We start from the raw sequence: 72,089 nt of genomic DNA on the forward strand, positions 1-72,089 counted from the left end.
TTTAAAAAGTCAGACCAAATGCAAGCCCCTTTTTTAGTATTAGATTTAACAGACATAAAATTACTTTGCCAGATTGCTATTAAAAGTTTACAAATACTTATTCTTAATTTCCGTACTATTGAGTGATGGAAAGGTAATAAATAGTTCGTGGACTAGCAGAGGTTAGCAGACCACCCGTTGAGTATACACCACGTCTAGGCATGGCTCATAAAGTTGTCTCATGCAGTCTTTCACATTCTTTCTTCTCCCCTGTCTACAGACTAGATGTCTATGCTCAGGGCGACTTTTTTTTTTTTTTTTACAGATTTTATTTATTTATTTGACAGAGATAGAGACAGCCAGCGCGAGAGAGAACACAAGCAGGGGGAGTGGGAGAGGAAGAAGCAGGCTCCCAGCGGAGGAGCCTGATGTGGGGCTCGATCCCATAACGCCGGGATCACGCCCTGAGCCGAAAGCAGACGCTTAACCGCTGTGCCACCCAGGCGCCCTTCAGGGCGACTTTTAAAAAACCAATGGCTGAAGACCGCAGAGGTTTCATCAGTCTGGGTCCCTGGATGACTTCTCCGAGCAGAACCCTTCCTGCCCCATCTTACCATTAATTGAAACTAATGGGAAAAAAATTTTTCTTTTTTGTCAAGCTACTGAGCATTTAAGTTTATTAAGTCACACTACTGGCACTAGCTCAGCTAATAATAAAATATAGGGAACATATTTATAGACAAAAGTCCTTATTGGAAAAGACTTAAAAATTGACTACACTAAAAATACGAATCTCTGTACATCAAAAATCAGCATAAAGATAGTAAACAAAAACAAATCAGACTGGGGAAAGATATTTATAATACATATAACATATACCAGTTTAGCATTCAGAATATATAAGGTGATCCTACCAATCAATATGAAAAAGGCGAACCATCCAATTGAAACATGGACAAAATATATGAGCAGGCATTTCATAGTAGAGGGACTAGGAAACAAATCAGAATTTAAGATGCTGCGCAACCACATTAACAATCAGAGAAATGCATGTTAAGACCACAATTAGATATCAAGTTTCTGAGATGGTATGGCTGAATTTGTAACTGCCATATGCAGATAGTGAAGTGAAAATCAGTTCAGCCGTGCTACGAAAACAATTTGACATTATCTTTTAAAGTTTTATAATTACACCCATTATCATCTAACAATTCTACTGTACGATGATGTATATATACTGCCGTAAGATGTAAGTAGAACTGCCAACTTTGGCAAACAAAAATAAAGGACATCCTTTAAAATACAGTTAAACTGTGTATACGATAAACAATGAGTAATTTCTAAATTTTATCTGATATTCAAATTTAATTTGGCCTCATCTACTTTATCTGGCAACCCTACAAATAAGAGGAGCCATGTACAAAAGTGTTCATAGTAGCATTGTTGATAATAGTAAGATCTACAACCCACCTAAATTTGCACAGAGGAAATAATGGATAAACTATGTATTCACACAACAGAACATTAGGCAGCAATGAAAATGAGTGAACTACAGCTATGAATAAATCTTAGAAACATTATTTAATGTAAAAAGTAATTCAAAGACCATATATATTAGAAATTGAAAAAAAAAAGTAAAGTAAAAAAAGTAAAAGAAAGGGGAGTGGTGCTTGGCTGGCTCTGTTGGTGCTACTCTTGATCTCTGGGCCATGAGTTCAAGCCCCAAATTGGGCATAGAACTTACTTTTAAAAAATTGCAATACCATTTTCATGACTCAAAACCAACCACAACTAAACAATATGTTGTTTAGAGATCCATACACATGTCATAAAGTACATACAAGAGAATGAAAAGCAAAACAAAGTAGTCGTTACTAAGGTAGTGGTAGAGGCAGGAGAATAGGTTAGAGGAGGAGTTCATAGGTTAATGTGACAGAGTTGGTAATGTTTTCGTTCTACACAGGTAGAAGGTACACAAATACTCTTTCATTGCTATGCTTCTTATCTAAGATATGCTACAAAAGATTTTCTGTATTCATAAAATATTACATAAAATTTAAACAATAGATCAACAATCAGGAGAGTTAAGTGAGTTGAACGGATCTACAGACAGATCGTCTAATGCTTTCTATTATACTGGGATACCACTCCTGAAGGATAAATATAGCATGCCCTACAATCTGAAAATGGCGAAAAGGACAAAATACAGCTCCATATCTACCTCCAGGGAGAATCTAAGAGGTGGGGCTCACAGAGAGCCCATCAAGCCAAATAATCGATAAATGTAAATAAATACTTTCCGCTAAGTACTGCGCTAGATTATTATGATTATAGGGGGTGGGCGGCGACGTTCACAAGTTTCTCAACTTGCGGTTGCAGAAGACTGCTACGGTTACAACGAGAGACACATTAAGCACTATATTATGTGGTTGTAGACTGTGACAGAATGAGTCCAGTCCATTTCCTAGTAAACCGTCTTTAGATCCTGTTTCCACGAGGAGGTAGGTTGAAGATCGGGAACTGCTCTTGCCTTGCTATAGAAGTTGACTTCTGTCACACTAGGGTCACTTTAAAGGAAAGTGATAGTAAGGGTAAAGCCAATTTACACAAGCTAGCCTAATGCAAACCTAAAATCCTTCTTGGGCTCACAGAACGCTTGAGATATAAACCTTTTCAATGAAATTTGAAGGACTGACCTTAACCCTAGGTTAAGGGGAGTTGAGCAGGTAAAACGCACAGGAACCCAAGCATGCGCAGTAAGCAAAACCACGTTGCGCACGAGTCCGGCTGGAGGCGGAGCTAACGGGGCCGGATAATACGTCACGGAGCGCAAGTGCGTCACGTATAGGGGGCGGCACGTCCGGTCCTGGTTTCCTCGGCTACAGCGGCGGGGTGAGCGGCGCGTGGCGTGTGGGCATCGCAGGCATGGGGACTCCTCCAGGCCTGCAGACTGACTGCGAGGCGCTGCTCAGCCGCTTCCAGGAGACGGATAGTGTGCGCTTCGAGGACTTCACGGAGCTCTGGAGGAGTATGAAGTTCGGGACCATCTTCTGGTGGGTGTTTGTACTCTGCTGCCCGCCTCTCTCCCTGGTCGGGGGTGGTGTAGGAAGCTGCTTGCTTCTCCAACGCATCGCAGCACCTGAGAAAGGCTGAGAAAGGCGGCAGCCTCAGAATGCTGCCCCCAGCTATCCTGGGCCTTCTTTCTGGGCACTTTAATTGGTTTCGGCTGCATCCTTTTGCGGCCGCCTGCAGACTATGTTATTTCTGCCTGGCCGTCGTTCTAAACCCTCTTCTCCATCTCCTCTGCCTCACCCTGGCCTAGGTCACCCATCGTTTGCCTTCCTCCAGTGCTGTTCTCTTAGAAACCCATGTATAAACACAAAACAAACACCTAAGCAAGGACAAACCGCTGCACGACTGAATTCATTTTTCATACAACAACCAACTTTCTAAAGTGTGAATTTTATCTTGTCACTCCCCTGCTTACCACTCCAGTGGTTTCCATTGCCCTTAGGATAAAGCTCAAATGCCCCAGTATGCCCGGCAAGACCCTCCCTCACTGACCTCAGCCCATCTCCGCGGCGTTATCTGCCGTTCCCCTCCAGGCACTCACTTGCTCCATTCCGCCTGTGGCCCTCTTCAGGCGTTTCCAAAGCCTGTAGCTTTCCCCCGGCTCTTTCTGTTAGGCCACCTTTTTCTTCACTCAGTTTTAAGCTCAAATGGCAATTCTTTAGGGAAACCTTCCTTTGCCCTTCTAGAGTAAGCAAAGCGTTCATACTCTGTTTTTCCTACAGCACTCTCCTTACTTTATCTGTGGACTTATCACAAGTTATTGTAAAGTGGAGTGGAGTGGTTAAGAGCAGATTACTGAGTCCCACTGCCTGATACTGAATCAGAGTCCACAGAGTAACTTTGGGGAGGTTGCTTGCCTGAGCTTCCATTTCTATAGAATGGAGACAGTGATAATTATATTGTAGTTCTGAAGGTTAAATGAGCTAATATATGTTAAATGCACTCTAAGTACTCCCTAAATATTCATTATTATTGCTTTAAAATTTTCCTTCCACTCAGTAGAGCTCTGAGGACAGTGGATGAATTTGGTATCCACTAGCATAACATATATAATATTGAAAAAGCTAAATAATTGGCTGAATGAGTTCTTATGATTAAAACTGTTTTCCTGAATAAAAAGTAAAATCTATCTTTTTTGTCTTAATATAATAATTACTAATGTAGTTTGTACATTGCATGGTTTGAGGATAGAGAGCTATTTGTTGTACAGTTAATGAAAGGAAAAGGGCTGATTTTTAAAAAAGATTTTGTTTATTAGAGAGCATGAGGGGAGAGGGAGAATCAGGTTCCCCTCGGGGCTCTATCCCAGGACCCCAGGATCATGATCTGAGCTGAAGGCAGACACTTAACCCACTGAGCCACCCAGGTGCCCTGGAAAGGAACTAATTTTTTTTTTTTTAAGATTTTATTTATTTGACAGAGCGAGAACACAAGCGGGGGTGGAGCAGGCAGAGGGAGAGGGCTAGGGAGAAGCAGGCTCCCCCGCAGACCAGAGAGCCCGATTTGGGGCTCCATCCCCAGACCCTGGGATCGTGACCTGAGCTGAAGGCAGTCGCTTAACCAACTGAGCCACCCAGGCGCCCCAGGAACTAATTTTTTAATGGCTGCTAAATGTGATGTGTTTATAGCTTAATTTATTTAATCCATATAACAACTCCGAAAAGCAGGTGTATAATTATCCTTGTTTTATAGAAGGGGAACTTGAGACTTAAGGATCCTGGTTAAGTAATCTCCATTACCACACAGCTAGTAGGTGGTAGAGCAAATATTGAAACCTGTATGTCTGCCTGCTTCCAAAACCCATGGTCTTCCAGTGCATCTCCCCTGAAGAGTGGCAGTTAAGGAAAATTTTCCTGGGGTTACCTTAATATTTAGCTAATGAGGAAAAACTAAGTGAGAAAAAAAGTAGGGACTACTTGAGTAGTGATGTTATTTCTTTAGAAATGGCTTTGGTTGCTAATTCTACAGTAGATATTTTGCATTCTTTTAGTATATTTTTTATTTGAAGAGCCCAGGCTTTAGGAGTATAGGGTGGTCTGCTTTCCTAATCTGCTCCTTTACTTGGCGAGCTTTACTCTGCAGAATTGGGAGGAGAGCATGGGTTAGGTTGTATTGTGGTTCTCTAACTTTTTCACCAAGGTGTCTCAAAGACAAATGAGGTGTAGGGTGAATCCCTGAAAGTATTGGGGAAAATCTCCATTATATATTAAAATGCATGTAATTTTTTGTATTTTATTCTGTAATATAACCATGCTTATTTTAATGTTTTAAATGTTTAAAATTCTTAACCTGGGAATAATTTGTAACCCCTCCCTTTTTGCTCCCCAATTCAGCAAGTAAACTTGATGTTTTAGAAGGAGCATGATGTTTACCTAGTGTATGCCTATGCCTCAGGGTAAGAAGCACAGGAGAAAATTAGACCATGCTTGATCATGAAAGGATCAGATGTGGAATGCCCATTCAGTTTCTAGCAGCTGCGAGGATATACCTCTTCTAATTTTTGTTCGTTACTTATTTACTTAAAGTCATAATATGTTTTTTCTTTGTTTCCTAGTGGTAGAATGAGAAATTTAGAAAAGAACATGTTTACAAAAGAAGCATTAGCTTTGGCTTGGCAATATTTTTTACCTCCATACACCTTCCAGATCAGAGTTGGTGCTTTGTATCTGCTATATGGATTATATAACACCCAACTATGTCAACCAAAACAAAAGGTAATACTTGTTTTCCCTCAGCAAAATAGGAAAATAGGTACCATGTTTTCACAGCAAACTGATTTTAATGGGAATACCAGTGTTGCAAAATTATAATAACATTTGTAAAAAACGATTTACCTTTATTAACAGTTTTTTTACTCTTCCTGTTTGTAGATTAGAGTTGCACTGAAGGATTGGGATGAAGTTTTAAAATTTCAGCAAGATTTGATAAATGCACAACATTTTGATGCAGCCTATATTTTTAGGAAACTACGACTAGACAAAGCATTTCACTTTACAGCAATGCCCAAATTGGTATGTTGTCTAAAATAGATCTTTGTCAAAATGAGAAATTATGCTTCATGGTTCATAAAGCACCTCAGTTTCCATAAAGTGGAAAAGATACTATGTAATTTCTAATACTTGTAGGAAAGTTTCTTAAAGTAGGAGAAAATGCTTTCTGATTACTTTTTTTTGCAAACAAAAATTTAGTCTCTGCTTTTAAATGCAGTGTGTTTCTAAATGCCATTTATTAAATTGTTAGAAGAGGAAATTCGATCTGGCATCTGCCATTTGCTTATTTCTTTATTCAGACATCAGGTTACTGAAAGAGCACCAAGGAATTCTAATGTTAGTTGGTGAAAAGTTGAAACTTCCACTAATAAAATATATTTCTTCAGTCTTAGCGACAGTTGAGACACTAGATTAAAAGAGCATTAAGTCCTAATTCTGGTTCTGAATCATCAGCTGGCAAATCATGTAACTTGTCTGAATACCATCCGAATTTATAAGCATATAGCATGGCATCTTAAAGGTTATTTTTAAAGTCTAATAGTCTTTGGAAAATGGATTATCTAAAAAATATCTTTTAAAAGACATTCATTATCATATAGCTATCATATAGGATGAAGAAGAAAATTCAACGAGCTGAAGTTACAGAAGAATTTAAGGACCCAAATGATCGTGTAATGAAACTTATCACTTCTGATGTATTGGAGGTAAATTTGTTTTTTATGGCCTTGAAATTAAAAAAAAAATTGTTTTATTGTTAACTATATATTGAAGTTATACCTTCATCTATGGGATACTGAAATTTTTCTAATGATTTTAACCAATCATAGAACGCTTATTGTTCCTCTAAAGTATCAGAAATAATACATCCTAAATATATGAAAATCTACGGAATAAATCTTGAAACTCAGTGAGAAGCAAAAAGATGTTTCTACATCTGACTGTACTTGGCCTCATTTAGATTCAAATACTGAAACCACCATTTGTATTTGACTTTAGATAGGTCATAAAACAAAAATTTAAAGTGACTTTATTTTTATTTTTTAATATTATGTATTAATTTCCTAAGTTCCTTTTTAAAATGTTTATTTAAAAACCCATTGAAAACAATGGGGCTGTTCTGATAAAACAAAAACTTGAAGTCAAGAATTATGGATAAGAGGCACAGTCTTAAAGCAGTTTTACCATCTAATTTTATTTTGGTATTTTATTTCGGTTGTTCAGTATTGAGGGAAAAAAAAATCTTCTTTCACGTGGATCAGTAGTGAGACTCATAGAATTTTACATGCGTGGAAAGGCACCACCCAGAGTTTAAAACAAAACCCATTACAGGACTACAACCTTGTAATCTATGATATATTTACATTTCAAAAGAATGGAGATATACACACACACACACACACACACACACACACACACACACACATAAAGGGAAAGAGAGTTCTCGTGAGTGAGTCTAACCAGGTAGCAGCCTTGGTCAGGTTTTTTAATTCCTTTGAGCCTTAGTTTCCCCCTCTTTAATATTAGGATTACCATCCTTATTTCATCCAATTGCGAGAATTGAAACCGAATTATGCCTGAATAATGCTGAGGATGTCATGTGGCACATATTGTGTGATCAACTGTCGTACATATGGATGTGTGGTTAGGTTGAGGTACCATAGCTACCTTCACATTTCCAAAAGTGTTCATGCTCCACTCCCCCACCACCACCAAAAGATAAGAATTACTGCGTTAGAAGGAAGTTGTTTACTAAATGTCTAAAGACATAGTATAGTGCAGGAGCTAACAAGATGTTTTGTATAGATTATTTTATTCCTCATAATATCCCTGCCAGATAGGTGTTTTAAACAATTTTTAATTATTTGTTAAACTTCAAGTTTATATTTAGGCTTAGGGTAAGGAGTCAATTAGGAGAGGTTGTATGGAAGGAGGAGGTAGGCAGTCTGATTGAAGCCCAGTGGAGAGATTAGCCTTGACCAGGAGAAGGCATAATTCTTTTGAAACTTGGGGAAAGGAGGTGAAAATGGATTCATATGATTTGTTGTGAAGAGGAAAAGTAGAAGGCAAACAGAACTGATAGGCTGACCTTTAAGAGAGGGCATTGGGGGTTCAAGGAATTGAGAATAGAGAAAGTTTGGAATAGCCACTGTGAAGAACAATAGGTTTGGGATACCAGAAAGGGTTTGCCAGGGAGCACTGAGGTTAATCATAAAGGGGCAGAGGATGTTTTAGTACAGCAAGACATTGCATTGTTCTTTTCCATATTCTCCTAGTGAAAGAGATGATTGAATCAAATTGGTTATAATTTTTGGTTGTGGACTAATAATGGTGGTAGAATGTTAATTTTTTTCTCAACATACCTTCTTAAACATGCTTTATTTTAAGTTCTTTTACTCTGTGAATTAAAGGTTCTGAAAGTGTTGATGTGAGGTTCCTCTGTTTTAAAAAAAATTGTATATGTCAGCAAACAGGTATGGAAGATTTTAGAGAACAGAGCTGAGGTGATGCACAAAGCCATGTCCTTTTAGGGTGATTGGGGAGGAGGGTCAGAAGGGCTAAGCTATGGAATGCCAATTCCTAGAAGCTTCTGTGTGAAGTTATCCTGACTATCTAGGGTCTTTGGCTGCCAAAGATCTGCTTTGAGAGCCTTATCACTCTATCCTGTCCTAGTGTAGTCTTTGACCCATTCTCACTGATAATCCTTACGTTTAATACTTCCTGACTTTCCTCTGCGCAAATGCTGTTAAGTCTGCCTGTCAGCACCTGCATTTTTGCCATCATTCTGCCACTCATTAATTCCAGTTTTGTGGTTAAGGAGGCACAATCAAATGAAGAGAATAGGACCAGAACTTCTGATTTTTGTTGAATCACTGTATTGTGGAACTGAAACTAATATAACTTTGTATGTTAACTATAATGGAATTTAAAAAAGTATATGGGGAAAAAGAAACTTTTGATTTTCAATTTTAACTCTGCTACTTAAATAGGACCTTGAGCCATTCATTTCATTTCTGAGTCTTTATGTATGTGGTTGTAATAATGGCTATGATCTGTTGAGTTTTCAGCATGCACCAGGACCTATGTTAGACGTTTTATGTTGTTATCTCACTAATAATCTTAGTAACCCTGTAAAGGAGGTGGTATTTCCTAATTTTAAAAACAAGGAAACTGAGGTTCAGAGAAGTTAAGTAATTTCCGTAAAGTACAGGTAAGGTGCAGACTGGATTTGATTGTCCAAGCCTGTAAGGCTCTAGAGTCCACGTACTTTGTTTTATTTCTTAATCCTTTACCTTTGTATAGTGCTTTACATTTATGGAACACTCCCACTTGTATAAGCTCACTTAATACTTTTGCACTGGGTTAGATGGCATCGCTTAATTTTGTACAAATGTGGAATGTGATTCCCATATTGAGGGATTTGCTCAAAGTCACAATCTAGCAAGTGACAGAACTCAGGCTCAAAACAGGTCCAGCTAGTGGTCTTTCCCCTGTATTGTATTGCATGTAGTAAAATATAGGAGTATAGTACACGGTAAGCTGTACAAAGTGAGGGGCTCGCCATGTCTGGACACTGTTCTCCTGTGAAGATCCTGCATGTGAGCGCTCGCCGCTGCCCAGCAGTTTCTCATTGTCGATTCCATCAAAACCTACCGGAAATGAATGGAGTAGCCTAACTTGGGGATGACTCAGATGTTGCAGAGGTCATCTGTGATGGAAATGTTAGTAGTTCTTTGCTGGTCTTTGAGCTAAGTCTCAATACCAGTCTTACCTGATTTCTCAAGTCTGCCTATAATGTGTTCTCCTTACCCCATAGACCTGCCCATTTGGCTGGAGGTTTCTGGGGAATGAACATCTAAGTAATAAGTGATTCCTCAAATGTTGTTGTAAATTGCCTTCCATTTCTTTTAATCCTGGATCTTACTAGTGAACGAATGATGAAGCTTATAGGCACGGAGGCGTTAAGATTTGTGAAAGTCAGCACATCTCTGTGAGGATTGGATGAGAGTTGTTACATAGGAATTTATGGCTGAACATAAAGAATTATGTAAATATCTTTGAAATGATAATATGAAATTTTAAAAAATGTGATCTTAGCTATCATTAGTGATATTTAATGATGTTACACTACAAATAATTTTTGCTGTGTCCTGTCTTTTCCCTTCATCTCTCCATACAGTGTACATCAGTCAGTGTTTGTTGAGTTAAATTCAGTGAATCATTATCTCTGGAAAGCAGCCTCTTCATTAATAAAGTTGTACCATTTTGGTTGCATGATTATATTATTTTCAATATATTGTAGCATATTATTCCTTATCAACTTAGTCGTTTTATTTTGTGTTGGTTTTGCCTTTAAGTTTTGCCTCAAAAACTGAAATAAAAGACTCATCTTTTCACTTTTAGGAAATGCTGAATGTTCATGATCATTATCAGAACATGAAACATATAATTTCAGGTGATAAATCCAATCCAGACAAAGCCCTCAGCTTGATAAAGGATGATTTTTTTGACAATATTAAGAACATAGTTTTGGAGCATCAGCAGTGGCACAAAGACAGAAAGGTATGTGACTGCCTGTTTGCCACCTCACCATTGTATTTGCATTGAACACTAGTGGCTGGACATGGGTGAGAAAGCTGAGAGGCAGCTTAGTTGAGTGGCTACATTTTTCAGGAGTTAAGATTTCGAGGACTTTATTTTTCTAGCTCTGGCTTTGCCAGTTATCAGCTATGTGATGTTATTTAACCTTACAGACAGATTTTGTTATGTTATTATATAAGTAAACGATAATAACAATTCTGTGATATGTGTTAAATAATATACATTACGTGTAGTATCAGTGTAACTGTAGAGGAATAAATAATCTTGGTATACCACAGATTTACTATAATCTTTATAATTTAGCATTTTCCAGAGGTCTCACACTGGCAGTCTTTGGGTCAAATCCTATACACAGGTGTGGTTTGTTTGACACAGTGTTGATCCTAACGTTGTTAAAAAAAAGTTGAGTTAATCACTAGAATTTAAATTTTTGTGACTTCACTTGAAATTCCAGACATCCAGCTTCCTTAAAAGTCAGTGGTTTGGAGGCACGTGGGTGGCTCAGTCGGTTAAACATACAACTCTTGATTTTGGCTCACGTCAAGATCTCAGGGTTGTGAGATCAAGCCCTGTGTTGGGTTCTGGGATCAGCACAGAGTCTGCTTGAGATTCTCTCCCTCTCCTTCTGCCCCTCCTCCCATGCACATGCTCTTTGTCACTCTAAAATAAATAAATAAATCTAAAAAAAAATTTAAAAAAATCAGTGATTTGGTAACACTGGTCCCATTTTTCTACATGGCACAGGCTGTTAGGCCTGAGTTGTGGCTTCTTCCATTCTGATCGGCATGCTCTCCCTGCCCTGGTTTACCCATTTACAAATGTCATCAACACAAGTCTTCAGTTTAGTTTTCTGATCCATGTACTGTTGCTAGGGCTGCCCATTTTCCGCAGTAACTTTTTCACCTAGAGAGACTTTTTTACTCTGGAAACCTTGTGGCCAGCCTTGCTAAATTTAACTTTGAAACCACTACTCCATCTTATTTTCGTAAGTACTTTTAGGAAAAAATAAAAGTAAAACAAGCAATTTCTGATGACTTACTGTGTATCTGATAATGTATTAGTATTTTCACAAATGCTCCATGGGTATTATTTTATATATCGTCTTTCAGAAAGATTGGCTGCCAGTTTTTGGCTTTTCATTGTATAAAGATAGCTGGTTCAAAAAAAACAAAAAACAAAAGGGAGCTGCCTCAAAACTTAATTTTAGAAAAGATAAAGTGATGAAATGACAGTCTCGGAAAGGAGGAAACAATTTGCTTCCTCTACCCACATTTATTTTAATGACACACAACACATTTTAGACTGTTTGAATACTTTGTTACAAATGGGTTACACAAATGACCTAGGCAATTCATGTAAAAATTATTAGGTACTCTCTTAAAGTACTTTTATAGTACCTTTTTTTTGTACTCTTTTAATAAACTCTTAAATTAGCATTACTAAGACCTCTGAAAACCTGAAGGAAAGGAGAATAAACCAGTTTTCTAACTGCTGTATAAAGTGTATATTTTCCTTCATTAGTTAGGATTTAGGCATTTCGTTTAAGAACTATTCTGAAACCTAACCTTGATCTTAATGTCAGGTGGTGAACCATGCTGTAATAACGTGAGATGATCTTTTAGTTTTTTAGTAATTAAATGATTCTCATTGCTCTGAAATGATTTGGAATTGAGTTTTAGTTCATTTGAATTATAAATGTGTATATATAACTTTTTTGCTCTTTCAGAATCCACCCTTAAAATCAAAAGCTAAAGATGGAGAAGAAAAGAGAGAAGGAAATTCACAAGAATCAGAGGTCAGAAAAATTCACTATATGATTGATTACAGGGCAATAGTTTAGTTAGCTTTTTTTCATTTGATATGTGGCTGTGATTCTGTATAAAAGTATCATGACCCTTGGTCAGTATTATCACAATTACCTGAGACAATTCTGAGACATCAGTTCTCTGAAGAATTAGTCTGTTCTTTACTGGAAACCCTATGACAGACACACCAGGTGTAGATTGGGAGTGAGGATAGTTAAGTGTTTCTGCAGGGAAAGGGGAGGATAATGGTGTAAGGTGTTCTCAGTCCTTACACAGGGTAGTGTTTTTTGCAGTATGTCTTTTCTTTCTTCCTGTCTGACTTTCAACCAGTATGGAGCTCTAGCTACTATTTACTGCTTCCTGCCTCCGGAATTTTCATCCATCTTAGTGGATGGGACAAGGAGCCATCTTTGGGTATAGGCAGATGGGGGCGGGGGGGGGGGGAACGGCCTGATCACCAAGGCTTTCATTCTTGTTATCCTCCTTAAATCCTGAATAATAACAATCAGTAGCCATAGGGATGGTATTGTGGACCTGGTATGAGAGTGTAGTGTGCGTTTATAGGTCTTTGGTCAATAAGTGTCCAATAAATGTTAATTTCTTTGACCCTACCTTCCATCTCAAATCTTATTTCTGATAACAAATACTTGGGAGTCCATAATTTCTTTTAATGTTTGTTTCTTCTCCCTCTTCCTGTTTTTTTTTTCTACAGAGATGTGAAAGGGCAGAATCTTTAGCGAGAATAAAATCAAAGGCCTTTTCAGTTGTCGTTCAGGTAAGTTATTTCTTCAGTAAGGCAATTTTGGAATTGACTTGATGCTTTTTTAACAATATTTTTATTTTTCATCAAAGTAATACGTGTACATAATTTAAAAAGTCTAGTAGTACTACAGAGTTTACATAACCCAGCAGTCTCCTGCTGTGCCACTTCCACCCCTGTATTCCTAAGCCATCTTCAGTTTTTTCTCTTTTAGTTCTCTCTTTTGGTATTTACCTGGAATTTTGATGCCTTTGCTTTTTATTGTCTTCCAGCTTTTAGTATGCCTGATCATGGAAGGTTTTAGGATTTGCTCTGTATCCCTTGAGTTTTGAAATGTCATGATAATAATGTAAGTTGGTGTGGGTCTTTTTTCCATCATTGTCCTTGGCTGTCATGGCAGGCCCTTTTGATCTGATAGCTTTCAGTTCTGAGAGTTTTTGTATATTGTTTCTTTGATAGTATTTGCTGCATTTTTGCTCCTCTTGAATTTTTATTTTATTTTTCTTTTCTGTTTTCAATCTCTGTTTTCAGGGAGATTGCTTAAACTTTGTCTTCTGAGCCATTATATTGAATTTTTTATTCTGACTTTTTTTATTGCTAAGGGTTTTTTTTTTTCTTCTCTGAATCTTTTCTTTAAAAAAATATTTTTTTCTGATGCGATATCTTTATCTTTTCTGTCCTTGAGGATGTTTATTACAGTGTTTTGAAGTTTGTGCCTTTTCCCCCAGAGTTCCTGTTTTTGTTTATTTTGATCTCTTTCATTTTGGTGGCTTTTTTCAAATATTTAAAGAGCCTCAGATCATATTTAAGAGTTGTCATGTGGAGATACGACTTTTTAACCTCAGTATTTCTTTTTGTTGGATCTCATCATTTTTACCAGAGAGCAATCTTCCATTCCCTTGTCTGGGGGAAAGAAGGGTAAATAAGCCCAGCCACCAATGTTTTGGGAGCCTACAGAGATAATCAAGAGGCTTACCATTTTTTATGCAGGTTTCACTTAACTTCCCTATTTTCAGTAAGAAGCGTTCCTCAGCTGTACCATTCCTTAGGCCTACAGCTTCTCTGGCTTAGCCTTTCCAGAGAGCAAGCCTCCTGTTTTCTATAGGAGGTCAGTTGTGTAGTTTTGAGGTTGGGAAATGAGACACTATTGTTTTTGTAGATTTTCAGCATATCTACCATTTTTTTAGATCCATTTCTGATGATTCTAATTCCTGATCCACTTGGATCACCTTGCTGTATAATAATTTTCTCAACACAGGCAATTAGATTTCAGATTTCTTCATTCTGTTAAGTCAGCTTTCACTGTTCCTGCTACTAATTTTTTTTTTAACAGCTGCGTTGTTTTCTCTGTTTTGTGAGTTTATTCAAAAATTTTCTTACTATCATTTTAATGATAAATTTATGTAATTAAGCCCATATTTTTTCCTGGATTGTTTTCATGAATCTAGGAGTATCTTTATTTTGTGGGAAGTTACTATCATTTTCTAGTCGTAGAAATGAAAAGGAACAAATAAAAAATTAAAAGTGGTTATAGATTAGTTAAGTGTTATATATTTGTTATTCCACAGTAAATTGAGTACAAAATATTGTTGAATGAAAGCACCAAGGACAATAAGTTAATTAATCCAAATAGTTTTAAACCAGAAATGTTCCACATTATATAGTGCTAATTGATGTTTAATGTGAATCTTAAGACATTATGAGATTTAATCGTAATTCCCATAAAGTGTTACAAGAGTGCATCATAGCATAGCTGCAGGTTTTTTCTTTATTGAGGTACAGTTAACATATAATGCCTGGTAATTTTTTAATAATTGTTCATACCTAGATTTCAGCATTAGCTAAAAACTCCTGTAAGGACTCTGCTTAAGCAAGTAAGGGAATTCATTGATAATAACTAAAATGTCCTTGCACTGTCCCTCCATTTCTCACCTTTTATGTTGCTTTCACTGTCGTTCCTGACAGCCAGCTTTGCGTGTTCCCAGTTTTAGGTTCAATGGAAAGGGAGAATTTGCCTTCCTAATAGTTACACAGAATTCTAAAATTGAGTTATGATAGAGATCACATGCCCACCCCTGAACAAATCAGTGGCCGTGGTGATGTGAAACTTCTGACTATAACAGCAGCACGTCTCTGGAGCCAGGCATCAAGTGGTTCCAGTCAAAACACATGGTGGTAGCTAGGGAACATAACTGTTCTTACAAGAAAGGGGCAATAGGTTAGTAGACAGTAAGGAACAGTACTAATCCTTTACACCTGTTTCCCAATCATGCAACGACAACTGCATTTAACCCAACAACTACATTTCTTACCCAATTTGAGTAGATGGTGATGACAGTTGCAGGGAGCCTTTCCTGTTGTAAAGATAAAAGAGTATATATATGCAACAAGTATTAAGCAAGCCAGGATAATGATAAAGTACTTTATGACTTTTATTTTTGCTCATCTTTGTGTATTTTGTCTTTTCCTAAATTGCCGGTCAGTAGGATTCATTTTGTGATTCATTGTGATTAATTGGATTTCTAACTTCTAAGGCATCCAAGTCAAGAAGGCATCGTCAAGTCAAACTTGACTCTTCTGACTCTGATTCTGCATCTGGTCAAGGGCAAATCAAAGCAACTAGGAAAAAAAGAAACAAAGAAACCTTGAAATCAGGAAGGAAGACGTCCTCCAGAAACAGAGGTAACTTCTTAAAAAAGTCTTTTTGAGACTCAACAAAGGATAATGGATCTTGTTTACAACCTCCCCTCCCTGTTTTTTCTTTATTAAAAGGGATTAGATACTTGTTTGAGAACTTTGTGAGATTTAATAAATAAATTATCTTAGATTCTTAGAATCTTACTGCTTAAACTTACGGACCCTAGGAATTATCAAATTCATCGTTTCATAGATGTTGAAATTTAGGTCCATACGGATTAAATAACTTGTCCAAAAGTGAAATAGCTATTTATAGAATCAGTCTAGAATTATCCAGAGCATCCTTTGTAAGTACTTTTTGTGTGTGAATTAAACTTATATGTAGAATTAGGTGTAAGTAATACATTCTGTAAACCATATTTCCCTTTAGCTGCATTAATTAAGCTGTACCTTTTCTTTTAAAATAGTGAGTCTATAAAATTAACCTTGGTATTTGATTCTTAAAGAAATGACTATATATTTTAATAGTTTAATTTTTAAAAAATTACATGAGTAATATAGATTCACCATACGTAAAGTTGGAATCTGATTAGCAGGCTCAGGAGAAAAAAAGAGGCATTAGAAACATTCATAAATATTCAGTGCCTAATATAAAACACACTCCCAGCTACTAGCGCAGTATATAAAGATATGTTACGGCCTTTTAACATAAATGATTTCCTTCCTATATTGAGGCAGTGGAAGGAAAATTGAGGTTAAATACCTTTAACATAGTCCAGATATGATTAAGTTCGGTAACAGTTGCTTGAAGTATACTGAAAGTTCAGAGGAGGAGATAGCATATTTGTTAGGGATAATCAGGAAATACTTCAAAAGCAGAATTTCTTAGTTCTTTTTACAAGGCTGGCAGACACTGGGAAGAAACCTGTTAGACCCATCTCACTTATAATTATTACTGAAGAAAAATCCTGTTATATACGTTGAAAACAATCCCAGCTGTAAAACAACTTGACTGCGTGCATTTTGTTCCAGAATGCAGGGATGGTGGAATTAGGAATCTATCAATATAATTTGCCATACAAAAAAGTTAAAGGGGAAAATGTGAATTCAGTTTAATAGTTACCCAAGAAGACATTTGATGAAATATGGCATCCATTCTTGATTAAAAAAGGAATCCTCTAGATTAGGGGGTCACCAAACCTGTTGTAAAGGGCCTGATGGCAAATATTTTAGGCTTCATAGGCCATATGATTTCTGTCACAGCTATTCAACTCTTCCATTGTAAGGCGAAAGTAACCACAAACAACATATAAACAAATGAGTATGTTCCAATAAAATTGTATTTACAAAAACAGGTGATAGGCCAGATTTAGCCTGGGCCCATAGTTTGTCAATCTCTGCTCCAGATAAAAACGTAGTTGGTTATATCTTTAACTCAATTTTAAAAAGTATGTGTGTGAGTGTGTGTTATTTGACAAAAGGCCACCTCATGTTCGTTGGTAATACGTAGAAGTATCAGTTGTATTTAATATTGGCTGTTAATGTAATTAGGCAGGAGAGTGAAGTAAGACACGATTTCAGAAAGATCATAAAATTATCATGATTTACAATGACTGATTTTATGCATAAAAATATCTTAAAGAAAATTCACTGGAAAAAACATAGGAACACAAAATTTAGTAAGGTAGGGGATACTATTATATACCTTACAGAAATTAAGAGGATAATAAGGAAAAATTATGAATACTTATATGCCAGTAAGTTAGTTAAGTTAAATAAAATGGATATATATTTTTTAAAAGACACACATTTCCAAAACCAACACAAGAAGAAGTAGTTCTACATTTACTAAAAAAAGTTAAATTCCCAGATGGCTTTGCAGGAAATTCCAGAAACCATTTAAGAAAGGAGTACTATGCTGTTCTTTCAGAAGACACAAGAAGGGACACTTCCCAGCTTATTGACATTTTAAGAAACACAAACATGAACATAAATACAAAAATTTTTATAAAATATTAACAAGTTGAATCCAACAGTATATTAAAAGACAATACAGTAAGACAAACTTGGGTTTATCCCAGGAATATAAGGCTGGTTTATTTCTTTAAATATTTTATTTAAGAAATAAACCAGCATAATTTACCATATTAGCAGAATAAAGGAGAAGGACACTATATAATCATCTCAGTATATCGAGCCAAAATACTTGACAAAATCCAGCATCTGTTCATGATAAAATCTCTAAGAAAATTAGGATTAAAAAGAAACTTCCTCAACCTGATAAAGGACTTCTGTGAAAAACTACAGCTAACATCATACTTAATGGTGAAACCATACTTTCCCTCTAAAATTGGGAACAAGGCAGGGATGACTGTTCATTGCTCCTCTTATACATTATACCGGAGGTCCTAGCCTGTGAAGTAAGGCAAGAAAAGGAAATAATAGATATTTAGATTACAAAGGAAGAAATTTGTGTTTGCAAATGAAATTATTTTTTACACAGAAAATCTCAAAAATTCTACACAGTAGTTACCAGAACTAACAAGTGAGTTTAATGAGGTCACTAGGTACAGGACTAGTATTTCTGTCTACTAACAATGGAATAATTAGTAATTAAAAAAAAATATTAAAGTGTAATAACACAAAAACCACAGAATAGTTTGGTATTATAGGTAACAACATATGTGCAGGATCTGTATGCTGAAAACTACAAAACGATGAAAGGAATCAAAGAAGATTTAAGTAAATGGAGAGATTATATAGTCTTCATGGATTAGAAGACCAGTAAAAAGTCACCTAATCCCATATTGCTCTGTAGATCAAATGTAATCCCAAGAAGAAATCCCAACAGTTACATAAATAACAAGCTGATTTTTTTTTTTAAGATTTTATTTATTTATTTGACAGGGCGAGAGAGCACAAGAAGGGGGAACAGCAGAGGGAGAGGGAGAAGCAGGCTCCCTGCCAAGCAGGGAGCCCGACGCAGGACTCCATCCCAGGACCCTGGGATCATGACCTGAGTAGAAGGCAGACGCTTAACCATCTGAGCCACCCAGGCGCCCCAACAAGCTGATTTTTAAGTATATGGAAATGGAAAGAAACTAGAGTAGCCAAAACAGTTTTGACAAATAACTAAACCTTCAGAAATCAAGGCAGTGTGCTATCTGCAAAAAGGTGGACACATAAGTCGATGGAAAAGAATAGAGAATCTAGAAATAGATTTGTACTCATATGATCAATTTTATTTTTGACAAAGGTGCAAAGACAATTCAGTGGAAAAGATAGTCTTCAATAAATAGCTCCGATACAATTTTATATCCATATGCCAAAAACAGATCCTCAACTTACACCTCTTATCATACATAGAAATTAACTTAAAATGGATCACAGACCTAAATATAAAAACTAAAATCATAAAACTTAAAGATGAAAACATAAAAAACGTGGTCTTGGTCTTGGATTGGGCAAAGATTTTTTATATATGACATAAAAAATACAAGCCATAAAAGAAAAAAATTGATAAATTTTGGACTTGCCTCAAGTTAAAATGAAAAGACAGACCACAGAGTGGGAGAAAATATTTGCAAAATACAAACCTAATAGAGGTCTTGTATCCAAATATATAAAGAACTGTCAACCCTTAGTAATAAATAAACAACCCAATTAATAATGGGCAAAAGATTTGAACAGATATTTTAAAAAGAATATATGCCTGGCAAATAAACATCTTGAGAGATGTCTGACATCTTTAGTTATTAGGAAATGCAAATTAAAAGCATAGTGACATTCCGTTACCCCCTGTCGCAATGGCTACAAAAAACAAAAAACAAAACAAGAAAATGGACAATAACGAAAGCCGATGAGGACACAGACCAGTTGAGCCCTCGTACATTGCTGGTGGAATCCAGAATGATACAGTCACTTGGGAAAACTGTTTGGCAGTTTCTGATAAAGTTAAACACACACTTACCTTATGATTCATACTCCTTGGTATTTACCCAAGAGAAATGAAAACTTACGTGTATGCAAGTTTATAGTGGTTCTGTACATAATTTTGTGAAAAATTGTAGCCAGCCTAAATATCTTCAATTGGTCCTTGGATAGACAAACCATGGAATAAGTGTTCAGGGGATACTACTCAGGAATAAAGCAGCTGCTGATACATGTAGTAGCATGGGGGACTCATGTGCCTTGTGCCAAATAAGAGAAAGAAGACAGACACAAAAGGCATATGAGACAATCTGGAAGAGGCAAAATTTATAGGGGCAGAAAACATATCATAGGTGGCTAGATACTGAGGGTGGAGGGCGGTGTTGACTGCAGAAGGGCAGGGAAATTTCTGATATGATGGAATTGTTCTGTAGTTTGGTTGCAGTGGTAATTGCACAACTGCATTTGTCCAGTCTCCTAAATCTGTACATTGAAAATGGTGACTTTTATTTTGTGTAAATCAACAAGCCAAACAAAACCAAACCAGAGGACATGAGGAAAAGACTGATTAATTTGATTATATTTAAAAATTAACTTCTGTAAGATTGTTTTTTCTAAGGTATCAAAGATAACTTGGGTTTTGAAAGCTGCACAAGCAGTTTTTATTAGTAATCAGCCTTCATACAAGTGCAGAGAGGTCAGCTGGCCAAGCTGCTTTCTTAAACACCTAAACAGGTTTTTGTTTTGTTGTGTTGTGTTTTTATGTGGCTGAGGAACAGAGGAGGAGCAAGTGCAAGATAGGAAAGAAATTAAATGAAGTTTCTTTTCATCTTAAATTATTTGGCAGATGTAACTTACAAAATATCAGTTCCTTCACCAACTATATTTTATTACTTAATGTAGTTTCCTAAAACATTTTCATAAACTCTGAAATTAATTTTTAAGAACTGGTTCCTTATCACATCCGAGATTTATTATTGAATTTACCTAGGTGTGTTAGGGAGGATTTAACCCATGAGAAAGAAAGCGTAATAAGATATCTGAATTCACGTCTTCAGTTGTAACTCAGCTATTCTGGCTCACCAGCTTTGTGGCTCAGAAGGTATTGTAAATACTTTGAAGCGGAAGTGGTTTGTTATTTGATATCTTAAAGATCCAAGTACTTCATAGTTTCTCTTTAATCAAAATTTCATTTCCTTAAAGTGGAAAGGTATCTTTGATTTCATGCTTGTTTCAAAAAGAGGCACCTTATACTCCCCAACAGTGCAAAAGAGCTTGCAAAACTACTTGCAGCACATATAGTAAGGCTAATTTTAGGGGAGCTCTTATAAATTAGTAAGAAAAAGGCCACCACCCAGTAGAAAAACTGGCTTGGGAGGTGAGTAGGCAATTCACAAAGTGCAGTCAGTCAACATGTATATGAAGATATATTTACTGTCAATAATTCAAGGAATGTAAATTAAAACATGATTTTATATAACTTATTAGATTATCAAAGATTAAGGATAAGTGAATACCCATTGATAGCAAAAGTGTGAAGAGGTAAAATCTGAATTTTAAGTGGGAGTATAAATTGGCATATCCTTTTCAGGCAGCAATTTGGAATCATCTGTCAAAATTTTAAAAGTACATGCCTTTTAATGTAGCAATTCAATTTCTAGGAATTTATCCTTTACAAGTGACAAGAACACACAGGACATTCACTGTAGGATTATTTGAAATGGCAAAGACTAAACAACTCAAATGTGTAACATTGAAAAATTTGGTACATAAAATTGTTAGCCCATACAAAAGAATATTTTGCAATTATTAAAAATCTGGAGAAAGTTCTGTGTATACTGACATGAAAATAGGTCCAAAATATACCAATGCATTGCTTAGTGAAAATGTCTTTTTAAAGAAGAGTATGATTGCATTTCTGTTCATAAAAATGAACAGTAGGGGCACCTGGGTGGCTCTGTTGGTTGAGCGTCCAATTCTTGGTTTTGGCTCTGGTCATAATCTCAGGGTCATGAGATCCAGTCCCATGTTGGGCTCCATGCTGAGCAGGGAGTCTGCTTGTCCCTCTCTATCCCCCCTGCTTGCGCACACACACACATACACACACACTCTAAAATAAATACATAAATAAATAAAATCTTTAAAAGATACATATGTAGACATAAACACAATGTTATATCATTAAGGAAATCTAGAAGCCTATTAACAGTGGTTAATTCTCAAGGATGGGATCATGAGAAATTTCTAAGTCCATGAATTTCTCTAATGTTTGAATTTTTTGTGCTAACTATATGTTACTTTACTAATCCAGAAAAAATCCAAAGTTTTTTTTTACTAAAAAAAAAATAAATGTAACAGTACTTTCATAGACTTAAGACACATATAGGGATTGGCATGAAAAAAGGCAGGGTAGTTGGAAGTATAGAGTGACTCCCATTTTGCCCGGAGCTACTATTAATGTAGAAAAATATGTTGAGGATAGTATTTTGACCAGCTCTGAGTGGGGGAACCGTTAAATTTGGTAGGCAGAAGGGAGTCATCTGACACTTCTGAGCAAAAAAGTGGTACGACCAGTTTTCTTTGAAGAAAATCAATCTGGGAGTAGTATGGTTGGTAGGTGAGGACACACTGAAAATTGGAACACTAAGTAAAAGGCTGTTTAGGAGTAATGAGCATCTGGCCAGGTGGTTGTAGGAATTAGGCAAGCAGACGAACAGATATGAGAGCCAATGTCTATAACCAAGCATAGATGTAATGTAGCTGTATGTAACCAAATACAGAGGCTGATGGAGAGGGATGAGACGAGGATGCTTAATGCCTAAGCAACTGAAGGAATGTTGGTGCCTTTGACAGAAATAAGGACCACAGGATGAAGATTTCATTTGGGATAGAATTTGTCGCAGTCTGCCTTTCCAGGTTCAATTCCTGTAATAGATGTCTGGCAATAAAAAGTGCTCGGATTTACCTAAGTTTGTATTATTTAAGCTTCGGCTGTATGTGTTCTCCATTCCTAGACTATAGCATGCACGTTTCTGGAAGGACATCAGTAATAGTAATGATGATAGGATGGTGGAGAGGATAGTAGCCATTATTTCTGCCACACTTAGTATCTGCCACACTTCTTTCACGTGTCCAAGGTCATGTCCTTTATTAGCATGTCCTGGCTAATAAATGGAGCTGAGATTGGAATAGCAGTGTGCCTGAATCCAAGCCTGGATCTTTAACTGCTATGTTTGCTGTTCAGGTAACTGGAAATGTGGGTCTGGAGCTCAAATTAGACATGCAATTAAGTATGTTGTATTTTAACTGCATGTCTGGTAACCATTTGTTTTAAGATTGAGCAATAGTCTCTTAGTTATAATTGTATCCCACACTGTTAGCTTTGAGCATAGTAAAAACCATCTACCTGATACCCTCTAGGGAGTTAGTTTTGTAATAACTAAGGTTAATGATTTAAATGTGAAAATTTGCTTTTTAAAAGTTTAATTATTCTGGTTAATATCTTTGTAAAACATTCTTCTCTATTGCTTGTTTTCTACAATGCACATCTATCATTTTTATAATTAGAAAAATACTAAAATATATTTTATGCTTTCTTACTTTCTAGAACAGTATATCCTAAACATAATTTAATTTTCTCTTTATGACTCAGGGTTATCATCATAATGATCATATCAAAAAATATCAAGTGTGTGGGGAAGTTTATCTTTATACTTACATGGCCTCATGCTGCAGTACTTTGTCAGTTTTTATGTCTTATTTTTTAAAAAGTTTTTTTATTACGTTTGTTGTGGTAGATGTCTTCTTTTTGTTGTCATTGTGGCTTATAGCAATTTTTTTGCCCTTTTGCTGCTGCTTAACTGTAATGGTTTGAGAAACTAGTTGGCTGTTCATTTCAGTTTTATGTAAAATAAATGTAATCAGGTTCTGGATAAAGGCCTGAGGAACATACTGGTGACTGAAGTTCATGAGCTTTATTTAATATGTGGACTTTGAGATAAATATCTGAAATTCTATGTGTTTACTTCCTGGTTCCTGGCTGCATGGTAAGTGGGTGAAGCACTGTATTTGCTTTTAAGAGCTTTTAGAGAACATTGCTTTGTATTTTTTAAACTTAATGTAGAGATGCATCTCTAAAATGTAATTAATCATCATGTGACTAGATGAAGACTTCTCAACTGTCCTGTTTTTTTTTTTTTTAAAGATTTTATTTATTTATTTGAGAGAGAGAAAACATGAGTGGGGGGCAGGGAGAGGGAGAAGCAGACTCCATGCTAAGCAGGGAGCCCAATGCGGGGCTTGATCCCAGGGTCCTGGAATCATGATTTGAGCATAAGGCAGACACCTAACTGAGCCACCCAGATACCCCTCAGCTGTCCATTTCTAACTCAGAAATCCTTACCTTGACATTGTTGGATAGAATCTTTGAAGTTGTAAATGTGGATTTAGAGAAAAATCATTAATAGTGGATATGGATGGACATGGCTAAAAGATTGTGAAGAACAGTATCAGTAACTTTGGGTAGATTGTACTGATAATAATTTTGTGAACTGGAAAATTTTATAGGTTCAAGTTTTAAAAAAATGTGATTAGATATAAAAAGAGATTTCCTAAAACATCTGCCTCTTAAAAATCATGTAATAAATTATTGTAATTAGTATTTATGATTTGCAAGTAAAGGTAAAATTCTACTTTAATGACTTAATGGGAAACTGGTATTATTTTATTAAATTTAAATTGTATTTAAATGGAAGCTTATTGCTACAGTTTACTCAACTCAACCTTAGAGCAATCTGTTCATTCCATAAACTCTATACCCCATTAAGATCTCAGCATATATGTGTTCAGAGCAGAAATTTTAAGTTTATTTTCATTTAATTTCTTGCCTTTTGAGAAGTGCTGACAGGTATGTACTAACATATGTGCTAAATGAAATACTGTGGTATAAAATCATTCAATCCCTATTTAATCATTTAATAAATATTTATTGAGCCCCTGCTTTATGCCAGGCACTTTTCTTTCTTTTTTTTTTTTTAAGATTTTTTTTTTATTTTTTTATTTAACACAGATAGAGACAGCCAGCGAGAGAGGGAACACAAGCAGGGGGAGTGGGAGAGGAAGAAGCAGGCTCACAGCGGAGGAGCCTGATGCGGGGCTCGATCCCATAACGCTGGGATCACGCCCTGAGCCGAAGGCAGATGCTTAACCGCTGTGCCACCCAGGCACCCCGCCAGGCACTTTTCTAAGTGCTGGGAATACACTAACTTAAACCAAAGTCTAGGCTTGTGAAACTTACATTCTAATGGGAGGAGGCAGACCATAGAGAAAAAAATTAACATATAATATAATAGATCAGGTGGTAAAAGTATTGTGGAAAAGAATAAGGCAGCATAAGGAGTGAGAATGTATGTGGGTGTTACTGTTGGGACCTGAAAGTTATGTGCTAAATGAGACCTGATAAGACAATGGTATTTGATAAATTTGATTAGGCTATTTCTTTAGGCACCAGAAGGTTGATGTGGAAAAATATTTTGGAAAATGGTAAGTCAGTGGCAAATTATGACTAGAGAAATCTATCTCGTAAAGCAGATGTAGTGAGAAAAGATAGTATACATTCAAAAACAAGGCTATTACCTTTAAAATTACATTTGTGATTAGTTAATATAGTTGAAGTAAGGCACACGATTATTCCCTGATATCTACAGATAAAACCCATGATGTGTGTGATAAAGCTTGAGTAAAATATTCATGTTTGGCTAATTTCATTTTTTCCCTTTTCCTTCATTTTCTTTAATGGAAGAATTAGATTATTTTCAAAGCAGAGATACAAATATAATAATACTTAAAATAGAATGTATTATAAAATGCATATTTCTCTTTACCATTATAATTTTAGCATTTAGTTTAAATATCTAATTTTTATGTTGTTGTAGTAATGACATTTTGTGTAAAAATTTTTCTCAAAGATTAACATTCTTTGTTTTTGTATGAAATAATTTTCCCAACTATTTCCAGATGACCTGCAGAATGTACATAAAGAGGATAAATCATTAAGGCTGAGTATGCCTGTAATTACAGAAGAGGAAGAGGACGATGAAAGTTTTAGTGAAGCAGGTACAGATGAAATTTTGTCAAATATTGATGGAAAGTTCTGCTTGGAGAGCAGTTAAGATTTGGAACCCTTGAGGAGCATGGTGGTTAGCTGTATGTTCTTGTGATGCTTTTTCCTTTGACATATTGGAGAATTTTAGTATTAATCATGACACTTCAAAGTAAATGTTACTACAATAAATAAATGGAAAGGAGAGATAGTGGTCAACTGAGGTGAAAAGTGAAGGATTGGTAAAATACCATTATTAGTACGTGAATATACCTCATCATGAGGATGTCTGGAATGTATTCCTAACAAAGAGCAAGGTTCACAAAATACAAATTTCTGGATATAACTTTAAAAAGATTTTATTGTTAAAAAATAGTTATTTCAAATTCGAATGTAAAATTTTCACTTGTAGAATGATTGTAACTAAATAGTTGTAAATTGCGTGACATAAATTAAAATGGCTATACCTTTTAGTGTTATAGTTTTCATAATTTGTAGTGTTTATTAAACAACATTTTAAATAATCTTGTCTCTAGTAATAATTACAGTATTACAGAGAATAAGTTATATTTAGCAGGCTAGGCTTGATAATTGGTAATCCATTAATGATAATGAAGATAATGTGTGTTAAGAATAATGCTTAATGACTTTTTTTTCATTTGGCTTTTTATTCATTCAGCAAGCATATCCTGAGTGCCTGTCGTGTTTCAAACACTTAGCTGTATACAGGGCTATAAAGATATATATTACTGGAATTTAAGAATCATTTTATTTTGATCACAGTTATTATAGATCTGATCTGAGTACAGTGACTGGCCCATAGTGGACTTAAGTAAATACTTGTTGAATGAATCAGATCAGCCTGTGCCTTCAAGGACCTTAGAATCTAGTTAGGGAGAAAACCCAGTTCGTTATGGTAGAGAGAAACGGTGTAATAGAAGTATATGGAAGACAAAGAATAGACATTTTACAAGGAATATTTGTTCCTTCAGAAATGTGAGTGCTTCTGTGATTTGCTTTTGTTAGCATAAAAGTAGTCCTTTACCATCTTGTGATGAGTTTTAGACTGTAGTTTCTTTCCAGTCTTGATTGGTGGCTTTTTTTGTGAGTAAACAGTTAAATACACATACACACCTTTCTGGCTCTTTGGCAAGTCCCATTTTAAAATCTGTCAGTTTGTGATTTTTAAAAATTTGGTTAAATTATAATGACATATGCATATGACTTAATTCAAATAATTTTATAATATTCATTATAAGAAACCACAGTCTTCTCACTCCCATTTTTTTATCTTACTTTATCTTATTTTATTTTATTTTATTTTTATTATTATGTTCAGTTAGCCAACATTTGGTACATCGTTAGTTTTTGATGTAGTGTTCAACGATTCATCATTTTTGACTCGTTATTGTTTTGGTATTTACCTCTGTGTCTTTAAAAAATGTGTATTTTATCGCTTCTTTTTGTTTTAGTTTGTGGAGTATCTCTTGACTTAACCACTGAGGAATGCAAGGATATAGTTTTCTTTAATATATTCTTCACCTCCCACTTCAAACACATGTATACTTCCCAGGCCCCAGCCTTCCAATATAATTGTTTTAGCTATGTCAGTATGCTGCATTTATAAAACATTATTGACAGCAGAACCATGTAATGTACTGTGATTCTTTCTTACTCTGTACATTTGTTTTCCCTAGAGAGTGATAACTTTTTGTCTTATTAATTTATTTTTTTCTATAAACTTAACACAAATTTGTCTTCAGACTCTTCCTCAGTTGTATAAATCTCCTGTTGGAATATTCAAACACATGAGGGATTTTGTCATTTTTATATTTTTAATGAAATTTCTTGCTGACCTCTGACCTGGTTTACTGGACAGTTTGCTCTCTTGCCCTGCTGCACTCCATCCTGGTCGCTGCTGTCTTCTAGGAATCTAGAAGATTCCTAGAATCTCCTTTTCTTCTTACTTTCTTTTTTGTCTTTTCTCGTTGCTTTTCCTATCACTCTTCTTTTGTTTTTCACTGGTGGGGAATATTTTGTTTCTTCACATCTTTCATAATTTTCATGTTTTTGTATTTTCTATTATTTTCTTTGTTTTAATGGTTTGTAATTTTTAGGTTCACAGCTGTTTTTAGATAAAGACTTATTTGAGTGTTGGTTGTGGCATTGGCTGTCATAGCCAAAAAGATGTACTGGAGGGGATTATGCTAAGTGAAATAAGTCAAGCAGAGAAAGACAATTATCATATGATTTCACTCATATGTGGAACGTAAGGAATAGTGCAGAGGACCACAGGGAAGGGAGAGAAAACTGAATGGGAAGAAATCAGAGAGGGAGACAAACCATGGGAGACTCTGGACTCCAGGAACCAAACTTAGGCTTACAGAAGGGAAGGGGTGGGGGTGAGGTAACTGGGTGATGGGTATTAAGGAGGGCACGTGCGGTGATGAGCACTGGGTGTTATGCACAACTAATGAATCGTTAAACACTACATCAAAAACTAATGATGAACTATATGCTGGCTAATTGAACATAATAAAAAAAAGAGATGTATGGTACTAGTGATTTGGGTTACATTTTCAGGTTTAATTGAAATGAAATTCAAATGTTAGTCATTCTCTCATTCTCATTGCACTGGCCTGTATACCTTTCAGATCTGGCACACTGGGTCTATGGTAGTTGTAGGGAGAGCATACCCATATGAGACAACTTCAGAGTAGCTTATCATTAAACAGGATTTGGGAAGACTAGAATCTACTTTAGTAAGTTTTCAACTGCAGTATCATTTTGAAGGAAAGAATCATGTGTATGTTAGGTTTAGGATTTCTTTCTTTCTTTTTTTTTTTGAAGACTTTATTTATTTGAGAGAGAGAGACAGAGAGAGCATGAGCAGGCAGAGGGAGAGCGAGAAGCAGGCTCCCCACTGAGCAGGGAGCCTGATGCGGGGCTTGATCCCAGGACCCTGGGATCATGACCAGAGCTGAAGGCAGACGCTTAACCGACTGAGTCATCCAGGTGCCCCTGGTTTAGGATTTCTTGTTGGAGCTTTGTTGTAAGGGCATTCCAGTTAAACAGCTATATCGTTTAAATGTATGTTATCAGTTAAAGTATTATTTTGTAGACCTGACAGAATTCTTCATTTATGTCTTTAGAGTTCACTGCACCCAAGAGGAAAAGAAAATACAGAAGAACCCAGTGAAAAATTCTTAATTTCGACATCTCTGACAGAAGAAAAGATTTATATTTTATATATTGAACAGGAAGACTGCCAGTATTAAAAATAATTCTTCTGGGAAACTATAGGTTATTTCTCTGAAGTGGCAATATCTTAACATTGCTCTAGATTTATAAAGGAACATAAGAATTTACTTCAGGATTTAATTTTAACATTTCCTTTTATGAAGTCTGCATAAATGGAAATAAAATTTGCATTTAGAATGTAATAGAAATAATCCTGTTATTTGCAGGTTATTGTTTCCTATAACTTTTTGTGATGTTTTACTTCTTATAGTTCTGATAATATTAACTATTTAAAATATTTGTTCTTGAAGTAGTAATGTTTATTACATGCAAGTGGCTAATTATATTTATAGTATGGTAATGGATTTGTTTATGATGTGTAGTAACTATATATTGTATGGTTAAGTGCAATACAATTTTTGCCTTATTTGCTTTATTTTTGAACATATGAAACTTATGTGGTCAGTAACTTACATAATTGATATTTAGGAAGCCCAGTTTCTACTTCTGCAATCAATTAAATAGTCTTTGGTGCTTGTTTCAAAGCTCCCTTTGGCCTAACATTTATGTATGTGTATGTGTATGTTTGTGTATGTACAGATACATGTATGCATGTGTCCACATAGATACACATATATGATTAGTTCAGTACATTGTTTAAGTACAACATTTAAATACTAATAATTTCTTTTTGAAAATTTTTTTTTAAAGATTGATTTATTTTTAGAGAGAGCACATGTGCACGCGCATGCACACGTGTGGCTCCTGGGGCAGAGGGAGAGGGAGGGAGAATCCTCAAAGAGTCAGTCGCTTAACTGACTGAGCCACCCAGGCACCCCTAAATACTAATTATTTCTAAAAAAACCTTCAAGAGTGGTCATGTAAATTCCAGAATGTGTCTATGGTGCAGAAGAGATGATACAGAAGATTTCTAAGCTTTGTGGACGTACCTCCATTAATTTCTCGCTTAAGAAATTTAAATGGAGATCCCTTAAGCCATGTTGTTTGAATTGCTGCCACTAGCAGACCATCTCCACACCATGTGGTTAGCTCGGCCTGTCTTACAGTTGATTATACTCCATGTCGTTTTCAAGTATTGTATATTCAGGAATTTTGCAGATGTCCTTTGAGTGAAAATGTGTGATATCTATAATCTTTTAAAATAAAAATACTGATGCTAGGCCAAGTAAACTTTCATTAGAATGTATGCTGTCACATTAGCTACTAAACAAAATTATTTCCCCTGATTTCAGATGTTCCTGGTAGTATATGGGCAGTTCTCATAACATGGACGTTGGACAGAGCTTCTGGGATTTAAACATTCTAGTGTTGGAGCACTTGGAGGTACCACTGGCCTCTTGTGTACTAGGTTATTTGCTAGAACTTGTCTGATCATTAACATTTACAACATTGTACAGCTAACACAGTGAGTTGCCCTCTGTTTTTTTCATAATAATACTTAAACGACAAAGTATCATTTCACTTGTACAATGAAGAAACTCTATCTTAAGATGGTAAATGCCTTGCCCATATTCACAGAGTTAGGAAGTGATGCATCTGGGATGCAAATTTAGGGCTCTTGCCTGTAAATTCAGTGTCATTTTATATAAGCCAACAGAAATGGAAATCGAGAGGAGTACTTCTGACTGCAAGCAATAAAACCCTGTTTTGCAGTGGCTTAAGCAGTAAGGAAAGGTTAAAACCAGTTGAGTCTCAGTGCAGGGTGGTGCTCTGGGTTGTAAAGTAGGTCAGTTGCATGATGGCTTTATATACAGGTTTGGGTCTTCAGGGAAAGTGTACGGAATTGTTCACCAGCCAAGTTCCCGGATGTCATCCAAGGGCCAGCCTTGCAAGCAGGCCTTTATAAGGACTGCAATCTCAGGCCTGCTCTGGTGCCTCTTCTCTGTGCAGGTTCATTTCATTTTTCACTATTTCAAATAATGCTGTGTTGATTTTTGTGTGTATATCTTGGCTCACTTAGGTTGGTATTTCTGTTGGATAAATCTACACATGAATTTGCATGCTGAACAGTGTATGTGTTTGTATATATATATACATATATACATAATTTCATATGCGTATATAAAATTTTAATTGCCAAATTATATATATAATTAAAATTATATATGTAAAATTTTAATTATTGCCAAATTGAACTCCAAAATAATTGCCAATTTACATTCCTACTAACAGTATTTACAAGGGACTCTCCATATCCCCATTACACTGTTATCAATCTGTAATTTTTGCCAGTTGAACATAGCCTGAATCTTAACAGCAGAAAATGTAGAAAGACAGTTAAGAGTAACAAAAAAAATTTTTTTAAAGATTTTTTTGACACAGAGAGAACGTGCACAAGCAGGGGGAGCAGCAGGCAGAGGGAGAGGGAGAAGCAGGCTCCCCGCTAAGCAGGGAGCCCAATGCAGGGCTCAATGCCAGGACCCTGGGATCATGACCTGGGTAGAAGGCAGACACTTAACCAACTGAGCCACCCAGGCGCCCCAAGAGTAACAAAATTGTACTAAACAGTTGTGAGTTGGTGTATGGCTACATCTGACAGTGAATGCTTTAGCTGATAGCAAGTTTTTCATGAATATATTATGAGGATAGGGTGTGAATCACTTGATTTGCTTTAAATATGAAATTGAAGCTTATTAAATTCAAATAGAAAATATTTGTGTTTAACAGTGGGCTTTCAGAATTAAAATGTGTCATAAATACTAGCTACCTATTAAGCTATTTGTATTGTCACCTTGATTATAATAAAATAACTGCACCAAGCCATAAATACATGATTTTAATATTAAATAATGACTAAATTAATGTTTTGTGAAGATGAGTTATGTGGCAGTATTTGTAGCCACAAGATGTATTTTAAAACCATTCCACTTTCAGAAATCTTAATATAGGAAAGTACTATTCAAAGTAGAGACTTGGAATCATACAATGTCATATGCCAGGTTTACTCGGAGAATCTAAAACAAACGAGGAATGAAAGAAGCGGAGCCATAAAGGAAATGGAGGTTGTACAGATACTGATTGGGGAAATATTGTTCACCTTGGAAATGAAGTATTGTAATTATGTCTTCAGAAGAAAACTACCCTGGAACTGTGCAGTGCTCTATGAGAAATTATAGCGCTTGTTTTCTTTTCTGTTACGCGTTTGAGTTTATGTTGTAGGCACAGCTATGATCCCATTTGGTTTTATAACCCTTCTTAATGCCTCAGAGGTCTCCTGTGAGTGGATGTTTTTATCGTGGGGAAACATCCCCGGTCTCTTTAATACCCAATTACAGTGCTTGTTCCCGGAAACAGACATAGTTGTACCATCTGCAAGCTGTTTTCTACTGCCAAAGGAGAAATAATTAACCAACTTTCAGGCACAGACTTTGTCTTCTTACAGAGATTTCTAGAACAGTGGTATAACGGAAATGTATTAAAAATGTATCTCTCTAAATAATTTGACTAATGATTTGTAATTTTCCTGACCTAGAAACTAGAAAGTCAAATATGTGTATCCTAGTTCTGCCACTGATTATGTATCCTTAAAAAATTCCTTTTTGTTTAAATCCTTTTCTCAGCTGTAAATTCAGGATAATACAGAACTACCTTACAGACTTGTCACAAATATTTAGAATTGCGTAGTGCTTTGGAAGTACCAAGTTACGAAATTGTAAACTTCAAAATAATAACCGCTGGAAAGTGTAAGCTTTTAAAAAATGCTGGGTGCCAAGGAAACCAGAATGATTATTAGTGCTTTCTGTGATTTTTTTTTAAAGCTTTTATTTGTTTATTTGAGAGAGAGTATGAGCGGGAGCTGGGGGAGGGGTAGAGGGAGAGGGAGAAGCAGACTCCCCACTGAGCAGGGAGCCCAACGTGGGGCTTGATCCTAGATCCCTGGGATCATGACCTGAGCTGAAGGCAAATGCTTAACCAACTGAGCCACCCAAGCGCTCCTGCTAAGTGTAATTTTTGATGCGATTTTCTTAAGTCAATAATCTGAAGCTTACGTGTTTACACCAATTTTCAGGTAGACGTGAGACACACAGCTCTCATACCTCAATGTGCAACTTAAGGTGCTCCTGGTTTCCTTTTTTCACGTTGAATTACGTACAATATATATCATCTTCCTAATAACCAATTGTAGTTGTGACAAAAAGATTCACAAATATATAGAGAGATAAAATACCTTTAATTGAGCTATCTTTAAAAATGAATTTAATGAACTGAAATTTGCTTTCATGTAAAGAGCCTGGGAAAATAAGCAGAGTTGTTAATGCCTTCTGAACTTCCCCTTGATTCCTGAGTTAAATTACAGTTTGAAGAAATGCCTGCTTTTTAAATGGCATTGAGAAGACTGTGGGTGCTTAACTATTCACATTTTCATTTATCTTCTGAACAGCTATGTAGTAATTTTCATTGCACATTTAAAAAATTCCCTGTATTAAAGTAAATGCCAAAACCTCAGACCGTATATTCCCTTCGTGTGTAGTAATATAGTATTTTTTATGCCTGAAATATCTGTTTTAATGTGTCGTATATTGCAAGTCTGTTTTGTTGTGGTTTTGTTTTTTTTTTAGGATAAATTTGGACAGGCTCCTTTTGGTTGCAGGGAACAAAGGCACATTCGTGTTATCTTAAATGCTGGAGGCTTGTTTTCAGAATACGGAGGACAGTGAGGCAGCCATCCCCTCAGGCTCAGCTTCTTAGAGAGCTGAAAAAATGGCTCTTCCTCACGTAGTGAACACAGCAGCACACAGCAGCTGGATGGCTGGGTTGTGCCCTCATCTTTGAAATGGCTGTCCATTGCTATGTAGTCGCACTACGCATCCTCCCGTCGTTCATGTGCTTTTCAGCTTCTCTCTGTGTGTTTCTGTCTGCTACTCCTGCTCCTGAAAGAGGGTCTGAATAAACCAAAAGAGATCTTCCTGATTGGGTAGAGATTATTCTAGTGGGTTATTTTGGCCTCGCTTATGTCTACCCAAAGGATGGTTGCCCTTAAGGATGGCCTAGGTCCTGCAACCAGCTGTGGCCGGTGGAGCTGGGTCATAAACCACAGGGCACAGCAAATTATGTGGAAGGACCCAACTCTGGCAGCTTTCTTCAGCAGAGGCAAGCGGGTCAGACATTTTGAATCTCAAGAATTTTTCAGTCCATTCATGATTTGATTAAAATGGTAACAATGCTATAACATTATCATCCATATTGTCACCAAGTGAAGTAATCACGTAGTGGCAAAAATTTCACTTGACAACAGGAGCATGGCACAGTGGTAAAGAGAAATTGGTCAGGGGCCAGGCTGTGGGTCTGCTCAGAGATTGCAGTGCGACTCGTGCCTTCATAAAACCCACCTGTACATTCACTCCGTGTAACTCCATTTAGACCCCCTTCTCTCTTGTGTGATGTTGTTATGTATTTTACTTCTGTATGTTACAAACCTCGTTATACATTTTAATTTTTGCTTACACAAAGAAAAATTAAAAATGTATTACATTTACCCACATATGAACCTTCTCCAGTGCTCTTTTTTCCTTCATGCAAATCTATGCTTGCATTTGGAATAATTTTCCTTTAGTCTGAAGAACTTTTACTATGAATTGCTTGTTGTTCAGCTCTATTGGAGACAACATTCTTATCAGCTTTTGTTTGTCCGAAAACGTCTTTATTTTACCTTCATTTTTGAAAGATATGTTTGCTGGAATTAGAATTCTAGGTTAACAGCTTTTTCTTTCAGCACGTTAAAGATTATTCTACTGTCTTCAGCCTTCTTTCTTATGTCTGATGTGAGGTTAGTTTCCATTCTTGCCGCTGTTCCCTTGTAGATGATGTGCTGTCTTTCCCTGGCTGCTTCTATGATTTATCTTTATTTTTGGTTCTCAGCAGTTTGACAGGATGTGCCTGCTGGGGTTTATTTTCTCCGTGTGTCCTACATGTCATACCGGCCTCACTCTTCCCTAGGATTCCAAGTGCATGTGTGTAGACCGCTTGATATGGCCCCACAGATAATCATGGCTTTTTTTCCTCCCAATAATTTTTCTCTTTGTGCTTCAGGATGATTCCTTTTGACTTGTTTTCAAACTGATAAGTCCTTAATTCTAATATATTCAATCTGAAGTTAGTCTTTTCCAATAACTTAAATTCTAGATGTTGGATTTTTCAATTTTAGGATGTCCCCATGGTTCTTTTTCATGGTTTTCATATCTCCACTGAAATTCTCCATTTTTTGTATCCGTTATTTCCATCTTTTACTACAGGTTGTTCAATATACTTACCTAGTTATTTTCAAGTCTTTACAAGTTCCAGCATTTGGGTCATCACTGTATGTGTTGCTGTTGGCTGATTTTTTCTTCCCCTATTGACTAAGGGTCATATTTTCCTGTTTCCTTCCTTGCTTAGTGACTTTTTATTATATAATGATACATGATATATTATGTAATGATAGAGACTCTGGATTCTGTTATCTCCCTCTGAAGCATGTTTTGTTCTAGGAAGCAGTTAAATTGCTGACACAGCATTTTGAGCTTGTGGAGATTTGATTGTAGGCTTTGTCGGGGTGGATCTATTTTGGTTTTGTCCTTGCTTTTAGGAAACATACCTCAGTCCTGGTTTGTGGCTCTTATTTCTAAGCTGTGGCCCTTAGGAAGTTTTCACAGAGAGCCTGGACTGTTTGCCGTATCACTGTCTCCTGACAGAGCTTGAACTTCGGGCTTTTCAGCCGTTCACTTGTATTGGAATCATTGGAGCTCTTGCCTGCTGGCAGCCGAAGACGTAAGGGCATTTTCCACTCATAATTTGGGGTTGCCCTCTCTGTCATTCCTGTTTTGGGGGGTTACCCATCTTGATGTCTAACCACTCTGACAACCCAGGCTTCCTCCTCTGACTCCTCAGGTCAGTAGGACTCAGGCTTTCCTCCTGAGTTCTGCCTGTCCTGTTCCAGACAGGGCTATGCCCCCAGGGGTGAAGTTGTATAAATACAGATCTCTACTTTCAAGGGTTGTATCTGTTTTTATCACAGAAACGAATGAGGTGATAGCCTCCTATTCACCCATGTTACTGAGCCTTCTTCACTGGATTTGTGCCTGGAGTGTGTCCCAGGTTACCAAGGTTGCACTTAGTATTCTTAGAGACTTAATAACTCATTTAGGTCACCCAAGTATATTTGATCATAATTTAGTGTGATACTAACCTAATGGCTTGAAAGAAGTTGGTGCACTTCTGAAAATGCTAAAAATCCCTGATTTTTTAAGGAAGTTAATCTTACCAAAATGCTATGCACTACAGAATTATCAAATTATTAATTGCTTTTGGTTGCAAGCTGCAAAGCCTGATTGTCAGGCTAATTACAGATTATGCTGTGAGGGAAACCTTTTATATATACCAGTCTTCTTTTCTTACAAGTGCTTTAATATGAGGCTTTAAAAAAAATCTTATTTAAGATAACAAAAACAAAAAAGAGAAAGCCTTCATGTAATTACATTAGCTACAGACTGATTTTAAGTACCTTATCACCATAGTACCTAACTAATTGGGCTATGTTAGCTTAACTATTCTTAGAGAAGTCAACACCCAAAGGTTTGTTGAACTTCTTATAGTGTATATGATTTAAATGAAATGACTTTTGCTCAAGTCTCACAAATTGTTAACTCTTCTGCCTTTGTCAGATGTTTTAAACGGTTGATTTATCTCTTAGTTTTTTGCAGCATAATTGTCATATCGACTTTCTTGCTAACTTTACACACCATTTTATTACACGTGGTTAACTGGAAGTATTCTCTTTGTAAATTTAAAGTAGTTGCCTATAAAATTTTCCCACCAGATAATTTCCCCAATTTTAGCATCGCATTTAAAAATGAAGTTTCCTGGGGCGCCTGGGTGGCTTAGTTGGTTGAGCAACGGACTCTTGATTTCGGCTCCGGTCAAGGTCTCAGGATCCACCAGGCCTTGGGCTCCCTGCTCAGCAGAGAGTCTACTTGAGATTCTCTCTCCCTCTGCCCCTCCCCCCACTAGCTGTCTCTCTTTCTAATAAATAAATAAATCTTTAAAAAACAATGAAATATTCTGTCCTTCAGAGACCATATGTCTGGAATGTCTTTGTTTTTAATTTAAGATGAATCAACCAATCAAAAAATGTAGCTTATCTTCTTTAGTGTTCCCACTGACACCTAACAAAATACCAAATTATTAACAAAATTACCCATATACTGTATATGTTGTACTGGTAAATAACTCTATTAGCCTTCTCTCTGAAAATCCTTTATGTTTACGAATAGAATTAATTCACAGAACTATACAGAATCAGGATCCTATGTGTTTATAATGTTTTTGTCTCTCCATAACAGGAAATTATTGCATCAGAGAAGAAAATGAAAAATGTAGAATGTCTCCTTAGGGCTGTAGAGTCAGAAATTTCTTTGCCCTCTGGTGGATTTACACACTTTTCCTGATACCAATTTTTGATGAAATGAGGAGAGTATTTCTAGTAATTTATAAAGCCTGGGTGACTAGCCCGGGTGAAATCAAATAAGGCAGGCATGGGCTTCTAGTAAGCTGCCTTAGGCTAGAATTTATGGCACCAAGGGCAGCTGAGTCCAAGCCAGGCCGTGGCTGATTCATTGAGTTTTTCATTTCCACTTTGTTTTTTCATTTCTGAGATTGTTATACGTGTCTAGATATTTTTGATATTCTCTTGTTCTTTGTTTTTTTTTAAGTTCAAACTTTAATTTCATTAAATATTTCAAACAATTATTTTACATTCTCTATCTGATAATTTCAGTATCTGAAATTCTACAGGTCAGTCTATAACTGGTGTTTCTCCAGACTCTCACTCATGGTGGTTTTCACCCTCATTGTGTTTGGAACTTATATTTTCTTGAATATAACGTGTGGGAATCCTGTGTCCCTGATTGGAGATGTCTTTCCTCTAGAGAGGACTTCTGTGTATGCCTGTTGTGAGCCAGGAAAACTACTGTTCTGGTACTTATAAGGTCCTCAGAATCTCAGGTCAAGCTCCAGGTCTGGTCTCTCAATTTGCAGGAGTTATCAGGTCAACTGCACTGCTCTCTATTGCACTTGCTTAACAACATACGGCCTCCTGGTCTGGTTTCAGCTCTTTGTTTTCTTTTTCCCCTTGGAGATTTTCCTTACTTTCTAGTGAGTGCAGGAATGCATTAAAATGTATTTTTACAGTAATTTAACCAGGAAGAGTGAGAATGCCCTTTGAAAGTATCTGATTTGTCATACTGCCAGAAGTAGAAGTCCCAGGAGATATTATTTATCATCATTTTGCAGAAGAGGAAACAAAGGCACGATGATGGTAAGTAACTTGCCCAATATTGCGGAGCTGGTGGGTGATGAAGACATTATGGGATGGACCCATGTGGTCTAGCTTCAGAGCCTGCACTTTTCCCCACCACACAGGTGAGTCTGAATCTCGGGAGACTGCACAATGTATTGGAAAGAATTGGTTGGTGAGACCAGGAGAGATTATAGGATACCAAGGGAGTGTGTAGGATGGAGCAATGAAATAGGGTTGGAGCACTGAACTAGGGTTGGAGCACCAAATATCAGGGCACTCTGGAGGGGCTGAGGAACCCTGGAGAAGAACCATTGATAGTGACGTGAAATGTAGGTGGAAAGTGAGGAAAAGGAAGTGTCACAGAAGCCAAGGGAGTAGAATCTTGAGGAGGGAGTGCTAAGTAGTGTCGTCATACACAGCAGTATGATATAATATTGAAAACTGTCCTTTGCGTTTGGCAATTAGGCCACTCCCTTTACTGAGGGTGCTAAAGACTGAATGTTGTATCCCCTCCATATTCTTCTGTTGAAACCTAATCCCCCCCCAATGTGATGGTTATTGGGAGGTGGGGCCTTGGGAGGCCATTAGGTCATGAGGGTAGAGCCCTCATGAATTGGGATTAGTGCTCTTACAAGAGAGACCCCAGAGAGCTCCACTGCCTCTCCACCATGTGAGGACACAGAAGATGGCCCTTTATGAACCAGGAAGAGCCTACTAGACACAGTCTGCTGGTGCCTTGATCTTCAACTACCCAACCTCCAGCACCGTGAGAAATAAATGTCGCTTCAACAACCCAGTTTATGGTATGTTTGTTACAGCAACCCAAAGAGATCAAAGCAAAGGGCTAATTTTGAGGATTAAATTGAAAGTGATGTGCTGTGGATGGGAAGTAGGGATTGTTCTTTTCAGAAGTTTGCATGAGAACGAAGACAAACTGGCTCAGTGAGAGGGAACCCCAAGATCCAAAGGGCAAGATGTTTACAGGTTTAGAAAATAGGACGAAGGAGAATGATACACAAGATGATTTACTAAAACTATAAAATGTATTCTAGCTTGAAATACATTAATATTGCAAATCAATGTTTTAACACTTCCTTATATTTCCCCTTATAGTTATCCAGCTCTACTCTCTTGTGTCCGATAGAAAAAAATATTAACTACTCAGGTAGAGTGAAGTGGGTGTTTTATTTCCTCTCCTTGCACAGCTTTGAAAAATCCTATCCTATTCTTCTAGCTTAAACAGGTACTTTGACAAAGAATTAAAGTAACTTAAGCCTGGAGAGAAGAAAGCAGCTATGTGGCCCTGTGACTCTTGGAGCTTTCCCTTACTATATGAGGAATTAATTACTGAGGATCGTGACCCCGTTCTCTATCTTTACGAAGGATTGAAAGAAAAGAATGGGCTTAAATTTTTAAAGGGATGTCTTTAATTAGGTCTGAGTAAAAGCCACCTATTGAAAAGGTTTGTTCACACTGAATTCGTTTCCTAGTGGCTGAATTCTTAGCATTTATAACTTCTCAGTACTTCTACTCTCCCCTGTTAGACGGAGGAGACCAGAGTGGAAACTCCCAGGTCTGACATTCCAGCTCTCCAGGTGGTGGTTTTATTCCCCTGTCACCAGCTGCTGTTACTTGGGTCAGAGTTTTAGGTGGTACTGGAAACACCTGGGGAGCTCACTTGACATGCAGATCCTAGGGTCCCATTGCTACAGCTTCTGCTCCAATGAGTGCTGGCTGGGGCCTGAGAATTGGCGTTTGTAACAGGTTCTCCAGGTGATTCTGGACCAGGTGGTCTGAGACCCAGAGCTGGTGAAAGCCGGCCTACACTTGCCTTTGGCAAAAACAGAGACTAGCTATGCGGATGCATTTCTTGGCCAATGCCCTCACCCTCCTCCAAGCACACTTGACACCGGGGTGAGTATGTATTGCTTGAGATTCTTAATATTCTAGAATTGTGTAGTGCTTTCTGAAATGAGGTGATCAAACATTTTTGAGCTTTTTTTTGAATGATTGCTAAAATGTACTTAAAAAAAGCAGTTAATGCCGTGAACATACAGAGTCTTGAACAGCAAAGCCATCCTTTTGACCCATTTGTCTTGCTGGTCTCCAGGTTGTCTCCTTTCCCAGACTGGTTATTTTCCCTTACCTCTTCTGAGTTCCTACCTTGCACTTCCTTAAATATTGGCCTGGCAACAGGTATGGACTAGCTAAGAGACAACGTGCAGTGGGACAGAGGCAACCCAAATGCTGTGGTTTTCTGGTTTTAAGCCAGTGAGTCTTTCTAGTGTCTGCTGGGAGTTTCATCACTGAACCGCAGCCTGGGACCAGGCCTCGCGCTCCACTTCCCAGGCCAGACTTGCACCTGACGAGCCCGGTCACACTTCTGCCCATTCCCAGTGTGACTTGCAAGGGTTCCATCAGAACATGATGCTATTTATTACCTAATGGCTACATTTTAAAAGTTTTATTTGTTAGTATAATCCGTGTCTTAGTGAATGTTCTGAAGTATTTGAGTTCAGAGGCTTAGGACAGATAAGGAGACTGAATGAAAATCAAAGGCAAGTTTTATACAAAACAATAAAAATTTTCTCTCTTGTCAGATAAAATGCTCATTAGCTCACAGCCTACATGCACACATCATAGTTAAAATAATTTTTCTGTTTTCACCTACTCCAACAAAGACACAAAGCAATAGCTGTCTCAACCAAGAATAGTCTCCGTGGTGACACAGACCCACTCAGCAGGGCAGCTGCAGCCCCTCACCCTGGCCTGCTCTCATTTCTCCTTTATAGCCAGAGTTAGCAAAGTCAACAGGATGTGGTCATAGGGCCATGGGTCAGAGAGCCTAGATGGTAATTTCCATGCAGTGTGTGTAAGAGCTATTTGTCATTTCTTCTTTTGGAAATGAACTCTAGCTATGTGGGTGCTGATATTTGCCTCAAAATTATGGCAAATAATAAGAAGAGCCCTGCAATAATCACAAATTACCTTAGCTAAAACACTTTTTAAGCAGTTGCCGGGCGCCTGTCTTTTCTCTGTCCCAACCCCCTTTATGTATGTGTAGTGCAAAGCGCTAGTGTTCTCACAGACCACCGCGCTCCTACCCGCCCTCCTCCCTGTCTCCAGGCCCTGAGCCCCTCCACATCCTCCCAGTCCCACCTGACTCCCTCTGTGGCTCCTCTTATCCCTCCAGCCCTGCTGAGACCTGTGGCTGGCTGTCGGGGACACAGCGACCGACCTAGAACTCCTCCCTCTTTTTGGCCTCCAAGTCCTGTCCTCTTCCATTGCCTGCTCCCTCAGCCATGTTGGAGAAAGCTTGCACGTGGCCGCCTTCCCCCCCTGTGCTCCTGAGGTCCAATTCCAGGTAGGCCCTCCCTGCAGCCTTTTCTGTTTGTGCTTTGGATTCCCTCTCAGCTTTCCACTCTAAGCCCTCCACCTCCTCTCTGCTTCCTTCCTTCTTGATAACTAAACACACGTCCTTACATGATCCAGAACTTGGGGACCATGCAGTGGGCCTGAACTCCCTCAACCTCCTTCTTCCAACCCCAGAATCCCTCTGCATCATCACTCTCTATTCCTCAACCTACGTTTCTGAGACCATTTGCGCCTAAGAGGGAACTCTCTGCCTATGCTGGCCATGCCAGCCGCTCTTTCAACCAATACCCAGTCCTGCCTCGATATTTTAGACCCTTCCTCTCCATGCACTCTTTCTTCTCCCCTTGAAATTGTACTGATATCCTAGCTTGATACTGACTTGTGTGTTTTTTTCATTCCTGTTACGTAAGTTCACTTACCACGTGGGTCTCCCTGTCTCTAACTAGACTTTGGCATCTACAGCCTTAGGTTGTATAGAAAACCAAAGAAACCAGAATCCTGCCTTTTGAATTTCAGAAACCAAAGTCCATGAACAAGACACACAGATTTGCAAGAATATAGGATGTTTTAAGAGTCCATTATCCAGCCCCTTAGGAGATGGATTTCTTCAGCCTTGGAGAGAGGAAGGGTTATAAAGGAGAGCAAGGAGCTGAGATCCTACTGAGGTGTGAGAAGGCAATGGCAGACACCGACAGGGTGCCCAGCCACTCTTCCCTACCCATTCTCCTTTGCCGACAGAACCCACCTCGTGTCATAGGAGCTGAAGTTAACAGACGCTTGCTTTCCCAGCCTCCTGTTGCAGCTAGAATGGAAGGAGGAGGATTTGAGGGTTTTTTTTTTACAAAGATTGCCTCCCCTCAATAAAAAGGGAAGGATGAGAAGGACTGCCCCATCCCCAACTTCTGGAATGCCATGTGAGGGTACAAGGTGTTTGTGCGGTGGCAGGCTTCTTATCCACAAAGTGAGGGTGGCAGAGTAGGAAGACAGAAAGATTCTGAGTTTTCACTGACTTTGGGCTCACCACCTTTGGACTCCTTGTTCTGTGAGATAGTAAGACGTTTCTGCTGTTCAAGCCCTCTGTAGTTAGGTGTACTTAAAAACAGCTTGCACCCATTCCCCCCACTTCTTAGAGAAAAGTCCCATTTCCAAGGACCCAGGGGGATGAGAGAATGTCCAGATAGGTTGGAGAAGCTAAGTCCTACGGGGACGTTTGTCTTCTATTAAATGTCTTGTTGGCAAACCATGCAGAGTCCCCTTCTCCACCACAGTAAGGGGATGGTAAGAAAGGCAAGGTTGCATGACCCATTCAAAAAGGCCTGACTTCCCTGTTGCCCCAGAATGGTGCGGGCAAATAGCCAGACATCCCCACAGGAACAATGGAAATTTCAAGGGAAAACGTCGGTCCTGGAGAGGTTCTGGGTGTGGGCGAGAGGACAGAGCAGCCCAGGCACCCTCACGGACTGACACATGGAGGCCCTCCACCACTGAGGAGGTCTGGTGGGCTCTGCACTCCAGACAGAAGAGGCCCCTTACAGTGTGGAGATGGGGCCTGAGGGCCAGATACCTTCTCACACCCCTGATGCTGTCCAGCTCTGTCCTCCAACCTGGATGCAACCCCCAGAAAAGGTGGGGCGAGAGAACTGAATTGCCTGAGGAAAGCCCGACTCAATGGAGTTTACCCTGAACTAAGATCAAGCTCCCTAACACCTGGTGGAATGGGGACAGGGGCCATCAAATCAGCTTAGTTAAGGAAAAGCAAACATTTGTCTTGCTTTTACATACTTGAACATGCGGACAGAAATTATCCTTCCTGCTGAGAAATCCTCTACCTGAAAAAAGAAAAAACAAAAACCAGTCTTTTTTTTCTTTTTCTTTTTCTTTTTTTTTAAAGATTTTAATTTATTTATTCGATAGAGATAGAGACAGCCAGCGAGAGAGGGAACACAAGCAGGGGGAGTGGGAGAGGAAGAAGCAGACTCATAGCAGAAGAGCCTGATGTGGGGCTCGATCCCATAACGCCGGGATCACGCCCTGAGCTGAAGGCAGACGCTTAACCACTGTGCCACCCAGGTGCCCCAACAAAAACCAGTCTTACCTCAATCCTACCCTCCCCTAAAGCCCTTCCATCCACTTTCATTCCCTGCACTGCCAAACTTTTGGAGAGAATTAGCTCTACGTGGGGCCTCCATTTACTCCTCAACCCCCTCTCATTCCTCACCTGGCTCCAGGCTAATAAATCTGCTAACATGTCAGTTATTCAGAAAACATTTATCGAATTTAAACTTGGAGTTATCACTTTCCAAACTCTGACTTAGAAAAGTAGGTACAATTAATAAAGAGCCTCATACATGTCCTACTGACCCTTCAAATGGGTTCAAACCCAACTCATGATCTTCCCCCTCACTGCAGCTTAACCTACTGGCTTGTGAGCTTCTGAACTCCATGGGCATCTTTAAGTCTTTTTTCTTTTCTTTTCTTCATCTGACCCATTTCAAGTCTTTTTGCTTTGGGGACCTACCACGGAGGGTTGCTGTGAAAGACCAATGAACCAGAGCTCAGTGCTTGTTCACCGGAAGTATGCTTCGGAATCACCGGTGTTAAACACGCAACGATTAAAAGCAAACAAGAACCTGATGCCCCTGGTCCCCCTCCAGATGTACTGGCTCTGGATGTAGATCCCGATCAGATTGTCAGCCTCTTCCATCTGTGTTCTGTGGGCTGATCAGAAGGGACTCCTGTGTTGTTACCTGCTCTTCCCAGCTGGATGGGAGCCGCTTCCGGCCGTGTCTTATTCTGTTGTCTTCTAGCCCAGGGCCAGCAGGATCCCTGTGGGGATCCCTACTGATTGGGTTGAATGTGAATCCTTAAATGCATCAAATAGATTTTATTTGGAAGGAGTAAATAGCCTGCCATGTGATCATATGTTTGAGCTATTCGATTCTTTACGTAAAGGATCTGGGGGCTCTCATGTGTCACTGCCGCTGACATACCAAGAAACCGTCAGAAATCGGTTTGTGAACTTCAGGAAGATGTATACAGCTCACAGACAGCTTCCGTTCAAAGCCCTCCTGAATCATGCACGAATGGCCCGTGAGGCCACAACACCGCCTGCCTCGCTCATTCCGGCTGATCCAGTTACCCAAGCGTCCATTCTTAGCTGGCGGGGCTGTGGTTTGGCCCGTGGTCCTCTGTCAGTTGCTCATCCAGTCGGCATGCAATCAGTTGGCCGTAGAGTCAACTACTCGTTTACTCATGCAGGCCTCAGTCATACAGTCATCCATCCACCCATCCAGCAGATAGTTGCTGAGGGCCTACTATGTGCCAGATGCTGTTTTCGCATTGGAGACAAAACAGGTGGTAACACGAAGAACACAGGACCCCCGGAACCTACCAGGACGGCGCTGAGTGTTTCCCAGTAGTTCTCCTGCGGAAGGACTGCTGTCTGGCACCTGGCTGAGCGTTGACTCCCACTCTCCACTCTCTTTTCATCCTCTACTCTTTCCAGCTGGGGTTGAGCATTGACTCTTGGGTCCGAAGCCGCAGGCAGGAAGCCTGGGCAGAGAGGAGGTGGAAATTGTGAAGGTGACATGAAAACGAGGATGTAATGGGGAATATAGTAGGAAAGGCGGCCTGGAGAGGCGGGCTAGAGAGGAGACCCTGCGTGGCCAGGAGCGTGTTTCCAGGTTGCTGCCTTCATTGTCTTTGGAGGAGGGGAGGGTTAGGGAGGGAGGCCAGATGCTGCGAGGCGGGTGGGGTGGGTCAGCCGCTGGGCGGTACCTCGGCTGCCTGTGCCCGCGGGGCTGGGCTCCCGGGGCGCGGGCTGGGCGGCGGGGTTGGAGGGAGCGGCGCGCGGGGGCGCGGGGCGGCGCGGCGGGGGCGCGCGGCGGGAGGGGCTGTGCGCGGCGCGGCTCCCGAGCGCGCGGGGCCTGGCGAGGAGCGCGCGCGCGGCCGGCTCGGCGCCGGGTACCCCAGCCGCGGGCGGCCGCCCAGCAGCCCCCTCGCCGGACCATGGCGACTGGCAGTAAGTGCGCTCCGGCCGCCAAGGCCCCGGGCGGGGGGAGGCCGCGGGGCCCGAGGGTGGGAAGTTCTCCTCTTTCCGACGCCTGCCTTTGTGCCAGGCTCGCGGGAGCGGCGGCCGGGGTCCCCCCACGCCCCCGGGCGAACCCCGGCCCCTCTGCCCATCACCCTCCGCTGCCTGGCAGGACTTGAGAGGCGCAGGTGGTTCTGGCAGCTTGCCCGAGAGGGATGTGGCCAAAGGGCGTGCTCTGATATGGAGGGGACACGGCGATGCCGCGGGGCCTGTCATCGAACCCTTTGGGGGCAGTGCCCCCAGGCCCAGACCCAGCCTTTGGGTAGCCCTGCCACCAAGGCGCAGCGAGCTTTTGGCGCTGTCAGTTCAAGGTTCGCCTCGAGTTTGGGTGATTTGCGCGCTTGCCTTCTGAGGATAAGGGTGGCTTGACTGGTCGGCTGCCCGTGGCCCCACCTGGGCCATGTCCCCAGCGGGCAGCTGAGGGCTGGCCAGAGACCGCATCTGGTCACCACGGACAGTGAGTGAGGTTAGAGCGCGGACATAGGTTAAAACTACTGAATGGAAGTGTTGGAGGGCGCCGAGCTGGCCTCCTTGGAGCATCTTGGCACCGCTGCTTTCTTGGCTCAGTGCTTTTGGAAATGGAATCACGTCTATGAAAGCTGGTTAATTAAGAAGTATTGGAAGCTGGATGCATATTAATAGGGTCTCAAAGGGAGGTCAGAGTAAAACCATCAGTCACACCTGCCCCATACTTACCTTGTGGAGGTGCTGTGTCCAAGCCCTTATCACACACCTGGCACCTTTTAGGGAACCCTTGAATGAATGAATGAATGAATGAATGAATGAATGATACATTGCTTAGAGAGGAGATTTGGTAGGCATTTTTGAGGGGTGAGAGGGGACAAAGATGGGGAGATGGGGGTCCACATTTCTGCAATAATTATTATTTTTCTTTTAAACAGACTATTACCCCAGCCGAGAACACAGCTTTTGGTTTAGTGCAGAGAGCCTGGGTTTAAAGCTGGCGTATCTTTTACACCGTGGTGGGCACGGAGTGGGCCCTCAGTAAAGGTGGTTGCTCACTCTCTTTACCATCATTTTATATGTGTGGTGATACCAACATGCTCTCCCCCTTCTTAAATGAAAAAAAAAAAAAAACCTAGATCATGTTTTGATAATAACATCAGCTAATCTAGGCCAGGCCTCCCCTTTTCTCTCCTCATTTATAAAAGGGTGGTCTGGCTAACTTTTTTTTTTTTTTTTTGGCCTAGGAAAAGAAATTATGGATTTAGACTTTTGTTAACAAAGTAAGACTCAACAAGGAGGAAGATAATTACATTTGGCCTTATTATTGCATTTCTTAAGGAAAACAAAAACAAAGGAGCTTGAAGTATTTGTAGGCATTTGTGCATCACACAAATGCAGTAGGACAGTGTTCTATTATTCATTTTCTATATTTTGGGCAAAGATGATACATTTGTTATTCTAGAAAAAAAACTGGCCATACTTCTGTCCCAATTTATTGAGGTAACTGTTTCTTCTTCTTCCTTACATGGTATATGCAACTCTATTGAAGAATCAAACTTTATCCCATTGATTTTGTTTATGGAAAAAAATTATAATATTCAACCAGATTATCTCATGAACTGATTTTTAGGCATAGGCTTAAATCTGTTTAGTCTCAGCTGGGATGGAGCTGGAAATCTGAAAAGTTTCCAGAGTGTAGAGGATAATTAGTTTGTCTTTGTTCTTATTCAGAAGTAATGTGAGAGACTTCCTACGTGTTCCTACTATGGAAATGAAGAGAAGGGAAGTATTCTCAGTCAGTGTCTTGAAAAATTCTCCCTAAATCTTGACCACGTTTACAGCTTCAAGTCCCATAGTCCTCTTACAGTCAGCATCAAAGTGGTCCTGAAACTAGAGCCCAGGGTTCCTCCCAGACACAGAGTTCTCAGCCTGGCTGCGTATTATAATTACCCCAAGAGCTTTAAAAAAATACTATGGTATCTATCTGGTATCTAGATAGATCTATCTATTTATCTGTCTACCTATCATCTACCTATCTATCTGTCTTTTAATGTAGTAAGTTTCAGACTTAAATGTGTATCCGAATGACCTGGAGGGCTTGTTAAAAGATTCCTGGGCCCCACCCCAAAGTTTCTGATACAGACACTTTGGATTGCTGCTTGAAAATTTACATTTCTAGCAAGTTCCAGGTGATGTTGAAGCTACTGTCCTTCCCATCCTTCTCCATCTCTGCAGGTAGGCAGGTAGGCAGGTAGGCGGGTAGGCGCACCGAGCGACGGTCACTTGTTCCGCAGTCCTGTCCTGTCACTGTGCAGTAGTACGCGGCCTCATCAAGACGTATCGAAGCTGGGCACAGTGCTGCCCTAGGCCTATAGCTGACTGCTCTCCCCATTTGTCTCCCCCAGGAAATTTCCCCTTGAGAGAAATATTGGTTCTAAAGCCAGGCAAAATCTGACTGCTCTACTCCAGTCATTTCTGGAAGGAATCCAGAAGGACCTTCTTTATGAATGTGGTATGTAAATGGATATAAAATAGAGATACTTTAAAAATATTTGCCTGGCAACTTACAACCTTCACAAAAAAAATGTAACAAATAGAATGAAAATATCCTTATGTCCAGACACCACGCTGTCTAGGAGCCCATTCCTGAGGAGGAATGGGGAATCTGAGGACTTTAGCTTGGTTTTCAGTGAGTTATCGTGAAATGGTAAGGAACTTGTGAACCTCAAACTGAATTCCCTTTCGGCTATTCACATTTTTATTTGGGTAATTCAGGTTATAAGATCTTTAAAAGTTTGAAAGATTGGGAGGAATTGTAATAGGAAGAAAAGCTAAGAGACCAGTAGGGAAAAACCACTGTTAGCAGGAACAGCCCAGTTTATTATATAAAGCGGTGGTACTTAGGCATTGGAACTATGTTTCATGATTGCCTCAGGAATAAGTGTTCCAGATAATTTTGTGTTTCCAAGTCTCAGTGAAGTATTTTTTCTTTTTCTTCCCTTGATGTCATTTGTTTCATTACTAATATTTCTCCTTACGAGTCTTTATTATTGAAGTCACTGTAGTCTGTTTATAAGAATAGTTTGTCAGGAACAGCGAGGCATGTTTGGGCAATGTTGGAAATGTGTAATTATATTGTGCCCCAGAAATCTCAGGCAAGTCTCAAGTGGATGGGTCTCTGTGGCTGCGGTTGACACACATTTGGCTTCTTAAGGGAAACATCTGGTCCCCATCTGGTTGCTCCTGGTTTACTGGTTGATCTTGTGTCATTTTTGCTTGGTCCATTCACAAGCTACCCCCCCGGGCCACCTCCACCAGTGGTCATTCCCTCCTTTCCACTTTTGGTCAGTAATCTGCAGTTTCTTTTTCCCATCCCACCTGCCCCATCAGCAATTTCCACTCTGTGCTCAGTGCTCAGGATAGAAGAAAGAGAGAGCAGGGAAAGGAAAAGCAAATGCAGGCCCTTAGCAGGTAAATGTTGGAACATCTGCCAGATAGTTACTGTTCAGGATTTAGGATGTTTAGGATTTAAAAGAAAATTGCTTGACTTTGAGTGAAAGTGGACTCATTCTTTTTTTTTTTTTTCCCCAAGATTTTATTTATTTATTCAAGAGAGACAGAGACAGCCAGCGAGAGAGGGAACACAAGCAGGGGGAGTGGGAGAGGGAGAAGCAGGCTCCCCGAGGAGCAGGGAGCCCGATGCAGGACTCACTCGATCCCGGGACCCTGGGATCATGACCTGAGCTGAAGGCAGACTCAACCCACTGAGCCACCCAGGTGCCTGAAAATGGACCCATTCTTGAGTATATTTCTTTCCAATTCTAATAATTATTAACGAGCTTATGAATAGTGCCAATTAAAAAATAGAGGCCAACTAAGTGTTGGAAAGTTACTACTTTGCAACCATCATAGTAACAACTGATGAAAAAATCATCCATGGATGCTAAACTATTGTGTGAAAACTTCAAGACCAGAATATGTACATTCTTGGAGAATTTCCCCACAGATGACTTATATTAATTGCAAAGTGGAACATGGTAATTTTACAGTAGAGAAAACTGGGTGTACACTGTCTTGTCCAAATAATCAAAGTTAATATCACCGGTAATGGAGCAAACTGATATCCTGTGTTTCCTGATATGAAGCACTGAAGAGAACCCAATGGCACTTGTGCCAAAAATGTATAATCTGCTTCTCTCTTTTTTTAAAAAAATATTTTATTTATTTGAGAGAGAGAGAGTGTATGAGCTGGGGGAGAGGCAGAGAGAGGAGGAGAGGCAGACTCCCCACTGAGCAGGAAGCCTGACGTGGGGATTGATCCCAGGACCCTGGGATCATTACTTGAGCCAAAGGCAGATGCTTAACCAACTGACACCCAGGTGCCCCTATAATCTGGTTCTAGTTAAGAGGAAATATCAGATGAATGAAAATCGAGAGACATTTCACAAAAGTCTATGGCATGAGAAATGGCCGAGACACTGTTCCAGATTGAGGGAGACCAAAGAGACAAGGAAACACAGTGGATGATTTGGTATCAGACCCTAAATTGGGGGGAAAAAATGCTACAAAGGACGATGTTGTGGTAATTGGTGAAATTTGAATACAGATTGTATATTGGATAATAGCCCTGTATCAAAGTTAAAATCCTTAAATATGATATTTTTATTGTAGTTCGGAAGGGAATGTCTTTTTTCTTAAGGGAAACTGAAGTATTTACAGGTAAGGGGACATGCTGTCTATAACCAAATCTCAAAAGGTTTAGGAGAAAAATATGTGCATATGTGTGCATTTATATGTATATGTGTGTTATACAAAGAAGAAAGATAAAATGTGGCAAAATTTTAACATTTGGGGAAATCTAGGAATTCTCTGTATTATTCTTGCAACTCTGTTAAAAAAAAAAAAGGAAAAATACCAACAACTTATAAATGAAAATGGTGGGATGACAATCTGTAGTTCTAGGTATTGTGGTCTATTACTATTGAGTTTACTTTGTGAAAAAAATCATGTTGAAAGACCCTTAATTCCGAACTCTGAATTTTGGTTTGAGATCCTAACATTAACAAAACCGTTAATCAGAGAAAACTTCATATACATAAAAAAAGAAGAGAGAATAGTATAATAAACCTCCGTATACTCAGTGTTTTGCCGATCTTTTTGCATCTATGTCTCCACTACGTTTTTGGGAGAAGGTATTCTGAAAGCAAATGCAAGGTACCATGTTCCTTTAACCACTGATGCCTCTATGTACCTCCGCGCACACTCTTCGCCTCCTGTAACGCCCATGCTGCTAGCGCACTTGGGAAAGTAACAATTCCGCACTAAGAGATGATGGCATTTGGATACTGTTAGTATTAGAGAATAGAAACCAGAGTTCTGAGGACGTATCGATTTGACATATATGGGTTGTGCACTTATCTTCAATTTGAAAAGCTGACTAAGCCTGGTAATTATAAATGGTTTAGAAAAAGGATCTGAGAAGCTTCTTGTTCTTGTTGCATTTTCCAAACTCCTCCTCCTGTTTTTAAACCAAGAATTAAATTCTTGAAGAAAACATTAAGATGGGTATGGAGACAGTATTTTGGACTGAATTTCCCTTTTTAATGTGACCCTATCGAAACTTTCCGAAAGTCAGAATGACTACCATCATGCTGAATGGCTAGAATGCCATGTGTTTTAATTTCAGCGTGGCATCTTTGATTTGGTAAGCCCAGAGAAGCCTTTTCTTGCTGAGCTGACTTTCTAATGTTTTGTATAGAAATGGGCCAGATCTCTTGGGAGGAATAAGCCTTTCCCTGTGTAGGGTAGATTTGGATTACATTTGTTCTTTTAGGTCACTAGGGTATCATTGAGTTATTAACTATTCTTTAGTATTGGGGTTGATAAAAAGATGCCCATTGTGCCATTTAACCATGATGATGTATATATAAAACTCTTGGACAACTCTTTTTAATAAATTAAGGTGGTATCTGAAACACATATTGCAAGTAAAATTCTTATACACAGTGATTATGCTCCCATTAATGGATTATGTACATTTGATTTTAGGCAGTTTAAATTTATGCATAGATGCCATCCCTTTATGGTAGATTTTCTTACTGAAAATAAGAGTATAATATTCTTGAGAGTTCTAATTTTAGGAATAGGGTGTCACATTTTATAGTTGGATTTATAATGAAACGAAGATTAAGACACATAAAATGATTTTATCCACCCTATGTGAAAATTCTCCTGGCTTACATACTAGTATATGCATATACTACTTTAATCTATTACAATATATTTAATCAAAATTAGACTTTCCATTGACTTAGCTCAATAGACAGTCAAAAATGTTGATGAACTCAGTGTGATGGTAGAAGAAAGTACAGGCTTAGCTTCAGAAGTGCCCGAGTTCTGAACTCTGGACCGAACACTCTCTGTCTGGGTAACAGTGGGTAAACTCTTTAACTTCCCAGGGTTTTGTTTTATTCCACTCTGAGAAGTTGTAAAAATTAAATGAGATAGTATGCATAATAGGCATTAAATAAATGTCTCCTCACCCTCTACAAGGTCGATCCCATAGCATGTGCCTCATGTTACAGGAATAATCTGTCCTTTAGAAATGGAGTCCCAGTCTTTGATTCCATTTTTCTTTGTGAAGAATATAAAGTGAAGATTAAGTTATCTGTTTAGAAATGTAAGGCTCTATGGAAGTGAATCTATGAGAAATCACCCAAAGGTAGAGAACTCAGATTTAAAATAGAAGTATTAAGTCATGGCGTCTTCTTTCCCAAGGCTTATCACTTTGCACAAGTGTGCTTACAGCACGTATCACGAGCATGGGGGCTGGTGGTGCATGTGCACACACACAGTTTCTGGTAACCAAGGGCAATTTCAGTGACGGGCTCTTAGAGGCGCTGCAACAGCTGTCTCTCTCATGGAAGATGCAAGAGGGCTGTGGGATCCTCTCTGCTGGCTTGCTCTTGGTGATCTCTTCGGGCTTTGTAGTCTTGTTCCTCACTTGGGCATGACTGCTGGGAGGTTGTAGGACTGGATGGGTGGTGTTTCAGGGTACCTCCCCAGAGTTTGATACCCTCCTGGCTCTGAAGTTTTATAAAAGCCTGTCCGATAAAGTCAATAAGCCTGAGGAAATTTCTGGTTGTCCCATTATCGAGCTTTAAAAAGGCATAATCTTCTAGTAATGTCCATAATGACCTCATCTGCCTGATGTCCCTGCTAGTCCTGACGTTGGCCATCCAGTTTCTGAGGAGTGTTTCACTGTCTCATACTCCCACTGCCTATCTGATATTCCCTGTTTCTCTTACATTTCAGCCCATGCTCTAACTCTCCTTATCTGCCAATCTGTTTTTCCTTCCCTTTCATGATTCCTTTGAACTTTGGTTCAAAGGTTGGTTGAACTACACTGGCTCTGTCGACCTCAGGTTTGTAGAGTCCCCAACAGCTAGGCTGCCTTAAGCCGTCCTCCCCTGCTTCTCCATAGTCAGAAAGTAGAGGGGACTTCATCCCGCAGACTCTACCATCCTGTCATCAGGCTTTTTAGAGGTGCATTATAATGTCCTTCTTAACTGGTCCGTTAGCACAGAATCAATTGTTGGATTTTAGTGGAGATACTTACAATTATAGTTATTTTTCTTTGTGCTCCCTCTGTATTTGTTATCTTTTGCCATGCAACAAATTACCACAAACTTAGTGCCTTAGAACAACACATCCATCTCCCAGCTCTGTTAAGTCAGGAGTCTGGGCAGGACTTCTGGGAGTTGGGAGTCTGCAAGGCTGCAGTTAAGGTGTCAGCCAGGGCTGGGTTCTCATCTGAAGGCCTGACGCTTGACTGGGGAAGGATCTACTTCCAGGCATACATTGGCCTATTATCAGCATACCACATGTTGGCAGGATTCAGACCCTGGTAGTCTCATGGACTGGGGATCTCCATTTCTTGTTGGCTGGAGGTCATTCTCAGGTCTTTAATGCACGAACCTCCTCAATATGTCCACTAGCAAGGGACAGAGTCTCCTAGCAAGATAGGTACTAAAATCTTAATTGATAGAATCATGGAAATGACATCTCATCACCGTTGACATATTTTTTTGTTTAGAAGCAAATTATAGATTCTGCCTGAACTCAAAGAGATTACCCAAGGGTGTGAGTATCAGAATTTGGTAGACTATCTTAGAATCTGTCTGCCATACTCCCCGTGAAACTTTCAGCATCTACTTCAATTAGCTTTTTGTTTGGAGTATCACATTCCTCTTTAAAACTTTAGATAACACTGGGTGGTAAAGCCTGAAATGATAATTGCCTTGCTCAGAAAAGAAATTGTTCTCTCTCCTACCAGAGAGCTGTTGTGCTGTTGGAATGATGGTGGGGCAGGGAAGGGTAGTTTTTGGTCTTGGAGCTATTATTGGGGGAAGTCACGTCCAAATGAGATGCTGCTGAGGGGAGCTTCCAATAAGCAGAAGACGATATGTTTTGTGAATTCATTTTAAGAAAACTGTTAAAAATTTTAAAAAATTGAAACACTCAAATGGTCTCATTTTTGGAAAAGTTAAAAAGGAAGGGAGTCAGGACAAAGCTATGAAATTAGGGTTGAAAGTCAATGAAGAGGGCTCGTGATGTGAGGAGCAATGGGTGTTACACGCAACTGATGAATCATTGAACACTACATCAAACACTAATGATGTACTATATGTTGGCTAATTGAATTTAAATTTTAAAAAAAAGTCAATGACAGTCCCAGAATGAGAAAAATAAGGGGAATGAGAACTCTGTCAAAGAGAAGCTATTTCCTCATGGGGGCAAATGGATTTTATTAAGGTGCCTTGTCAGTGTGTGAAGCATTATAAGGGGACAAGAGATTATTTAAGGTTTTAAGCCTCTATTTGTGTTACATTCTTATAAATGATGTTCTCCATTTCAGACTATTGTTTTTGACTTATTGAGAGGATGACAGATACCTGGAACCAAAGAATTCTTGACTACTGATAATTTGTTCTGTGTAATAACAAACTTCAGGCTGAATTCTTGCTTTAAAATGGACTCAGACTTTAGAATATGAAACTACTCTGAAGAGGTTTTTTTCACTAGTAAATATTGATTTTTATTGCCTGTCCTTTTCTTGAAACTCTGAACATCTTGATTTTTTTGGTTGCTACTTACCACCTGGAAGCTATTCTACAGTAAAAGGGATGTCATCGCAGTCATTCGCTGCTTGTTATTCAGGTAAGACTATTCTAGTTTGAATAAATTGAGTTGGATCCTAGAGACATTTACATTTTTATCTGACAAAATCAGCCTATATAAAATGAATAGAAGGGAGGAGTCTGAAATTATTTTCCTAAAAGGGATTCTCTCCCCCATTGGGCCCCAAATCACATGCTGTTTTCTCTTTGAAGTCTTTATACACTTTCCAACAGATGCAACTGTCCAGCAGATTTCAACACAATCCATTGCTCTTTTTATCTATACCTCTTAAGTTTTTTTTGTTTTGTTTTGTTTTGTTTTTGATTTCTCTCTAGTCTACATGTTCTTTGAGGGAAAGATCTACTTTTAGGTTTATTTCCTCAATTTTGTCATTCTATTGAATAAGCATGGTGCCTTGCATAGAGTAACCGCTCACCTGGTTGCCAAATTCAGTCTGTTTCTCTACTGTGAGACTTTTCTTTCCCTCCGATTGCCTGCTTTACTCCAGCAGTTCTCAGGGTGTGTACCTAGCAACCCTGGGTGGTGGCGGTCCCTTGACTTTAGAGGGACAGTGAGGTCAAAACTACTTTCATAATAATACCAATATTGAATTTGTCTTTCCATTTTCCTTTTCTTGACTGTTCATCAGAATTGGCAGAGGGTACATGAGAAGCAATGAAATCCTTACCCTGTGGCTACTAGAATGTTGGATCTGTGTACTCGGTTTCTCACTGTAGTTCAGTTCTCACAACTTTCCTGTGTTTAGGTTGGATTTATGCAGGGCACCTGGGTGGCTCAGTCAGTTAAGTGTCTGCCTTTGACTCAAGTCATGATCCCAGGGTCCTGGAATCAAGCCCCCCAAGTCAGGCTCTCTGCTCAGCGGGGAGCCTGCTTCTCCCTCTCCCTCTCCCTGCCACTCCTCCCGCTTGTGCTTTCTCTCTCGCTCTCTCTGTCAAATAAACAAAATCTTAAAAAAAAAAAAAAGATTGGTTTTATGTTTGGATCATTTAGGGATATGCTCAGGACTTCATATACAGATTTGTAAGTTTACTTTCTCCAGTTCCCTCTTCTCTGTCATCTTCACCACCATCCCCCGCCCCCCAGCTGAGACGAGGCAGGGTAATGCTGCTTTGCTGTCCACTTGGTACAGCGTGGTGGTTGATAGTGATTTCCTTCATAGTCTGTGGCTTCTGTGGTCACTGTGCCAGTGAAGGGAGGGAGGGGCACTGCCTCTTTCCTGATGTTACCTTACTGCAGAGCAGGGGTGGTCGCCAAGGCTCCAGCCTGCCCTGTCTGCAGCACACCCTGGGAGGAGGAGGCACGCTCCTGCTTTGTTAGTGTACGGCAGGAGTGGTCGCAGAGCTCCTCCCCTTGGTCTCCACAGTGCCTGGTGGAGAGGCACAGGAATGTGACTCTTTCATGCTGTTTGCTTAGAGTAGGCTAAGTAGATTAAAAGAGGTTCTGTCCTTTCTCCGGCTGTCCTCTTCCAAGTCCTTTGGCTAGAGAGAAGAGATCTCAGTTGGGGATGATTTGTCCTACAGGTGACATCTGACAGTGTCTGAAGACATTTTTTGCTGTCACAAGTGGGGAGTTGTTACTGGCATCTAGTGGGTAGAGATTAGAGATGCTGATAAATGTGCTACAGTACATAGAACAGCCAGACCCCTACCCTGAACAAGAAAGAATGATCTAGTCTGAAATATCAGTAATGCCAAGGTCGAGAACCCCCGAGCTATAGAGAGTGGACTTTTCTTGGAGCTTTTCTTCCTCTCCTTCTCCTTCTCCTCCTCCTCCTCCTCCCCCTCCTCCCCTTCCTCCCCCTTCTCCCTCTTCTCCTCCTCCTTCTTCTTCATATTTATTTCATCTTGTCCAAAAATGGAGGTCCCCTCAACATTTTAATATGTTATTTTTCAGACCTTTGGCATCTATCATTGATGAGGAATGTAATTTATAATTTAGCTTTAGACACATTATCTTTCCCCTTCAGTTGATTTTAAGAGTTCTTTTTCTTTTATTTTCAATTTCAGTTTCATTCTATGAATAGACGTAGATTTTTTTCCAAAGAATCTTCTTTAGGTTCACAACAAAATTGAGAGGTAGAAGGACTTCCTATATACTCTCTGCCCCCATATATACATAGTCTCCCCATTATCAACATTACTTACCAGAATGCTTTTTAAAGTTAGTTAGTTAGTTAGTTAGTTAGTTAGTTAATTTACTTATTTACCAAGGGTGAACCTACATTGATTGATACATCATAAGCATCCAAAGTCCATAGTTTACGTTAGAGTTCACTCTTGGTGTTATACATTCTGTGTGTTTGGACAAATTTATAATGACATGCACCCACTGTTTTTTCATACAGAGCATTTTCACTCCCCAGATCCTCTGTGCTCTGTCTATTCATCCCCACCACCCCCCACCACAGCAACCACCGGTCTTTTTACAGTTTCGCCTTTTCCAGAATGCCCTATAGTTGGAATCATACAGTCTGTAGCCTTTTAAGATTGGCTTCTTTCACTTAGAAATACATATTTAAGTTTCCTGCATGTCTTCTCACAACTCGATAGCTCATTTCTTTTTAGTTTTGAATAATATTCCATTGTTTGGATGTAACAAGTGGAGTTATCTGTTCACCTACCGAAGTATAATTTATTTACTTCCAAGTTTTGGCAGTTATGATTAAAGCTGCTATAAACATTTTCGTGTGGACATAGGTTTTCAACTTATTTGAATACACATCAAGAAGCGCAGTTGCTGGATTGTATGGTACGAGTGGGTTTAGTTTTCTAAGAACCCACCACACAGCCTTCCAGACTGGCTGCACCATTTTCTATTCCCACCGTCAATGAATGAGAGTTCCTCTTGCTCCACATCTTTGCCCATATTTGATTCCAGATTTTGGTCATTCGAATAGGTGTGTAGTGGCGTTTCATTGTTTTAATTTGTATTTCCCTGATGAGATATGATATGGAGTATCTTTTCATATGCTTGTTTGCTATCTGAACATCTTCTTTGATGAGGTCTCTGTTAAGGTCTTTGGTCCTATTTTTAATTGGGTTTATTTTTTTATTGTTGAGAGTTCTTTGTATACTTTGGATAACAGTCCTTTATCTTTATAAATGTCTTTATTGCAAATATTTTCTCCTAGTCTTTCTCTTGTCTTCTAATTCTCTTGACATTGTCTTTCACGGAGCAGACATTTTTAATTTTAATGAAGTCTAGATGATCAATTGTATCACGACTCCTGTCTTTGCTGTTGTATCTAAAAAGACATCATCATACCCAAGGTCGTGTAGATTTTCTCCTATTCTGTCTTCTAGGAGTTTCACTGTTTTGTATTTTACATTTCGATATGATCCATTTTGAGTTAATTTTTGTGAAAGATATAAGGTCTGTGTCTAGATTTTTTTTTTTTTTGGCATGTGGAGGTCCAGTTGTTATAGCACCATTTGTTGAAGAGACCATCTTTGCTCCTTTGAATTTCCTTTGTTCCTTTGTCAGATATCTATTCTATTTGTGGGGGTCTGTATCTGAGCTCTTTATTCTGTTCAGTTGATCTCTTTATCTCTCCTCTCACTGGCACCACACTGTCAGATTACCATAGCTTTATAGTAAGTTTTGAAGTCTCCAATTTTCTTCTTCTTCAATCTTGTGTTGGCTATTCTGGGTCTTTTGCCTCTCTATATAAACATTAAAATCAGTTTGTCAACATCCACTAAATAACTCGCTGGGATTTTTGTTGAAATTGCATTGAATCTATAGATCAATTTGGGAAGACCTAACATCTTGACAATATTGAATCTTCTTGTCCATGAACATGGAGTATGTCTGCGTTTGTTCTTTGATTTGGTTCATCAGAATTTCGTAGTTTTTCTCACATAGATCTTGTACATATTTTGTTAGATTTGCACCTAAGTTTAAATCTTTTTGTGTGATTTGTTTTTATTTTGTTTAAGACATAATCTTAACTCTCATCTCTAATTCTGGAAAGTTCTTTATTATCATCTCTGAGTATTAGTTCTTCCCCAATCCCTCTCTTCTTTCCTTTTTAGACCTTGTTAGACTGACATACACTGAAGCTTCCTGTGTTTCTTACCTGCCAATTACCCATCCAGTCACATTCATATTCTTTCTTGCTCTCTCTCTCTCTCTCTCTCCCTCTTATAGAATTTCCTTAGATTTGTTCTCCACTTCAGCAGTTTTCTTTTAAGCAAGGTCTACTCCGCTATTTAACCTACCAAATGTTTTTCATTCCAGTGATGGTAATTTTCATTAATATTTGGTAACTTTAAAAAAACCATCCTTTTCCCATAGTATCTTATGGCTTCAATATATTTTCTAAATTATTGTAAAATATTATTTTCTAGTCTCTTAAATTCATCTACAGTTCCCACTTCTTGAAGTGTCAACTTTGGTGTCTGCTGATTAATCCTGATGGTGATTTATTTCTTCATGTGCTCTTTGTTTTTTGTTTTTGTTTTTTTTTTTAAGATTTTATTTATTTATTTGACAGAGATAGAGACAGCCAGCGAGAGAGGGAACAGAAGCAGGGGGAGTGGGAGAGGAAGAAGCAGGCTCATAGCGGAGGAGCCTGATGTGGGGCTCGATCCCATAACGCCGGGATCACGCCCTGAGCCGAAGGCAGATGCTTAACGACTGTGCCACCCAGGCGCCCCTCTTCATGTGCTCTTTGATATTTACTTTTGCTCATCTTTAGTGAGCTCATCTTTAGTGAGAGTTTCCCATAAGCCTTGGGATGGGAAAGAGTCCCTGAAGGACAGAGATTTTCATGTATTTACTGGCTCCTTAGGGATTTTCGTGGTCTTGGATCACTTTTTATATTAACTATTCATCTGTAGTTCTTTTTTTTTTTTTTTAAAGATTTTATTTATTTATTCGACAGAGATAGAGACAGCCAGCGAGAGAGGGAACACAAGCAGGGGGAGTGGGAGAGGAAGAAGCAGGCTCCCCTCAGAGGAGCCTGATGTGGGGCTCGATCCCACAACGCCGGGATCACACCTTGAGCCGAAGACAGACGCCCAACCGCTGTGCCACCCAGGCGCCCCTATTCATCTGTAGTTCTTAAACTGTGAATGTAGAAAAAAAAATTAGACCCTTTACCTTGTGTAAGCTTAGGATTTCTATTTCTCACAGGTGATTTTTTTTTTTTTTTTAATTCAAGGTCCAGGGCACTCAGCAAACATCTTTGCTCTTTGTTTGGGCTAGTAAGCAGGCTTTGTATGGTCTTCGGTTTCATTTGCAAGTCTTCTTTAATGTATTGGATTTCACTCTGGCAGGGAGGTACGTACGGATGGAGCTTCAATATCTGTTCTTCTTCCTTGTGTAGACCCATCATCCCTAAATCTGAGATTAAAGCCCAATGGAGGGGCATCTGGGTGGCTCAGTCAGTTAAGTCTCTGCCTTGGGCTCAGGTAGTGATTGCACACAGCCCCTGCTCAGTGGGGAGTCTGCTTCTCCCTCTCCCCCCACCCCTGTTTGTGTTCTCTCTCTCTCTCAAATAAATAAAATCTTGAAAAAAAAGGTAAAGCCCAGTGGATTGCTAAGGCTCTGGCTTTGATTTTCTTTGGTTTTTGGAATCTGGAGAATATTTGTCTTTTGGAGTTCACCTATGTAATTATATTTATTTTTTTGCTTACTTTTTTTTTCTGGAATTTTATGTGCCTGTGGTAGGAAGGGCACATCCATATCAGCTCTGTGTACTATGGTCAGAGTCCTGAATTCACATTTGAGGTAGATCACTCATCCACACATCCAGTTGTATTGGCATATAAATACTCTTCGGTCCTCTGCCTTTTTATTTTGAAATTATTTATCAAACACATTGCTATATTGCAATTAACTATTATTTGGAAAAGCAGTATGGTATTTGCTGTATTAATATCATGGCACATATTCTAGCATCTCCATAAAACTGGGCAGGTGTTTGATGATGTCTTTCTGTTTTCAAAGCACTTGCTTTAATGTCTTTAAGGCCTTAAAGAAACCTACCTTTTATAAATCCTGATTTTTATCCCGTTTAGCATGGGGAGATAATGAGATTAAGAGTTATTACATGATTCGCTATCACAAAAGATTTTCAGTGAAGGGGGCAGTGCGTTTAAGACCTTCACTGATGTTAAAAACCAGTTCGTAGACTGGCATTTTCAGGAGGACTGACTAGTACAGTGATATGTACCACACGGACCCATTCTTTCACTTCATAGTACATTGTGAACGTTGTCTCATGGAAAATGATTATTTTATAATTTAACAATTGTCTCTAATGGACACTTATATTCACTCCCAGGTATGGAACTGCCGAATCAAAGAATGTGCTCACGTTTGATAACCCAATGTTGCCAAATTTTCCTCCAGAAAGATTGCACTGACTTGTGCTTTCACCAGCAGTGCACTGATAAGATCTAGCAAAGCTTTTCTACAAAAATACATTTCAAGCTGTAGATAATCTAACAAAAGTTTTCTCAACCTGGTTCACAGACCTGTGTGCTATCTTTTCCAATTTATCACACACCCCGGGTTCGTGAGACCTACTTCTCTGGGTCTAGAACAATCGTTTGCAAAGCGTGGTCCCTGGGCCAGGGCACTAGCATCCCCTGGAACTTGTTAGAAATGTTTGGTCGGATCCCCCTCCAGACCTCCTGAGCCGAGAGTGTGTGGAGCTCAGCAATAGGCCTTCCTCACTTCCAGGATCACTTGGAAGTGACGAAGGCCAAGTTGGAGAACCACGAGGCTGAAAGCCACGTGTCCTTATGTAACTCAGAGGTCAACTCCAGTTTTTGACTCCCACGCCCTTAATTCAGGTCAAAGAAATCGAATTCCTGAGGCTTGATTTATCACAGTGTCTTCCAGCTTTCCGTTCCTGCTTCTCCGTGTCTCTCTGTAGCACAGTTTGCCTGCCGTTGGCGGCTCTTGTATCTACATTGCACTGACCCAGATGCACTGACATGTACGATCCATTCATGTGAAAGACCTGTGAATGCGTGGAAACTGCAGAATGATGGTTTGGGGCAATGGAAGTTTATATCTCAGGAAAACCCAAACAGCTTAAAATAGAACGTGGGATGGGCTCAATCTAAAATCCTCAGCCATTCCTTCTTCATCCTCTCATTTTTCTCTCCTGTTTCTCTCTTCCTCCTCCTGCTGTTGTTGCTGTTGTTTGTAATAGAGTAAGAAATTCTATGTGTTTCCTTGTGTTCTGTAATAACCAGGGTTTTTATTGCAGGAGATAGAAACTCCTTACATATTGTAAGAAAAAAGGGATTTAACTATATAGTATATAGCAGCTTTCAGAATTATGTGAGGGTGCCGGGGAAATAAGCTTATTTTTGGTCACTCAGTCACAGGTAACATATCTTCATTTCTTTCATTAAGATTTTCTAAGTTTCTTCGAATACATTTTTTTTGTAGTCTCATATCAATATCCAATTACGTGTTTATCTTCTCTCACGAATCATGGCAATTTTCCGGCTGTTGTCCATTGATTTTCCAGTCTCCCCTGCAGAAGGTGCACTAACCCGACTGACAGGACGGAAGTGGCGTGAAGACGTGGGTCAGATGCCGCTGAAAGGCCACACTCCCATCACCGAGGCAGCTGAGCCTGCCTTTGATGAAATGTTCGCCTTTGAGCTTCTCCTACCTTTATCTTTGGAGGCTCTACCAGGGCTTTGGGATTGAGGGGGTTTCAGATCAGACCCCTGTTCGGTGGTAACTTTTTGCTAGCAAGCAGGGCCAGACCTCAGGACAGGTGTTGATCCTCACCGAGCGTGGCAGGCTGATCCTTGAGCCAGGGGCTCGACATTGCAAGGCTCGTGGAGGGCCTGCTTCTATAAAATGGCAATATTAATAATATGAGGATAAATCCCTCAGCAGGAAAGTCCTCTAGGAGCAGGCTTTTCAACTACCCTATATTAACTGTCCCTGGGATTTTCCAGCATCCTAGGTTCCAAACTGTTACCCGTGCACAGTACACTTCTGGTGACAGGGTCACTCTGCCACCTTGTGGCCATGCTTGAGAACTGTACTTGCCCAGAGGTCCGCTTCTTCCCCTACATCCCTGCGCTTTGCAAAGCTGGAATTGGTCACCCTGGATGGTTTCTGCCTTTGCCTTTGAGGGCCAGTATGATTTGAAGAGACATGTCACAGCACATGCCAAAAGAAGACTTCCTAACAATTTTAAACAGATATATGTGCCAGAAATTTTTTTTTTCCTGTGTAAGAGCGTCCTGGCATATTAGGTAATATGTGTTCAGAGTCAGAATGGGCCAATGTTATGTCTCAAAGCTGTTTCAAGGATGTTCTGGGGGATCTTGTAATTTTCCCCGGGGCTTGAGGGAACATTGTGTAGTAGGTATTAATTGTAGATTACGATATTATCACTGTTTTAGGTCACATTCTTTTATTTCTCTAAATTACATTGAATTAGTTGCCCCGCTGGAGGGAAAATTCAATCTCAATCATTACTAAGGTGACTTTGCCCACTGCCTGGGCTCATATAAGAATCCCAGGCTAGTGCAGCGCACAGATTTGGCATAGGGCCCCGTCTGCTGTCCACCGTCGGCTCCATCATGACGCTCGCACAGTCCGACGTGTTGTAGCTGAACAGCATTGGGGCAAGTCAGGTGACCCCCCCAGCTGCTCACACCACTGGCCACGCTGGTGCATCGTGGACACTGTAGGCTTTCTGGAGCGGTCCCTCCCATCACCCATGCAGGCACAGTGGGAATGGGGTCTGGGTTTCTGACAGAGTACAGTCCCTTAAACTCAGTCCTTTCTTGGTTTTCAAGAATATCCATTTCTATTCCCTTCCGACATTGGCTTTCCTCCACAAACTACTGTCTGAATGGACACTTTCATGGATACCTTGCAACTTCCACTTATGACCCTGTGATACCCAAAACCATTAAAATTCTCAGGTGACTCTGGCCAAAGAGTCCAGAACCCCACACATACAGTTGCTTCCCTTCTTGGGAGGGAGACAGAAAAATGCTGACAGCAAAAGAAGCAGGAAGAAAGCACAAACTGACATCTCAATAAATTATGCTGCTCTGTTGCGTTTGTGTTCGCTGGGGCCACTGCAGGGCAAAAGCACGTCTTAGCTTGGGTCAGCCCTAACCACTGAAAGGTGTTTGTTTATTGAATTTTGACCACAGGCTGGGCACTCTACTGGGTTTTCGCCATACGAAGCCCTCGCAGTCCAAGTAGCTGCAAATGGGCACTGAGTGCCAGGAGAGGGTCCATCCAGAGGTATGCAGACGTGCTGAAGGAAGTGGAGTTTCGCTGATGGAGCAGGAAAAGCTACCCGCAGGAGACAACACTTGAATGGGGCCTGGAGATAGCAGAGAAAGCTCCTCAGTGAGAAAGAAGTGGCGCGCATAGGTACCCGGGGGCAGTGGGGTCTGCAGGAGCGCGGGTCTGAGTACTGGAAATGTGCGGTTGATCGCGGGGCGGGCATGTGTAGGAGCTATGGGGGGGCGGGGAGGACAGGTGAGCTGGATTGCAGCCTCATCCCAGAGGACTTCATTTGTGGTAGTAAGAAAATCTTCATTTGTCTTTTAGGCCAGCACGTTGCAGTCCATTTGCTGTTGCATTGGATTCCTGTGGGTTTACTTAGGGAAATGCGCCAGTCCCTCAGGGCTAACTTCTCTCCTGTTCAAGAAACTGTAATTAAGCTGGGAGGGAGCCTTGTGGAACACAGTGGGGAGGGAGAGGAGACGAAGAACTGGGGCGGGGGTGAGTTAGCAGTTGTTGGAGCAGGCCACACAAGAGGTGCTCAGGGACTGAGCTCAGGCCGTGCACGGGGAAGATGGGGATGAAAGAGACAAAGGGCAGGTAGAATCCAGGGCTTATAGGTCTGGGATTAGATACACAGGGTGACGGAGAAATAAAAGATTACAGAGCTTTCAAGATTAGACATCTGGTTGGATGAAACTCTCACTGTTTGATGCAGAAGGTAAGAGAAGGAGTACATTTGGAGACAAGATAATGAACAGAGTTCTTCAGAATGGCTGTGACAAGGTGGCTGGTGACTTGTGGGTTAGTTTCAGCTGAGTGGTATAAAGGGAGTGGAAGTGGCTGCATTAGAGTAACTAGGGATAAAGGGAGCTGAAGAGGTAGAGCCAGGGAACATAGGCTGTTTTGTCTAGAAATTCATACAAGAGGGTAAGGAGATGAGGGCAGCTCAGCATTCCCCTTACCCAGGAAAGATTTGAGTATCTTTATAGGCTTGAGGGGCAAAAGCCAATGGAACGGGAGAGGCTGAAGATGTGAAAAACAGGATAATTAATGGTACAGTCACCCAAATGAGAGAAAGTCACTGGATTAGGTTAGACCTGTGGTTCCCTGTCATTTGGCACAAGTTTTGGGGACTAGGGACCAATCTGGCTTGAGAGTCTACTGAAATGGGGTAGAAATCCCTTGGGATCTCCCTGGGCTGAATGCTAGCATGTATAGGAAGGAACAGAAGGTGCCCTAGGCTCATCCGCAGACAGTTTTGTCTCCCAGACTATCAGGATCTTTTGGAGGGAGCCAAGTGTAATTCAGGTTTAAAAAAAAAAAAAAATCCCACGGTATTACCCAGCAGTCCCCGTGCTGGGACACACACCTGCATCCCAGGCTTTTGTTTCTGTCACAGAGAATGCTTAGGAACTCCCGGGCTCACCCAGTCTGGTTGTAGGAAAAAGGAAATGACTCAATCCTGTGTCATTGCTTTTGTAGTTGACACCATGTTGTTAGGAGCAATGGAGATTTCCCAGATTAACAGTTTTTATGAAGTCTTTGGAAAGCTGAGTCTCTTTCACTTGAAATTCTTTAATTTTAACTGATTATCTTTAAAATGGAAAAAATTTTGTCCTGATTTTGTTATGTCTACCCTGGAACTAGATTGCAAACACTTTGAAGAAAGGGATTGTCTTATGCTTATCCCTTCCGTGTCCTCTACATCAGATGCATGTGACAAAAATCTATTGCTTTGCTTTGTGTGAGAAATGCCTCTATTGCTTCCGTTTGCTCTTGTGAGTGTCGGTGATGATTAGTTAGCCTGAACGTTCTTCTGCTTGCTCTTGAGGCCAACAGCACGTCTTTTTGACTCTGTGACAGAGTTAAGGGGTTGAACTGGAAGTTTTGAAAATGACAATTGCTCTGAAGGATCATTTAAAAATTCAAGATATCTTTTTTATTTGAAAGAAAGTTAATTAGGATCCTTTTCCTTTCCTTTCCTTTTTTGTTTTGTTTTGTTCTGGGTCAAGTTGATACCATTAGCACAGAGTTTTACTGCCTGTTGAACTACTGTTGTTTTAAAGTACAGAGTTTAGCTTTTATTGTTCTTTTCCTGTCCCAAACAAACACAGCTTGAAAGCCAAAAGAACTGAAATCATTTTGGACCCTTGAGTTGCTGGGCCCTTTACAGGCTGAGTATCTTTGTCTCCGTTGCTATAGTCAGCTTTTAATCGGCAGTGGGAACCTACATTTTGTAAACGGGAAACTCAAACTTAGCAAATGTGCTCCATAAGGTTTGGCTAAAGTTTACAGATACTGTTGCTTATTTTTTTCTACTTTCATAGCTGTGACATATGCAGCAAATACCTCCCCACTCCCACTTCACTTGGTATACAGATCTTACTTTCGTTTGTCTCCTGGTAATGAGACTTCTAGCACCTTGGTTCTTAAGATGCTCTCTCTCTTGGATTTTTCTCTCATCACACTTGTTTTTATAGGAAATAGGAGGCAAGGTTATATGAACTATGAGTGCTTTATTGAATAAATACTCTTCTCCTTCTGAAAGGACCTAGATAAACTTATTGATTGTTAGCTTCGTGTCCACAAAGCTTTTCTCTTTTTAAAATTCATTAGCAACAAATCACAAACAAAGTCAAGAGGCGACAGAGGTAGAGGGCGTGTTTTCACTGTCAGACTCTTTTCAGTGCTATCTGAATGCAAGTTAATTTCCTAAGGACAGTTAAAGGAACAAGCTTATCTTTTTTTTTTTTTTTTTAAGATTTTATTTATTTTTTGACGGAGAGACAGCCAGCGAGGGAGGGAACACAAGCAGGGGGAGTGGGAGAGGAAGAAGCAGGCTCCCAGCAGAGGAGCCTGATGTGGGGCTCGATCCCAGGACCCTGGGATCACGCCCTGAGCCCAAGGCAGATGCTTAACAACTGAGCCACCCAGGCGCCCCAAAGGAACAAGCTTATCTTATGCCTCTTGGTGGGTTAATTAAACTATACTTTTGCATTGAACTACAGAAGTATATGTGTATATAATAGGATGATTGTTAAGCTATTCAAAACTATTCTGCCAAATAATTTACCATAAGAATAGAGTGGTAATTGTGTTATTTATTTACTTCTCAATCATCATATCCAGGCAAAGTTTTTCTACATTCAAGGGGATCAATAAACTTGAGTGGTTTGTATAAGTCTAAAACTGACACGGCTGAAAAAAAGACGCTCCCAACTAACTTATCAAATTAACACGTGAACTTCATCAAATGTTATCCCTAAAGTCCTCAGAAGACAGTGAAAAGGAAGAGCCAGGAATGTGTCTGGCGTGGTTGAAGCACTCTAAAGAGGCCAGTGTACCTGGAGTAGGGGGAATGAAGGGGAGAGTGGGAGGAGGAGAGGGTGGGAGGTTGAGGGCCTGGTAGAGTAGACGTGAGAGCGAGTAGGGCAGATTTTGGATTTTACTTTGAGAACCAAAGCTATAAAGGATTTTGATAACAGAAGTAATGAGCTAATACATACCTTAATAGTATTGCTCTGGCTGCTTTGAGAATTGATTAAAGGTGGATGAAGTGTGGCAACCAGTTAGGTAACACGTGGCTTGACTCAGTGAGTAGCAGTGTAAGTGGTGAGAGCTTAAGTCAGACTTTGGAGCTAGAACTGATAGGATTGGCTGATAGACTGAATTTGGGGCATGAAAGAAAGAGAGCTTCTAAGGATTTTGACCTGAGCAAGTGGAAGGAAGGAGAGCTGCCATGAACTTGGAGGGAAGACTGGAAAAGTAGGTTTGAGCAGGTGAGGGTTGGAGGAAGGGATCAGGAGTCTAGCTTTGGAAATATTGAGTGCGAGATGTCCATTAAACATCCTCCTAGAGGCATTTGGATGTCTGAGGTCGGAGTTCAGGGGAAACTTGAGAGTCATCAGCATTTGGGTGATATTTTAAAGCTATGATACCAGCTCACGTCCCCAGAGGGTTAGCAGAAGCATAGAAAAGAGGTGGCCAAGGATCCAGAGGTCAGGGAGGAGGACCGGCAGAGACTGGGAAGGAGCAATCAGTGAGTTAGGAGGAAAAACTGGAGGATGAATACCGTAGCAGCCAAGTAAAAATTTGTTTCAAGAGAGAATGATCAACCACGTGAGATGTGATCAGTTAGATAAGGATTACCTTTGTGTGGGTTCCTTTAAAAGCAGAACATGCAGATGAGTTCTTGGGTACAGACATTAATTTGGGAGGTGATCCCAGGAAGAGGCATGAGAGATTGGGGGAGGTGAGACCGTGGAGGAATGCCAATAAAAGGTGTGTTATCAAGGTGGTTGCTTTTGATTATGGGGGTCAGCTTCACTGCCGCATCTGAGAAGGGTGCAGAATGTTAGTTGAGGGTTTTCTCGTGAGTGTTAACTCCCCCTTACTGCCCTTGGCAGGCTCCCGTGGGAGAGAGCCTTGAGGCAGAAAAGCAGCGAGAAGCGAGGTGGGTGCTTGATAAGCAATGTTGTCAGTGAGCATAGAACTTTGTACCACAGCTGTAGTGGAGATCAGAGGTGGGCCCAGGGAAGGCAGTGCAGACCATCACAAGTGTTTGCTTCAGAGACTGGCCGCTGACTGTCAGATTTTACAAAGTAGACAACTTTGACCTTGAGAAAGCCTTTGATGGAGGGGCTGGGCAAGCCTGATTGGAGTAGGTTAAGGAAAGGAGAAGAGGGACTGGAGAAAGTGTAATAGGATAAAAGGAGAATGCATTAAGAGACTTCAGGGGAGTGGGATCAGATATTTATTTACTTAAGATGGGAGAAATACCAGCATTTAGGCTGATCAGAGTGATTTAGTAGAGAGGAAACTATGTGTGAGGAGAGAGAGAGGAATGGCTGGGACGGTGCCCTGGAGTCAGTATGCCTGGTGCCTAAACGGGGCATTGGTCTTAGATGGGAATGTGGCCACTGCATTCGTAGTAAAGTGAGACAAAGAGTACCTGGAAAGTTGGTCCTTTCTGGTCCTTTCTTCCTTGCCTGTGAAAGAGGAAACAAGGGCATCAACCAAGAGCAAAGAGTGAAGAGCAGAGCAGTGGGATGGTGGGACTGGATGGTGGGACGTGCTGGCAGTTTGGGGAGAAAGGAGAGGGAGGAAGGGTCCTCCAGAACTGCAGTATGGGGAGTGGGGAATGGCCCACTGGTGAGCTCTTGGTTACTGCCCTTTGAGGGGGTTAAGTACAGAAAGCGAGAGTAAGCATTTAGGAACTTTTGTAGCAGTTGACATCGCTGAGATATTTTAATATTATTTTACAAAAGAATCAGTCTGTAACGGATTGGAAATAAGAACATCTGGCTCCTCCCAACAGGTAGTTTGTGAAGCTCGGGGCTAGGAGTGTGGGGCTGGGGGAATGGATTGGGAAATCCTGAAAGATTGCCACAGACATTGAGAATCCCTCTGAGGCTTGTGGTCAGGAATATAACTGCAAGGCTCCTCAGCTCACCCAGCCTGGCCTTTTCTCCAGCCTTGCTCAGCCCTGTGGAGAGTGCAAGTCAGCAGGGTCAGCAGAGAGCTGGCTTTTACCAGGGTGCGGTTTTGCTAAGTGGGTGGGAGGCAGCGGAAAGATGCACGTGAGTGTAGGGAGTGTGCAGTGTACCCCAAAGCTGTAAGCTAGGGAAGGGAGGAAGCAAATCTTGAGGAGGGCGAGGGATACTGGAGAGGGAGTGGGATCCAGGGAATGTAGATCCTGGAAGAATGGAGGTTGGTTTAGAGTGGGAAGTCTAAGAGGAGTGAACTAGAAATATAGGAAGTGGTGATCAGAGAGCCGGATTCTTGGTAGAGATTCATCACAACACTGCTCAAAAGGCAAACACTGAGAATGAACCTAAACGTGTTATGTTGCATGTATACAATGGACAATTCTGAAGCCACTAGAAATCATGTTATTGTACTATTTCTTTATGGACATGGAAATGCTCATGATATGTTAAGTGAAGACAAAGTAGATTACAAAATAATTAACAAAATTAAGTTAAAAAATTTACAAAGATCTTTTTTTTTCTTTTTTTTAATTTAAATTTGTTAACATATAGTGCAATATTGGATTCTGGAGTAGAATTCAGTGATTCATCACTCACATATAACACCCAGTGCTCATCACAAATGTCCTCTGTAGTACCCATCCCCCATCTAGCCCACCCCCCACCCACCTCCCTCCATCAATCCTCAGTTACAAAGACCATTTTTAATGGTAAAAATATAAACATTTTAATGGACAGAAGTCTTAACCATGGTAGAGTCTGGATGTTTGAATTACAGGTGCTTTTTAGTTTGATAACATTTTCATACTTTATTGCCATGTGCTTATATTCTTGTAGCCTTATTTAAGTATTTACGTGCAATTAAATTCATCGATTTTAAGTGCGCCATTCTGTAAGTTTTGAAAAATATACAGTTTTGTAACTACCACTGCATTTATAACATAGAACATCTTCCTAACCCCTCAAGTTTTGTTCATGGCCCCGTGCAGTCTCCTACCCCCTCTTCCCAACTCCTGACAACTAGTCATATGTTTTCTATCACTACAGTTTTGCCTTGTCTAAAATTTCATACAGATGGTGTTAAAAAATTGGGCAACGGGGCGCCTGGGTGGCACAGCGGTTAAGCATCTGCCTTCGGCTCAGGGTGTGATCCCGGCGTTGTGGGATCGAGCCCCACATCAGGCTCCTCCGCTATGAGCCTGCTTCTTCCTCTTCCACTCCCCCTGCTTGTGTTCCCTCTCTCGCTGGCTGTCTCTATCCTGTCGAATAAATAAATAAAATCTTAAAAAAAAAAATTGGGCAACATCCCATTTAGCAGGTAGACGGGAGCTCCACTAAGCTAAACAAAAACAAAAAACTTTTTAAAGGTAGCGGGCGTGAAGATATGAAGAAAGGAATTTATTACCAAGAAATACCTTGGTTAGACAAAGTTGCCCTCCTAAGAGGAACAGAAGGGATACATCAGTAAGTTTCCTGGTGTTGACCAGGAAATTCTATGTTGACTGACTAAAGGTTGCATTTCTGGGGGCTGAAACTATGCTTAGGTTATGTATTAAGTTTTGGTTTACTGACTTAGGGCCTTAATCTAGGTGATGCCATTTTGAGCCTGGGGTTTCCATTTTACCAATGGAATCATATGGTATGTTGCCTTGTGACTGGCTTCTTAACATAATACTGTAGAGATTTGTCATTGTTCTTGCATGTATCAGTGGTTTGTTCTCTCTGTGGAGGGATATTCTCTCGTATGGAGGTACAGTCTCAGCTGGTGGCCTTGGGGTTGTTTTAGGTTTTCAACTGTTAGGAATAAAGCTGTTACGAATGCTCACAGGTAAGTGTTTGGACACATGTTTTCATTTCTCTTGAGTAAGTATCTAGGAGGTGAGTTGCTGGGCCTTACGGTAGACATGTACACATTTAATTCTATTAAAAATTGCCAAAATGTTTCCCAAAGTGGCCATACCATTTTGTAGTCTCACCAGCAGCGTATGAGATTTCCAGTTACTTTACATCCTTCGTAACAACCGATACTGTCAATTTATTTTTATTTTAGCCATTCTAGTAGGTATGAGGAGATATATCCTGGTGGCTTTTACATTTTCCTTATGACTAATGATGTTAAATATCTTCTCATGGGCTTATTTGCCATCTCTGCAACTCCTTTGGTGAAGTGTGTGTTCTACTCTTTCGTCCATTTAAAAATTGCTTTAGTCTTTTCATTGTGTTATGAAAGTTCTTTATTCTGTATACAAATTCTTTGTCAGATACATGTTTTGCAAGTATTTTCTTGTAGCTTGTCACTTGCCTTTTCATTTTCCAAGGTATTTTG

The 72,089-nt window shown here is 39.8% G+C and overlaps 1 protein-coding gene across 2 annotated transcripts; it reads left to right on the forward strand.

Annotated features, from left to right (window-relative positions):
• Window positions 1-2,838: 2,838 nt before the first annotated feature.
• SNAPC1 (small nuclear RNA activating complex polypeptide 1) lies at window positions 2,839-33,579 on the forward strand. Of its 2 annotated transcripts, XM_045810422.2 has the most exons (10): window positions 2,839-3,032; window positions 5,606-5,765; window positions 5,922-6,062; window positions 6,641-6,745; window positions 10,443-10,601; window positions 12,367-12,435; window positions 13,158-13,220; window positions 15,740-15,887; window positions 25,788-25,886; window positions 29,025-33,579. In XM_045810422.2, exons 1-10 carry the CDS (start codon window positions 2,905-2,907, stop codon window positions 29,069-29,071), a joined length of 1,119 nt encoding a protein of 372 aa, XP_045666378.1. In that variant the 5' UTR covers window positions 2,839-2,904; the 3' UTR covers window positions 29,072-33,579. The 2 variants fall into 2 exon arrangements, with proteins under 2 accessions (XP_045666378.1, XP_087712112.1); XM_087855986.1 differs by lacking the exons at window positions 25,788-25,886; window positions 29,025-33,579 and adding an exon at window positions 18,750-23,975.
• The last annotated feature ends 38,510 nt before the right edge of the window (window positions 33,580-72,089 follow it).

Source organism: Ursus americanus, chromosome 26, assembly GCF_024610735.1.
Source record: "Ursus americanus isolate L20-20 chromosome 26, mUrsAme1.1.p, whole genome shotgun sequence".
NCBI lineage: Eukaryota > Metazoa > Chordata > Mammalia > Carnivora > Ursidae > Ursus > Ursus americanus.

Bases quoted from the DNA above. Each gene is read 5' to 3' on its own strand.
- SNAPC1 (XM_045810422.2), top strand. From the start codon at position 2,905: ATGGGGACTCCTCCAGGCCTGCAGACTGACTGCGAGGCGCTGCTCAGC. The intron at 3,033-5,605 runs GTGGGTGTTTGT...TTTGTTTCCTAG, and splicing joins AAGTTCGGGACCATCTTCTG to TGGTAGAATGAGAAATTTAG. The intron at 12,436-13,157 runs GTCAGAAAAATT...TTTTTTCTACAG, and splicing joins GAAATTCACAAGAATCAGAG to AGATGTGAAAGGGCAGAATC.